The sequence below is a fragment of the Hylobates moloch genome, unplaced genomic scaffold (genome assembly GCF_009828535.3).
Source record: "Hylobates moloch isolate HMO894 unplaced genomic scaffold, HMol_V3 SCAFFOLD_13, whole genome shotgun sequence".
In the NCBI taxonomy this organism is placed as follows: domain Eukaryota; kingdom Metazoa; phylum Chordata; class Mammalia; order Primates; family Hylobatidae; genus Hylobates; species Hylobates moloch.
The window spans coordinates 92,066,733-92,138,821 of record NW_026652288.1 but is presented as its reverse complement, the minus strand read 5'-3'; positions in this window follow the sequence as shown (position 1 = coordinate 92,138,821).

Genomic DNA, 72,089 nt, shown 5'->3' with positions numbered 1-72,089 from the left:
ACTCTGCTCACTATCAGCAGGATTTAGAAAAAAGGCTAAATGCTGACTTCAAAACTTTCTGCACTTGCTACCTTTTAACGATAATGTGAATTTTCTAGCTTGGGGAAGCACAGCTATCCATGGCACCCTCCCCACCGGCTGTTTCCACATCCTTTGTACTTCTCCTCTCTGAGGTGTAAGGCATCCGCATAGATTTTGCTGGACAAATACAGTCGTTCAGATGCCTCCTAACACGTAGCTCACCTCGACTTTGCCATTGCTTTACTTAGCTATGCTTGGCCAATAGGTTAATGCATTGCACTAAATGACACCTTGGAGTTTTGATAGTCACAGAAGAGAGAAGCCAGTTCTGTATCTAGTTCAAACCTTGGGCACATGATGAAATAGAAATGTGGGTAGTATTTCAGGCTGAGAGTTCGGCTACAAAGAAGTTTGTTTCCCAAAAGATTCTCAATGTTTTCTAGTCCTTGGTGGAACTTAGAAATCTGCCTTTTAAAATTAAAACGTTGTTAGCTGGGTGTGGTGGCTCATGCCTGTAATCCCAGCACTTTGGGAGGCAGAGGCAGGGAGATCACGAGGTCAGGAGTTTGAGACCAGCCTGGCCAACATGGTGAAACCCTGTCTCTACTAAAAAATACAAAAATTAGCCGGGCATTGTGGCGGATGCTGTAATCCCAGCTACTCAGGAAGCTGAGGCTGGAGAATTGCTTGAACCTGGGAGGCGGAAGTTGCAGTGAGCTGAGATGGCGCCACTGCACTCCAGTCTGGGTGACACGGCAAGACTCTGTCTCGGAAAAAAAAAAAAAATTTAACATTGTCATTCTCTATTTGTAGAGGAAGACTATTAAAGGGATACTGTAGGTCAATGTGAGGAGAGGGGAGGCGTTTTAAGACTGGGTAAAGAAAAGCTCCGTGGTTCCCCTAGTTAGTAGTCTTTCCAAATACACGTGTGCAGCTGGGGTGCACACTAGTGGAACTAAAGACTGTATTAAATTCTACTACAACCAAGTTCTGGATCTCTTTCCTTGGCCCATTAGAACATTAGCAGGCTCATATAACATGCACACAACATATTGAGCAGGGGTCTCTCAGTTACTAATATTAATGGGAAGAAATAGAGCCTTCATGAATGAAATCTGTAAGTAATCCTCAAGGCTCACCAATGCTTTTTGATTTAATCTTCTTCCCTAGCAACATTGTTAGGCGCTGGACATAAAGTTGAAGGTATGCTCAGAAGAAGAGAATCTTAACCTTTGAAGAGAGCGTGAACATATTTATGTATTCTCAGCACACAATGACCCAGTAGGAACTCTGAAATAGAATTTCAAAGTTTTATTTCTGTAAAGAAAGTAATTTTGGGGTCAAAATTGTAGGCAGGCTATTCTCTTATAGGCTTTAAATACGGAAACCAGTTAGGGTAGAAATCTGTGATTATCTTGTATATAGGGGGACTTTGTTCTGACTAAAACAATAACGATAATTAATAAATGAGACTCTCATAAACTGAAGCCCCACAATGTGCCTGGCACTGTGCTACATGCTGTATGTTTGCCATGGTGGTCTCTTCCTTCCCAACTCTAATTGCAGGCTTTCTTTCCCTTCTTGGGCTCATTACAGAACTTCAGGTTAAGGCAACTGGCTAACCGTCCTTTCTTCCTGAGCACTACCTGGCACCTGGATGTTTGCCAGTAGGCTTGCCCACCTGTTCTGCTCTCTTAACATCCTGCCAATCTCCTGGTTTCTCTTGGCCAGGGCTTAGACATTCTAATTCCTTTGTGTAATCTCCTCTCTCATTTCTCCTGTTGCCACTTCCCCTGAATTTTGGCAATCAGATTAGCTATTGCTGGCCCTCCCACCCCCAATCCGTACCACTAACATAGGCTCAAACATAGCCCAATTCCAAAGCTGATGTCCACAAGGCAGGATGTATGTAAGCAGTCCTCCCTAAATTGCACATGCATAATTTTACTAAAGTTCTGCTGTCACAACTAAACTACTGGACATCATGTTACAATTCCTGGGTTTCCATTTTCACTAACTCTGCTTGGCTGCCAAAGAGACTCACGGACTGCTTCTCTCAGAGCAAGCCTGGGCTCCATGTATCTGTCACCTCAATCCCAGACTCCCTTCAGCTCTCTTCAGGACACAGGGTTACAATTCTGTTCAGATGGCCCTTCTGGATTCCTGATTGGCTGCCATTGCTATCGTCCCTTCTTAGCTTCCTTGACACCAAAATTACTGCATTTTCTTCCTATCTGACTAGCTATTTCTTCCCATTCTCTAAAGGTTGGGGAGACCATGAACTAGTCTTACGCCAGTCTCATTATTATTAGTATTTTTAAAATTTTCTTCCTTTCTCCATCTAGGAGTTCTCATTTGGCCCTAGGGTTTAAAATCCCATCTGTACATGCCGGGCGCAGTGGCTCACGCCTGTAATCCCAGCACATTGGGAGGTCAAGGCAGGCGGATCACCTGAGGTCAGGAGTTCGAGACCAGCCTGACCAATATGGTCAAACCCTGTCTCTACTAAAAATACAAAAATTAGCTGGGCGTAGTGGTGGGCGCCTGTAATCACAGCTACTTAGGAGGCTGAGGCAGGAGAATCCCTTGAACCCAGGAGGCAGAGGTTGTAGTGAGTGGAGATCGTGCCACTGCACTCCAGCCTGGGAGACAGAGTGAGACACTGTCTCAAAAAAAAAAAAAAATCCCATTTGTACACACTGATGTCTCTCCATGTAGTATCTCTAATCTAAACCTTTCTCCTGGGCTTCAGACACATATAGCCAAATTCATAATCAATATGTTAGGGTAGAATGGCCATCTTAAAAAGAACTTAAGCTTAAGAGCTTAGCTTAAAAAGAACTTAGACTTTATTTCCTGAAAACTGTTTTGCTCTTTTCTCTCCTTTCTTAGTTAATAGCTGCATCTAGCTGCTAAGGTTAAAAACCTAGCAATTATTTTTGATTATTCTCTTTTCCTTACCCTCATATCCAATCCATCTGTGAGTCCTGGTGGTTCTCTACCCAAAATGTATTTCCAGGGTGTTACCTTTTGTTTAGTTCCAAGCCACTCTTGTCTCTCCACTGGACTATGGTAATAGCCTCCTAACTAATTTTTCCTGATTCTGCTCTTGCTCCCTCAGTCTGTTCTCCACAGAGCAGGCAGGGTGCTCTTTTAAAAGCAAAACTCAATCAGGATCATATCATTTCCTGTTTTAACCCCCATGGCTTTCCACTGCACCTAGAATAACATCTGAACACCTTCATCTGACCCACAGGCCCCACCTAATCCAATTCCTTCTCACTTTCTGGTATCATTTCATGCTTTTTTTTCTTCTCCTCCCTGAAATGGTCGGGTTCCTCCTACAGCAAAGCCCTTGCATTCGTTGCTTCCTTCTTCCAGAATGCTCTTCCGCATATGATCCCATGGTGCCTCTGCCTTGTAGTTAAGGCTGTAACTCAAACATCGCCTTTTCAGAAAGGCCTTTCCTGAACCTTATCTAAAGTCACTCTCATTCAAATTATCCTGTATTATTTCCTCTCTAGTATGAATCACTGTTGACTTTCTAAAAAATTGTTTTGGATTGTTTATACCTTTATTATCTGTCTTTCTCTGTAAGAAAGTAAGCTTCATGTGGGCACAGCCTTTGTTTTGTTCACAGCTGTATCTCTTGTGCTTGGAACAATGACTGGCATGTAAGAGACACTCAATAAATATTTGAATAAATAAATTCCAGAATCTTTGTCTAGTTGGGGAAAGGTCCCAGTATGCACCTATTAACACTCATTTCTCTGCCTGTGTCTTCAATATAATTAGGAACTCTGCCCTTACCTCTCGCCTGACTTCTAGCTAGTCATCTACAATTACCTTTGGAGCTGCTTTTCTGAGGCCCATTTCACTTTGCCTTGTCTTGCTCTGTGTGGCTAAGAGAACTATGGTGTTTCACCTCTGAGTTTACAAAGCTGAATTACAACAGCTTTGCCCTCCGGTTTGTCATTGTGAGAGGTGACAGCATGCTGGCAGTCCTCACAGCCCTCGCTCGCTCTAGGCACCTCCTCTGCCTGGGCTCCCACTTTGGTGTCACTTGAGGAGCCCTTCAGCCCACCGCTGCACTGTGGGAGCCCCTTTCCGGGCTGGCCGAGGCAGGAGCCGGCTCCCTTGGCTTGCGGGGAGGTGTGGAGGCGCCAGCGGGAACCGGGGCTGCGCACGGCGCTTGCGGGCCAGCTGGAGTTCCGGGTGGGCGTGGGCTTGGCAGGTCCGGCACTCGTAGCAGCCGGCCGGCCCTGCCGGCCCTGGGCAATGAGGGGCTTGGCACCCGGGCCAGCGGCTGCAGAGGGTGTACTGGGTCCCCCAGCAGTGCCGGCCCACCGGCGCTGCACTCAATTTCTCACCGGGCCTTGGCTGCCTGCCCACGGGGCAGGGCTCGGGACCTGCAGCCTGCCATGCCTGAGCCTCTCACCCACTACATGGGCTCCTGTGCGGCCCTAGCCTCCCCGACGAGCGCCACCCCCTGCTCCATGGCGTCCAGTCCCATCGACCACCCAGGGGGTGAAGAGTGCAAGCGCACGGCGCGGGACTGGCAGGCAGCTCTACCTGCAGCCCCGGTGCGGGATCCACTGGGTGAAGCCAGCTGGGCTCCTGAGTCTGGTGGAGATGTGGAGAACCTTTATGTCTAGCTCAGGGATTGTAAATACACCAATGGGCACTCTGTATCTAGCTCAAGGTTTGCAAACACACCAATCAGCATCCTGTGTCTAGCTCAGGGTTTGTGAGTGCACCAATCCACACTGTATCTAGCTGCTCTGGTGGGGCCTTGGAGAACCTTTATGTCTAGCTCAGGGATTGTAAATACACCAATCAGCACCCTGTGTCTAGCTGGAGGTTTGTGGATGCACCAATCGACACTCTGTGTCTGGCTGCTCTGGTGGGGCCTTGGAGAACCTTTGTGTCCATACTCTGTATCTAACTGATCTGATGGGGACTAGAGGACTTTTATGTCTAGCTCAGGGATGGTAAACGCACCAATCAGCGCCCTGTCAAAACAGACCACTCGGCTCTACCAATCAGCAGGACGTGGGTGGGGCCAGATAAGAGAATAAAAGCAGGCTGCCCGAGCCAGCAGTGGCAACCAGCTCGGGTTCCCTTCCACAGTGTGGAAGCTTTGTTCTTTTGCTGTTTGCAATAAATCTTGCTACTGCTCACTCTTTGGGTCCATGCTGCTTTTATGAGCTGTAACACCGCGAAAGTCTGCAGCTTCACTCCTGAGCCAGCGAGACCAGGAACCCACCAGAAGGAAGAAACTCCGAACACATCCGAACATCAGAAGGAACGAACAACTCCAGACGCGCCACCTTAAGAGCTGTAACAGTCACCGCGAGGGTCCGTGGCTTCATTCTTGAAGTCAGTGAGACCAAGAACCCACCAATTCCGGAAACAATTGGAATCTTTTGGCTTTCATCTGTGCTCCAAGCCCTAGGCTGTGGCATCTGTTTCGATCATTGCTTCTCACATCTGTCTTGAATTTGGTTTGTCTCTCTCTCTCTTTGGTGCTGGCCTCCTATCAGGTCTTACAAGATTCTCTAGGGCTGTTTACCACATTTTGGAGAAACAGGGCATCAAGAAAAAGCAGTGTGAAGCTAAACTCCAATAGAGGCTAAGGAAGACAGGTTCACTTTAATCTCAAGTGCAATTCCACTGCAGTTAGGATCGTGGATATTTCACCACCACCTCTCCAAGAAATTAGTGAATCAGGAAGTGTGCTGTTTTCTCTTGACCCTTCCTGAGGAAGAGCAATCATATAATTAAATATATTAAGGCTCATCAAACTGCAAAATCTGGTGATGCAAATGAAGAAAAGCAAAATTTACACAGTTGTCAGTTTAAGACATAGCACAGGAGAACCAATATGCAAAAAGAAATGTGATATAAGTCTCAGAATTTAAAAGGAAAATTCTACTCTTATGTTCTGGTTATTGTTTGGCTTTTTGATAGTAGGTATGAATACATGACTGTAAATAATTTGCATATATCTGTACTCCAATGACAGGTTTATAGATGATGTATGCAATGTGTAGGTGATATTTATATTTTGCTTTAATGAAAAGTTATAAAATGGGTGATATTTATTCAAGATGCTGAAATAATTTCTTTGGGTTTATTTGAATGATTAGGCCAGGAGCACATTCATATATATATGAAAAAAGTGCTAGTTGTGCAGGCTTTCAGTCTGTCAAGCAAATATACATGCACATGTTTCTTTTTTGAAAAGCATATCATTCTGTGTCCAATAATTCAGAATGAGCTCTTCCAAGTAACTTACATCTGTCAGATAAATAAAATTTGATCCTACACACACACCCACACACACACACAAACACACACACACACATCTCACCTATTAAAATCCAACTTGGGGACAAAACTAATTTAGTTATGCAATGCCTATAAAAATAACATAGGTGTTTATATAGTGAGGTAATTATTCATAATTTATTTATTCTGTTATTGATAGACATTTAAGAGTGATCTATTATATGACTATAGACAAGGTTTATATTTGTACCCAGGTGGAAATATTCCTATAAGATTCAATTCTGAAAGTGGAATTGCTGTTTTAAAGGGATCGTGTATTTTAATTGACAGATTTTGTGAGATTTAACGTTCCATAAATACAACATGAGAATCTTCATACCCTTATATTCTCCACTGCCAGACTCTTAGGTTTTGATCATTTGATGAATGAATACAATTTCCTGTAGTTTTATTTTTTGTTTTGTAATTTTACTGAAGTATAATTGACATACAATAAAGTTGACTTGTAATTTAATGTGTGTGTGTGTTTGTGTGTGGGTGTGAGAGAGAGAGAGAAACATTACCACAACCAAGTTAATAAACATTACTATTACCTCTAAAGGTTTCCTTGTGCCTTTTGTAATTCTTCCTTATTTCCTCCCTCCCCTCCCCACACTGTCCCCAGGTAACCAATGATCTCCTTTCTGTACTAGTCTATTTTCAAGCCTTTCTTTAAATGGAATGAAACCTTACGTTTTCTTGAGTCTGCTTCTTCCCTTCAGCATATTATTTTGAGATTCGTCCATATTATGTGTGTGAATAGTTTATACCTTTTTATTGAGGAGTAGTATCCCGTTGTATGGATATACCACAATTTACTTTCCACTCACCTATTCATGTACATCTGGGTTGTTTTCAAATTTCTTTGCTATTAGAATTGTGTGTATGTATACTTTAATTTCTCTTGGGTACCTAGGAGTGGAAGGGCTGGGTTGTATGGCAGGCTTATGTTGAACTTTTAAAGAAACTGTCAGATTGTTTTCAAAGTGATGGTAACATTTTACATTCCCACAGTGGGAGTTCCGGTTGATCCACATCCTCTCCAACACTCAGTCAATCTTTCAAATTTTAGCTATTCTATTAATAGATGTGTAGTGGTATGTCATTGTCATTTTAATTTGTATTTCTCCAAAGACTAATTATATTGCACATCTTTTCAGGTGCTTATTTTTCATTCAATATATCTTCTTTGGTGATGTATCTGAATCTTTTCCCAGTTGCTTTATTCAACTGTATGTCTTATTATGGAGTTGTAACAATTCTTTATATATTCTAGATACAAGTCTTCTGTTGGATCTAGGTTTTGCATGTATTTTCTTCCACTTTGTGACTTGTCTTCTTTTTTTTTGTAATGGTGTCTTTCAAAGAGCAACTATTTTTAACTTTAATCAAGTTTATTTTATTATTTTCTTTCATAGTTTGTGCTTTTGTGTTGTATTTAAGAAATTATTGCCAACTTCAAGCTCACTTTCTGGCTTTGGAGGTAGACAATGAGGTCTGCAATCCAAGGAATCAGAAGCCTCTGGAGCTAGAAAAGATGTACTTCTTATACTTACAGAAAGGAAAACAGCCTTGGCAACACCTTCATTTTACCCCAAGTGAGAACTGTGTCAGACTTCTAACATACAGAACTTTAAGATAATACATTTGTGTTGTTATAAGCCACAAAGTTTGTGGTAATTTGTTACAGCAACAGTAGAACTGTTTCTAATTTTGGTTTCTGATTTTCTCTTCTAGTATATAAAAATAAAATTGATTTTTGTATAGTGACCATGTCTCTTTCAACCGTGCTAAACTTGTTAGTTCTAATAGCTTTTTTGTAGACTTCTTTCTAATATGGAAGATTTTATTTCATTTTCTTGACTTACTGTATTGTCTAGAATATCTAGTATAATATTGACTAGAAGTAGTAAGAGTGAGCATCCTTATTGCTTTCTTGATTTTGGGGGGAAAGCATTCAGCCTCTCACCATTAAATGTTAGCTATAGATTTTTCATAGATGCCCTTTTGAGAGTTTGAGAAATTCTGTCCTATTTTTAGTTTTCTGAGAAATTTTAATTACTAATAGACGTTGAATTTTGACAAATTCTTTTTTTTTGCATTTGTTGAGATTATTATATGGTCTTTTAAAAAAGTTTGTTAATATGATAAATTACTTTGATTGACTTTGGATGGTATATCAACTTTGTATTCCTGGAATAAGCCCACTCCACTTGGCCGTGATGTGGTATCTCTTCTGTTTATATTGAGTGCAATTGTAAAATTTTGTAAAGGATGATTGCATTTATATCAGTGAGGGATAGTGATCTATCATTTTCTTGTTTTGCAATGTCTTTATTAGGTATTGATAACATGGCAATGCTCGCCTCATAGAATAAATTGGAAAACGTTACCTCCTCTTTAATTTTCCAAAAGAGTACTTAAATGATCAGTGGAGTTCACCAGTGGAGCCTTCTATGCCTGGAGTTTTCTTAGTGAGAAGGTTTTAAACTATCCACTTAACTTCTTTAATAGATATAGGCCTGTTAAGGCTATCTGTTTCTTCTTGAGTGAGCTTTAGAAGTCTACACCTTTCAATGCATTTGCCTATGTTATGTAAGTGGTTAAATTTGTCGACATAATTTTTTAAATAACATTCCTGTTCTGTTCTTTTATAATCTAAACTATCTGTAATTATGTCACTTCTCAAATTCTTGCTATTGGTAATTTGTGTCTTCTTTTTGTTTCCTGATCAGCCTAGCTAGAGTGTTGTTAATTTCATTCATCTTTAAGAATAACCAGGTTTTTATTTTATTGATTGCTTTCTATTGTTTTTCTGTTTACGATTAATTTGTTTCTGTTTTTTTCTTTATTATTTATTTTTCTCTGCCAAGTTTGGGTTTAACTTGCCTTTCTTTTTTGCCCATTGTAACATGGGAGCTGAACTCCTTGAGATTTTTCTTCTTTCTAATATAAATGCTTAGTATTATACATTTTTCTCTAAGTTCTGCTTTAGCAGCATACCACAAATTTTGATATGGCATGTTTTTGTTTTCATTCAGTTGAAATTACATTCTGATTTCCCTTTTGATTTTTTTCCTGATATATGAATTATTTAGAAGTATATTATATAGTTTCCAAATATTTGAGGATTTTTCAGTTGTCTTTATGTTGTTGATTTCTAATTTAATTCTGTTTTAGACAGGGAACATATTTTGTATGATTTGAGTCTTTTAAAATGTATTGAGTCTTGCTTTGTTGCACTGAATATGGCATATTTTGGTAAATGTTCTTTATGCCTTTGAAAAAATATATATTCTGGTTTCATTGGTTGGAGTCTTCTACAAATGTTAATTAAGTCAAATTGATTGATAATGTTGCTCAAGTCTTGTATGTCCTTAAAGATTTTCCATTACTTCTTTTATCAGTTCTGAAAACAAAGTTGTTAAAACTTAAATTTTATATTGTGGATTTATTTGTTTAACATTTTAAATAAAATATTTATTTAAATAATTAAATTATTTATAAAGCATTTATTTATTTTTAATTCCATCAGTTTTACTTCATATATTTTGAAGCTCTATTAGGTGCACAAACACTTAGGATTATTATGTCCTTTTAGTGTAATGACCTTCTTAGATTAATGTAGGGACTCCAGATTTCTTTCAGTTAGTGTTAGCCTGGTATATCATTTTACTTTAATCTACTTGTATCTGTCTATTCAAAGCAAGTTTACTGCAGACAATATATAGTTGGATTTTACTTTTTTAATGCAATCTGATGATGAGAATAGGAACTGCTTTTAGCCCGGTGTAAGTTCTTGGGCTTATACCTTTTAATCGTTACAGGTAATTATTTTCCTGGCCTCAGTTTCCTCACAAGCAGGTGCTGGCCAGCACTTAGCTAAAAGACTCAAAGAGGACCCTCAAAAGATCTCTAGAGTTCTCTTTCTGTTCAGCTTTCTCCTCTGTACTTCACCTTGATCTCCCAGACTGTCAACTCCATTTCCTCATTGTCTTCTATTCAGAAAGATTTCCGGGCAACATTTGAATTCTCCCTGCACTTTGACCTGGAATATTCCTCCAGACAGTAAGCTGGAATGATTGTTGGAATTACCTTATTTCCCCTCTTTCTTGTGCCACCTGATTCTGATGTCTGAAAGCTGTCATTTTACATGCATATATTTCGTCTAGTTTTTAAAGTTGTTTTGGGCAGAGGCTAACTCTGGTCCCTGTTACTCCATCTTTGTTAGAGGTAGAAGTTGCAAGGGTTATGATTTTAATTTTAATTAAATTTAAATAATTTAAATTTAATTTTCCTTATTTATAGTAATGTCAGGTATTTTTTGAGATTTATATATTTAGTTTTTAAAATGTGAATTATTTTTTCATATTTTTCCGTGTTTTTGGATTTTATTCATATATTTATTTTAATGATACATAAAAGATGTACATATTTTGGGGGTACATGTAATATTTTAATATACTCATATAATGTGTAAGATCAAATCAAGGTAATCGGGATATTCATTATCTTAAATATTTAATTTTTCTTTGTGATAGAAACATTTAAATTACTATCTTCTAGCTCTTTTGAAATGTACAATAGATTATTACAAACTATAATCACCCTACTGATCTATCTAATACTAGGTCTTATTTCTTCTATCTAACTGTATATTTGCACCCATTAATTAACCCCTCTTTATCCCCCCTCCCCTCTACCCTTCCTGGCCTCTGGTAACTACCAATCTACTTTCTATCTTTATGAGATCCACCTTTTTTAGCTTCCACATATGGGTAAGAACATGTGATGTTTGCATTTCTGTGGTTGGCTTATTTCACTTAATATAATGACCTCCAATTCTATTCATGTTGCTGCAGAAGACACAATTTCATTATTTTAGTGGCTTTTTATACACATACAATGATATCCCATTGTGTGTGTGTATATGTGTGTATACTATATATATAAATGTTATATATATATACTATATATAACATGTTTATATATATTTTATTTATATATGTGTGTATACTCTCTCTCTAGATATGTGTATATATATATATAAAATTTTCTTTATCCATTCATCCATTGGTGGACACCTAGGTTGCTTCTACCTGTTTTTATTTATATATTTTTATATTAATTTGTAGGATTTAAACATATTATGATATAAAATCTTAGTCTATTTTATATGATACAATTTTTTATCAATCTATTATTTGTTTATAGTGATGTAGGTGTATATGTACTTTAAGTTCTGATAGAGCTGATATGCTCTGAAAGAGCTCCAAGAGTATTAAAAAAGATGTAGTATAATCTATTTTGGTAGAGAACCATTTATGCATAATATGTATGTAAAGCATGTAAGTATACTTCAGTGTGTAAGTACACTGAACAGAATGTAAGCTCCTTGAGGCCAAGGGCATTCTTTTGTTCACTGGTTCATTGTTGTATCTCAGTGCCTATAGCACATAGTAGGAACCAATGTAACATGTTGAATGAACAAATGAATAAATGAATAATCTATCATATTACTACATTTATATAAAATAACTATATAGGAACAAGTTATATAGAGTAGGTTGCATGTATAGTTATGCATATTTATCTATTTAAATGCATAGAACAATGTTTGGGAGAATATATACTAAATTGTTATTGGTAGTTACCTCTGGGAATAGGATTGACTGCAGGGGAAGTGAAAGTAGACACTCACTATTATTCTCTATATTTCTGAGATTATATGTGTACATCTTCATGAATTAATTTTATAAATAAAAGTATGTATCAGTAAAGAAAATAATTATTGTCTCAAGTCTGATGACAAGTCTTTAAGATTTGAAGATTCTGTGTTCTACATCATCAAGCACACTGTTTGCCCAGGAGATTTTAATGGGACACATAAATCAGTATTTAAAACTGAAGACTGGGCAATTCTTATCAATAAGTGCAAATCAGACCTGGAATGTGACAGAAATAAAATACAAAGTCATGATGATTTAGTACCTAGTATTCTTTCCAACATCAGGATTTGGCCAAGATCCAGGAGGTAGTGTCATACCTGGTGTCATAGTGGGTACATCAGTGGGTTCTGAGTATCATATGAGGAGATACTAGAAGCCATTTTATAAGGAAACCAATAATCTGATATCCAGAGATGAAAGTGAGTCAACAACTATAGTAGACAAAGATGCAGTCCTACTGACGGACTGAGCTATGAGTCATGAGACAGCTTGGATGGTTTTTGCTCGCTGGATTTTATGGTTGCTTAGCATATATTGCTAAGCATATATGGTTGCTTAGCATATATTGCTTAGCATATATGGTGGCTTACCACATTACATGTGGTAATTCTCATATTTGGGGTCTTTGTAAACGTTCCAGGTGACTCCAGTTGGACAAACCCATTTTTTTGATCAGCTTCATAATCAATATTGATTGTTGGAGATGATGTTATGTTAGAATTCTGATTCATTCAACAGAGTTTATGAAATGCTTACAGCACACAGGACTCTGGAACAGGCTCTGCCAGGGGACAGAGACAAAGTAGGCATGGGCCCTCTTCTCTAACAGCAAGATCTTGAGGGTGAATCAAAACACGAACATTACATTGCCATGAAAGGATTAAAGTGATGGAGATACAAGGTTATAAAGTTGTGAAGTATCGGTGGGAAAGAAAAAGAAGGAATGAATCTAAGAGGAATTGGAGGGAGACTGGAAAGAACGGGGCTATAGATAGGATGTAGAGGCTGTAAGAAAACTGCCAAGGCTTCGTTGATTCACTGAACATCACAGGTGACTCTTGAAGGAGTCACTTTATCAGGCCTTGCTTAATTTCCAGGATTTCCTAGACTACAGAGGGCAAGCACAATTATTTATTAAAGGGTGGTTGTAGACTTTATGGGCAGTCGAGGGAGCCATTTAAGGCTCTGACCTGGTCAGGACAACTGTTTTACTTACCCATCTCACTCACCAGCCTGGGAAGTCCTTCTGGGAAAGTACTATTAGTTATAGCTATATTCCTTGTGTCTTACACAGTGCCTGGTATACAGCAGACATTAAATTATTTCTTGGGCTGAACATAAAAGCAGTAATTCGGCTGGGCACAACTACTCAGGAGGTTGAGGTGGGAGGATTGCTTGAACCCATGGGTAGAGGCTGAAATGGGTTACGATCACACCACTGCACTTCAGCCTGGGCAACAGAGCAAGTTACTGTCACAGACACACACACAAAATGAAGCAGTAATTGGTCACTCAAACCTTTCTGATCTGTTTAGGAGGACATTGTTCCCACAACGTGTGATATTCATTTTACAGAAGGCGACACATAAATTTGGCCCCAACACTGGAGTTACATAGAGCCACTGTGTCTGTTAGTTTTTGCAAGCAGACTGCTCTTGGTCAACCAGTAAAGAGGCCTTTCAACGTCAGAATTTATCTTAATTTTCTAGGAGTATAGACATGATTATGATAAGGTGCCTCCTCTCCAGGAACTTAAGAGTCCAGTTAGAATTCATCAGATGCACTGGGTGGATGCAAAAGGAAATTACAACTCAAAAATGTGTGCTGTAGCTTACTTAGACATGGGATAATTCAAATAAAGGATGAATTGAAGATGAATCTGAGAGAGAACTTTTAATTTAGTCATGTAACAGACAGAGTAGTTGGTAGGAATGATTGTAAAATCACTGAATTTTATTTTTCTATGCAGATGATATTATCAAATGCTTGTCACGACTAGGCTATTGCAGTGAATTTTTTTAAAAGAAGAAAAATAAAAAGATTTTGATCTAATGTCATCTTTATTTCAGAAAAAAAGATAAGAACACTAATTGTTAAGACTGACAAAGAATTAATTTCTAGTTGCATTGAGAGGAAAAAAATGAACAGACTAACAAAATTATAACCTTAACATGATTGAACTCATTACTCTTGAAATGTGGTGCAGATACTTTGTGTTGGGTTTTTAGTTTGTTTATAGAACTGGAAATGACTTTAGCATGTTAATATTTTATCAAATTAAAATTAATACCATTATGTTTTAAGAATCAAAAATGTAAATGTGATGTAAGTGCCTTTATATATGTTAGAGCACACACTTTATTTTTATAAAAATAATACATACTTTTCAACATTTTAAGCAGTATGAAAAGTACAGAGAAAAAATTACTTAGAAATAATGTAGTATAAGATTTGCTGAACATTACTACAGTCAAACCTATATGCACATATAGAGATTGACAGATGCATTGATAGGCAGAGCAATAGATAGATGCATATACATATACAGAAATAGTTTCATAAGAATAGAATCACAGTCTACCAGCTAGTAAAAATACATTTAATTTTATCCTAATTTACTAGAATTTGAAATGCAGGATTTTTGAGTTTTTGATGTTTTTCTCCTGAAGACATACTACTTCCTTAAAGATCCAAAGCTTAAAGAAAGATTTTAAAAACCATTAAGATATCAGCAATATTACTTTTTGAAATGGAAATATTTCAATTTTTGACAGTACTGACTGACTTCCTCCTATGAAAGGTAAAGCTTTTAATATTTTTACCCTACTTTCTACCTCTCTCTCCTTCACCTGTATATTTTGTTCTGATTTTATTAAATTTTAATATAATTTTAATTTTTCTCCAATGTTGTAAGAATAATGAAAGGCACTTCTATATATGCTTTACCCCAAATTATCAATTTTTAATATTTTGCCCCATTTTTATTATTCTCTCTATATATTTTACATAAATGTATATAATTTTTCTCTGAAGCATACTTGATACATAGTCATTTATTTCCAAAGAACAAGGACATTATCTTAAATAATCACAGGGCAATTTTCAAAAGCAGGACATTTAACATTGTTACCACACTGTTTTCGGGTCTGCAGTTTATATTCAAATTTTGTCATTTGTCATAATGTACTGTTTATCAACCTGTTTTTTCCTCATATAGAATCCAATCTAGCACTATGCATTGCTTAGTTATCCTGTCTTTTTAGTCTCCTTTAAACCAAAGCAATTCTTCCACCTTTCAGTTTTCTTGATCTTGACATTTTTGAGGAGTACAGGGCAGTTATTTTGTAGAATGTCTCTCAGTTTGGATTTGTCTAATCTTTCCTCATTATTAGATTCAGGTTATGTATTTTTGGCAAGAATACCATGAGCCAATGTGTCTTTCTTAGGGCATCAGATTAGCAGTCATAAGATGTCCGTTTGTCTTAGCACTGGTAATGCTAATTTTGGTTACATAATTAAGATGGTGTTCACTAAATTTCTCTTCTGTAAAAGTAACATTTCCCTCTTTCTAATTATTACGTATATTGAGCAGAAATATTCTGAGATTATTTTATATTCTATGACTCACCAAAATTTTGCCCTTTAGTTTTAGCATCCCTTGATCATCATTTGATGACTGAGGAATGAAGAAAAAGCTGCAAAGTTGAAGGGAAAAAATATCAATGACCAAAAATATTATATCCATCCATGTTACCATTCAAATAGAAAGTTTGCAGCCCATATATATTTAAACATGAAACAACTCAGGAGATAAAATACTCATAATATAGTGTGAAACCTAAATGAAGAAATCATCATTAAATAAAATATGGTAAAAGGAACGATGGTGATATTTTAATTTATTTAAATACATAACAAAGACTATTCTTTTGGGGAACTTTGGATGCAGAAATAAGTGAAAATATTATAATATAACTGACATTGTGAAAATTAACATTTAGTTTCTGTTTTCAGTAATAGCAGAATATCTCGAATCTGACTAACCCTTCCACAGATAAAATTAAAAAATATAGGCAAAAGTTATTTTAATGAGTTTAATATATTGAAGAGGTAGGAAAAACTAGAGAGGAGTTGATCTTTGATAAAAGGAAAATTTTCTGGGCAACATTTACATTTATATATATCTTATCGCTTATTATCACCATCTGTTCTACACAGGACATCACAACTATTTCTAAGTAAGAAGCCACCGTCTTCCTGGCTCAAGAGTCAGGTAACGGAGTTTGAAGTTACCAAAGCAGCTAAAAAGTGAAGAAGGGAGTGAAGGGAAATCCAAGAAATTGGATCACAGAGAAATGCCCCATAAACTGAATCTGAAGATCAAAAGGGCACATCACATACCAGAGAGAAAACTGACACAAAATCATCTATACAAAGATATATCATGATTAAGTTATTGAACTTTATGGCATCTAGGCAGAAAAATTAAGTCACCTATCATTCCTATCATCATTTCTCTCTATTATGTAATGTCATAATCTGCACATAAACTCCACCGAAATCTTTAAGTGACCCTGGACCACACATAAAGCAGGGAAACTCCAAGGACAAATTAATAGTAATAGTAATATAGTTTGAATGTTTTTCCCCTTCAAATCTCACGGAGATATCATCCCTAATGTTGGAGGTGGGGCCTATTGGGAGGTGTTTGTGTTTGGGTCACGGGGGTAGATCTCTCAGGAATTGCTTGGTGCTGTCCTCAGAGTAATGAATGGGTTCTCACTCTATCAGTTACTGTGAGATCTGATTGTTAAAAAGAGCCTGGCACCTTCTCCCTTCTCTCTTGCGCCTTCTCTCACCATGCAACATGCCTATTCCACCTTCACCTTTTGCCGTGAGTAAAAGCTGCCTGAGGCCTCACAAGAAGCTGAGCAGATGCTGGTCCCATGCTTGTACAGCGTGCAGAACCTCTTTTCTTTGTAAATTATACAGTCTCTGGTATTTATTGATAGCAATGCAAAACAAAATAACGCAAATAAGATATCAAGAAAAGTGCCAAATATTTGTTCATGTTAATGCATGCAAAATTTTACTTAAACCATAATTCTCGCCGTAAGAAAAGCAGTGAAGACACAGTTCTTTCCACTACTGTAAACATTGTAACTACAATGCAAAATCTTAAATGACTACACACCACCATATACCTGGCATCTTGAAGTGTGTGTTTAAGTGGTCAAATTTTTTCTCTCATAAAATTAAATAATTGTCGCTGAGAACAAGGCATGTTTTCACAGATTTTCTTTTAAAATTTCTATTTTTAATTGACAAGTGATATGTATATGGGGTGCAATGTGATGTTTTGATACAAGTATACAGCATAAAATAATTAAGCTAACATATTCATCACTTCACATACTTTTTTTTGTGGTGTGAATCCTTAAAATTTATTCTCTTAGCAATTTTGAAATATGCATTACATTATTTTTAACTATAGTCACCGTGCTGTGTAATAGATCTCAAAAACTTATTCCTCCTCTCTAACTGAAACTTTGTACCCTTTGACCAACATCTCCCCATTCCTCTCCCGCTGGATTCTACTCTCTACTTCTGTGAGTTACTTTTTTAGATTCCATCTGTAAGTGAGATTTGATCCTGGCTTATTACACTTAGCGTAATGGCCTGCAGTTTCATCCATGTTGTTGTAAGTGACAGAATTTCTTTCTTTTTTTTAAGGCTGAATAGTATTCTGTTGTGTACACATACCACATTTCCTTTATACATCCATCCATTGATAGACCTTTAGGTTGATTTCATATCTTGGCTAATAATGCTGCAATCTACATGGGAGTGGAGATATCCCTTTGAGATAATGATTTCATTTTCCTTGGATACGTACCCAGTAGTGAAATTGCTGGATCATATGGTAATTCTACTTTAATTTTTTTTGAAAAACTTCCATACTGTTTTTCATAATGGCTGTCTTAATTTACATCCCCATGAACAGTGTATAGGAGCTCCTTTTCCCCCACATCCTCATCAACACTTATTATCTTCCATCTTTTTGATGACACATTGTAACATGTATGAGGTGATATCTCATTATGATTTTAATTTGCATTTTCCTTAATATTTAGTGACGTGAGCATTCTTTCATATACTTGGTCATTTGTATGTCTTTTAAGAAATGTCTATTCAGGCCTTTTGACCATTTTTTCATTGGATTGTTTCTTCCTATTGAGTTGTTTGAGTTCCTTGGATATTTTTGATATTAACCTCTTATCAGATGTACAGTTTGCAAGTATTTTCTCCCAGTCTGTAGGTTGTCTCTTCACTCTGTTGTTTCCTTTGTTGTTCAGAAGCTTTTTAGTTTGATGCAATTCCATTTATCTAGGTTTGCTTTTGTTGCCTGTGCTTTTGAGATCATGTCAAAAAATTATTGTCCAGACCAATGCTGTGAAAATTTCCCACTATATTTTCTTCTAGTAGTTTTGCAATTTCAGTTCTTACATTTAAGTCTTTCATCCATTTTGACTTAAGTTTTGTATGATATGAGATAAAGGTTCAATTTTATTCTTCTACATGTGGATATCCAGTTTTCCCAGCACCACTTTTGGAAATACTGTCTTTTTCTCCATTGCGTGTTCTTGGCATTGTTAACAAAAATCAATTGACTACAAATGTGTGGGTTTACTCTGAGCTCTCTATTCTATTCCTTTGGTTGATGTGTTTTAATAGATTTTCTTGATGTTGTTTTAGATGAATGAAGCTTCTGGTGATCAGAGGCCATGTTGCATTCTTTCAGAGTGCTAATGTGGTGTGGTGTGGTCCTTGGCTTTAGAGTAAAATCACCCAAAGAACAAACCAATCAACAGTCAGAGAAACATCATTCAGAATTGTGTTAGCTCTTTGAGGTGAACCTGACTGCTCATACGTATGTATGTTTTGTTCATCTTGCCTAGAAATATAGGTTCAGAAAAGTTACATGGCTATCAATGGCCTACTATTAGTAGGAGCATTTCTTGTAAATTGGCTCTTAATTGCTCTGGAGAGGTGAAATGAAATATGCAGACTATTTTCTATCAAAGTTAAAATCCATTAATAGGAACAAAGAAGCTACCATATGGTGATGGAAAGCATTTTTTTATCCTCCTAGTTAATTTAATTAATTTTCAAAGTGACAAAAATTTGCATTCTCTGGTGGTGAGCCCAGAGGCTGAATGGGCACACCTTTAAAATCCATGTAAATAAATAAACTGTAGCCAGTAGCAGTCCACTAATCTCCAACAGTTAACTATAATTCAGAATATCCTGAAATAAAATTCACTTTTGTATTCTATGTCACAAAACTATTCACCAAGTAAATGAAGATTAGCTGTTTAAAACAATCAAAGAAAGAATATCCTTTAAGATAATTTAGAAATATTTAGTTATTGCAGACAATAAAGATATTAATAAAGTCACAGTCATCATTTTTGGATTCACTTATTAATGGAATTTTTTATGTAAAGAATAAATTGCAGTCTCTGTACTTGAGGCTCTTACAATATAGAAAGAATATCCGACTAAGCTCTCATATGAAGTGTGGATAAAATGTTATGAGAGTTTAGAAGAGATCAATATTAGGTTTTCTGAAGACCAGTTAGTTCTAATAATGAAAACTAACATTTATAGGGTGCCTAGTGTTTTAGTCCATTTTCATGCTGCTGATAAAGATATACCCAAGACTGGGCAATTTATGAATAAAAGTGGTTTAATGGACTCACAGTTCCACATGTCTGGGGAGGCCTCACGATCATGGTGGAAGGTGAAAGGCACATCTCACATGGCAGCAGACAGGAGACGAGAATAAGAGCCAAGTGAAAGGGATTTCCCCTAGAAAACCATCAGATCTCATAAGACTTATTCACTACTGAGAGAACTGTATGGGAGAAACTGCCCTCATGATTCAATTTTCTCCCACCGGGTCCCTCCCACAACATGAGGGAATTGTGGAAACTACAATTCAAGATGAGATTCGGGTGGGGACACAGCCAAACTATATCACCCAGTAAGTGACTACTCTTGGAAAGCCCGGATCTGGAAGGTTTACCACCAAACCTGATAGGAATCTTCCCTGCCTCTGGATAGAGAGGTTGTTCAACAATGCAGCCTGGCATGAAGATTTAAGTCTCAGTTAATGAAATAAACAATTCTGACTATGTAGTGAAAATATTTATTCAGAAAAATAGGAAGGTCTCTGCCTTCCTGTTTTTGAAGTATGATGAAAAGGGGAAGAGAAGCTCATACTATACAAACTCTGCTTCTCTGATACATATTCTTGAAGTGCCAGTGTAGATACATACTTTTCTTAGAAATGGCTGGGAATAAACTAACAAATGCAGGAATGATATTGGTAAGAGACTCTTGAAACTTCAGGTATGTGAAATTTGTAAGGGAGCATCTTAGTGGCAACAAATAAGTACTAGTTTTCTATTTGGGGCTACCTATTCCAGGGCACTGAGAAAAACCGCACGAGCTTAGTTCTTAGGGAACTGTGGAGAATGGAAAAAGCATTAGAAGAGGGACATATGGGCCGGGTGCGGTGGCTCACGCTTGTAATCCCAGCACTTTGGGAGGCCGAGGCGGGCAGATCACGAGGTCAGGAGATCGAGACCACGGTGAAACCCCGTCTCTACTAAAAATACAAAAAATTAGCCAGGCGTGGTGGCGGGCGCCTGTAGTCCCAGCTACTCGGAGAGGCTGAGGCAGGAGAATGGCGTGAACCTGGGAGGCGGAGCTTGCAGTGAGCCGAGATTGCGCCACTGCACTCCAGCCTGGGCGACAGAGCGAGACTCTGTCTAAAAAAAAAAAAAAGAAGAGGGACATATGACTTAGTGACAGGCTAGTAATCCAGACTAGTATGATTTGTGGATATATAGAAAAGAAAGCAGTGGGTTCACTAAGTCATGCCAAATAAATTAAATTTTCTTTCTTTTTAAAAATTTCAAAATTAGTACCCAATAAATAAATTAATACCACATACTTGTGGGGTAGCAATGTGATATGTATAATGTAATTAATCTGATAATGGTAATTAACATATCCATCATCTCAAACATTTATCATTTCTTTGTGTTGGGAACATTTAATATCCTTCTTCTAGCTATTTGAAATTATATAATATACTATTGTTAGCTATAAGTCATCCTATGGTGCTATAGAACAATAGGATTTATTCCTCTCATCTAGCTGTAACTTTGTAGCCTTTAACAAATGTCTCCCTATCCACCCTTCCCCCATCCTTTCCAGTCTCTAATATTATCTGTTCTACTTTTTCCCTCTATGATACCAACTTTTTCTTTTAGCTTCCACATAAAAGTGAGAACATGTGGTGTTTTAACTTTCAGGAGCATGCTGTTTAATTTTAATGTATTTGTATAGTTTCAAATGTTCCTATTGTTATTGATTTTTGATTTTATTCCATTGTGGCCAGATAAGATAGTATGATTTCAATTTAAAAAATTTTTGAAACTTGTTTTGTGTCCTAACATATGGTCAATTCTGGAGAATGTTCTATGTGCTGATGAAAACAATGTGCCTTCTGCTATTGTTGGGTGAAATGTTCTGTAAATGTCTGCTAGGCCCTTTTGGTCTATGGTGTCACTGAAATCTGATGTTTCTTTTTTGATTTTCTGTGTAGATGATCTGTCTAATGCTCAGAATGGAGTGTTGAAGTCATTAACTGTTATTGTATTGGAGTCTATCTCTCTTTCAATATAACAATATTTGCTTTTATATCTGGGTGCTCTGGTTTTGGGTGCATATATACCTACAATTGTTATAGTCTCTTGTTAAATTGGTCTCTTTATTATTGTGTAATGTCCTTCCTGGTCTCTTTTTGACTTAGTCTGTTTTTTTTTCCTGATATTAGTTACTCCTGCTCGCTTTTGGTTTCCATTTGCATGGAATATTTTTTTGCATTCCCCTGCTTTCAGCCTATGTGTGTCATTACAGTTGAGGTGAGTTTCTTGTAGGCAGCATATAGTTGAGTCTTGGTTTTTATAAAGTCCATTTAGACAGTTGATATCTTTTAAATGGGGAATTTAATCAGTCTACATTCAAGGTTATTATTGATAAGTGAAAACTTACTCCTGTCATTTTATTTATTGTTTTCTGATTGTTTTATACATCCTTTCTTCCTTACTTTCTTTCTTATTGTTTATTTTTGTGGTTGGGTGGTTTTCTGTATCAATAAGACTTGATTCTTTTTTCTTTCTCCTTTGTGTATTAGTTCTGCTGGTGAGTTTTATAGTTTCACATGCTTTCATAATGGTGGTAGTTGTCTTTTCACTTCCAGATATAAGATTCCCTTGAGCATTTCTTGTAAGGCTGGTCTAGTGGAGATTAATTTCCTGTTTTTGCTTGTCTGTGAAAGATTTTATTTCTCCTTCATTTCTGAAAGGCGTATTTGCTGGGTATAGCATTTTGGTTGAGAGTGTTTGTCTTTCAGTATTTTGAACATATATGTCATTCCATTCTCTCCTAGTCTGTAAGGTTTCTGCTGAGAAATTCAGTGTTAATGTAATGGGGGTTCCTGTATATATGATTTAATGCTTCTCTTTTGCTGCTTTTAGAATTCTTTCTTTGTCTTTGACTTTTGAAAATTTGACTATAATGTGCCTTGGGGAGGATCTGTGTGGGTTGAATGGATTTGGGATTCTTTGAGCTTCCTGAATCTGAATGTCCATCTCTCTCCCATGACTTGGGAAGTTTTCAGCTACCATTTCATTGCATATGTTTTCTACACCATTTCCATTTTCTTTTCCTTCTGGGATGCCCAAATGTGAATATTTGTTCACTTAACCATGTCCCATAAATCCTGTAGGCTTTCTTCATTCTTCATGCTTTTTCTCTTTGTCTGCCTGTGTTATTTCTAATAACCTGTCTTTATGTTTCAAAAATTCTTTCTTCTGCTTGATCTATTCTTGAAACTGTCAATTGTATTTTTTATTTCATTCATTGAGTTCTTCAGCTATAGATTTTCCGTTTGGTTCTTTTTAGTGATATCTATCTTTTTGTTGAATGTATTCCTTCAAATCATGCATGAATTGTTTTCCTGATTTCATTAAATTTTCTATCTGTGTTCTCTCGTATCTCATTGAATTTCCTTAAGATTATTATTTTGAATTCTTTTTGTGGCAGTTTGTATATTTCCTTATGATTAGGGTCTGTTGCCAAAAACTGACATGTTCCTTTGGAAGTGTCATGTTTCCTTGCTTTTTCATGTTAGATGTGTCCCTATGATGATTTCTATGCATCTGGTGAAAGAGCTGCTTCTTTCAATATTATGGAGTAGGTTTCATCAGGAAAGACTCATTTATGTAAACGGGTCTTAAAGTGTCACTTCATTGGGGTGTATTGGCTTTGGTTCTATGTGGATGCAGTAGTATCTTCTCCATGTAATTTCTTTAGCTGTAATCCACACTAGTGATGTTTGTGAGTGTCTCAGTGGCCTAGGCTGAGAGACTTTGTGGCAGAGGTGGTGTGGCTTTGCTAGGGGTGGACTTGCCAGCCTATTTCTCAGGTCAGGGGTGCCTGTGTTCATATAGTGGGTCAACCAACTTGGGGCTGGGGTTGGAGCTACAGGGAAGTTACTCTGATTGGGAGTGTATGCATGTAGTTATCTGGCTGGCCTGTGGGCATGCCTTCCAGGGATGGCCCACGTGGCTGCTTCTCAGACCTGAGATGTGGGCACCACGTTGCGTGGCTGACCTGGGAACCTGCCTGCCGGGAGTAGCCTGCAGAAATGTTTCTCAGGCCCAGGATGTGGATACACAGTTGCTTGACCAGCCTGGGGGTGTGTCTGCCAGGGGTTGCCCTCAGAGCTGTTTCTCAGGCCCTGATTGCAGGTATAGAGTCATTGGTCATGACAGATGCTTGTTGGCAGGGGGTGGGGGCCCTGCAGGGTTATTAACCAAGCCCTGGGTATGAATATATAGCTGCTGTGCTGGCCTGGAGAGTGTCAGCTGCTTGGAGGCTTGAGGGGCTTTCCTGCTCAGGAGAAGGTGTACAACAGTTTGGCCAGCTCAAGGGTGGGTTTGCCTTTGGTGGTACTGCCAGACTATTTCTCCAGCAGGAAGTGTGGATGGCAAGGTTTTGTTCCCTGCTGTGCAGGACCGGGCCCAGCTTCTGCACTGCTGGGGTTGTGGTGTTCAGCCCCCAGTTTGGGCTTGGTAGAAAGAAGATGGAGGCCTGATGCTGGAGAGGTGCAGTGGCTACTAGACCCCAGAGCATGGCACACCCCAGAGGTGGCTCTGGTCTCAAAATGGTGCTATGCTGCAGCAGCTTGGCCCACAGGGCCTGGGTGGGAGAGGGATAGTGCACAACCTTGTGCTTCTAATCTGGGGCAATGCAGCTGCATAAATTCCTAGCAGCTCTACTAGCTGGGTTCAGGGCTTGCGGGGACTGTGGGATTCTCCTACAGTAAGGAGGGTAGGCATTTGTGGTGGTGGGGCGGGGGGCAGGTGGGATTCTTCTGCTTACATTTTCTTGTTTGATGAAAGGAAATGTTGACTCCAGGAAAATCTGATCCAGGCAGGGAAGATGGCGCTGCAGAGGCCAAGTACCTTCATGCTGCACTCTGGCTTCCAATCACCACACCTGTGTCTTTACTCCTCCACTGCACTCCGGTGCTATCCCTTCAATACTCCAGTCAAATCTTAGCTGATTATTTGTTGCCTTGGTCCTCTTTTGTGGGGGAGGATGAGTGCCAGGGACCCCTAGTTAGGAACCTGTTGACCTCGTCCATCAAATTTTATTTTTTCAACCGGGATATTTGATAGTTCTGGAGACTGCACTAAACATAGTGTATACTTACTTCAAGATTGCATTTGGCTGTTTCTCTTGAACTTTTAAAAAATAAAATGGAGAAAGGCAAATAGGACGATAGCACCAAGTTATGTATTCATAACCAGTCAAGGAACTAATTGAATGTCAAAGCATGCTAATTAATGGATAGTTGATAACTCTGATATACAATTCTAGGGTCCTACCACACAGATTGTGTCCTTGTCCTGGTCAAAAACCAACAAAAGTTTATTTAGTGCACACTGTGTGTCAGGCACTGCACTGAGTGTTAGGATAACACTGGCTTATACATGTCAGGTACTGTACTAAACATTTTATAATCTTATTTAATTAGGCAATAACCTTATCACAATTATCATCTCCATTTTATATATGAGGAAAAGGGAGTCAGAGAACTTAATTAGCTTGGCCAAGTTTGGTCACACAGCTAGTAAATGGCAGTGCCCAGATACAAACTTTGGTTTTTAACTCCTCTTCACTGCCTAGGTTTTTCATTAATGATTAGAACAAGAAAACGCATCAGTAGGCATATGAAATGAATGTGGAAGAGCTACTGATGTGGGAACGTGCTTAACGACAGAATTAGTATCCCAAAGAATTTTAATGGGCTGGAGCAAATTTAATCAGAGAACATTTAACAGGGGATGCATGTGAAATCCTGAGCTTGGTTCCAAATATCCAGCTGCACAGGGCAATGTGGCTTAGCAGCTGCATAAGCTCAATGTGATTCAATAATGTGACATAGCTGCCCTAAAAGTGAATGAAAACGGATGCCATATTTGTACAAATCTAGTATTGCAAACAAGGGGATAGATTATTCTGTTTTATTCTGGTCAGGCCACATGTGGAATTTGTGAGGAGTTCTGGGCAGCACACCTTTGTGGGGACATAGACAGACTTAACCAGACTCATGAAAGGACTCAGTACCACTTTCTTTCATTTTTTTCGACATGTATTTTTTTTTGAGGGCTTATGTGCCAGTGTGTGTTAGGCACCGAGGAAATGGCAGTTTACGAAACAGTGTCTTTGTTATTTACATTATTCTCCCTGGAGAGGCAAAAAAATAAACATGTGAACAAATAAATACTATGTCAGTGATGACGGGTGATGGAGAATTAAGCAGTGTAAAGGGGTAGAGAATGAGTCAGGAGCTATTGCAGATAAGTTGGTCAGGAAAGCCATTTCTGAAGAGTTGCTATGTGATCAGAAACCTTCAATAGCTAAGGGAGGGCATCATAAATAAAAGATAAATTGAAGAAGAAAATTTTATGCAGAGGAAAAAGCAAGTACAAAACCCTGAGGCGGGAGTTTGCTTCATATGTTCTAGAGGGTACCCAAGGAAGCCATTGTGATATGTTAGTAGACAGTGATGCAGGAGGAAAAGTAAATAAAGCATTTCAAGAAGTACAGAATGACCAACGTGAATAAGATGACAACAGAGAACTGGTCATTGGATATGGCAATGTGGAACTCTTTGGTGACCTGTAGTTCCTCAGAATTAATCAAAAGAAATATAGTCTTGGGAAGAAAAGCCTTAGAGTGTTGTTTCTCAAGGTGTTATTGTGGACCACCTGAAGAACTCCTACAATCAAACCTCTAGGTTATGGGGCCCGGGAATCTGCATTTTTAGCAGTATGTGTTTCTTATTCACTGTTAAGTTTGAAAACTACTAATTTAGGGATGGCTAGCTGACCTGAAGTATTTACAAAGTTGTTTTACATCTCCACTAAGGGCCTGATGAATAGAAGCTAAAAGTAGACAAATTCATTTTACTTTAGGAGAATGAACAACACTTCAATGCTGAACATTTGAAAGTAGAATGAGTTGTATCTTACAGAAAAGAATTCGCTTCCATTGAAACAGAGACTGGATAATCATGTTCTAGGGGGTTGTTTGGAGGGAATTTTACTGTCATATGGCATGGCAAGAGTGTTGCAGTAAGTAACCTTCTAACCCCCTGGTTCTGTTTTTCTGAAATGCAAACGGCAAACTCTCACCACTGCTCTAAGTAGCATGAGGAACAGGAGCTCAAACTAACCTTTCCTGTGTCTGATTTGTCTTTTAAAATGTTGAAAAAAGGCATTTCTATTTTGCCGAGTCTCAGGGTTGGTTAGCGTTGTCAAGTGACCGTGAAATGACATTTGTGAATTGAAGGACATGTAGATAATTAAAATTTTACTGAATAATGGCAAAAGAAAAGAAATCTTAGTAATTAAGAGAAAGTGTTATATCAATGTTAGCATGTTTCTGTTACAACATATCGGGAATATCCTGAAAGTCAATTCCCTCGCTGTTATTGGATATTATTATTATTATTATTATTAAATGAGGGCAAAAGCACAAAGTCAGAACAGATATCTTGGATCTGTTAGCAAATGAGATGTTCCAAATTTTGCGTCACAGAATTAGCATGGTGGGTTCTTTCTGCTGGCCCTTAACATTTCCTGCATGTAACAGAGGCTGGGCTGTGGACCTCCTCATTTGTTGAAGCATATGCAGTATTGTTGGACTCACCACACAGCTGTGGGGGGAAAACGTTGCTCACCCTAAGGTTATAACCCCCCTTCTCTAAATTACTGTTTACTGATGTGGGAGAAAAGGACTCCTGGCATAGCTCAATAATTACTCTTGGCACAGCTCAATAATTAATGAAGTGTTAAAAAGACTCTGCTAAAGTTTGTGCATCTGCTATGGAGGGTGCGAAAGTACAAGGAACTCGCCTTAGCAGCCAAGTCAAAAACACACATGGCCTTCCCTGTCCTCCCAGAGGAGAACCCAGTGGGGAGTGAGAAAGAGTGAATGAGTTAGTGCAGGAGAGAAAGGGAACTCTTACTACCAAGCTGTTTCCAAGTTTCTAAGAATAGAGAAGCCCAAGGTGGCAGAGTTGTAATTTCTCAGTTTTTTTTTTCCTTTTTGTGATTTATAGGTAGATCCTTTAATTTGTGGAAAGAAATTTGTATGCAGAAACAACTGCTTTTCTCTTTCTATTGGTTATAATACAGTCCTTCTTAAATCAGCAGTTTAAAATAATTTGATGATGATAATGCAAGGACAAATAATTACTGCCACTAGTGTGGTATTTATCTCCTGAAATTTTATGGAGGTTGCAGGCTGGCATCTCGCCTAGTGAATAAGATATCAAGAGTGCTTTTTTAGCTGCAAAATTCACAAAGGAAGGAATAAATATTATGTTTTCTCTCAAAGGATCGAGTTTGGAAAAAGACCAAGGATTAACTCTTTGTGCCACAGTCTGATTTCACAGTGCGTCACCTCTCGCACTTGTCCTCATCAATCATTGACATAGGACCAGGCCTCAGACAGGCCTCCAGGCTTTCCCAGGAATCCCTGCTGCTTGGCTGGAAAGTCGCATCCAGGCCAAGGGTTTCTGAAACACAGCTCAGGTACAAGCTGACTCTAGCTTCAGGCCAATTTCTTAAGCAGAGGGTCTTTGCTAATGTGTAGAATAGAAAATAATGTTGGGAGAATGTCTGTTGTGTTCACCCGCTTGCTTTGCTATTCCCTCCCCCATCCCATTATTTAAGGTCTAGTTCAGAGTAAAAGGAAGGAAGACATTTGACAAGTTCCGTGTTATTAACTCTACTCTGGTTTGGTTGGCGATAAATTGAATATTGTTTTGTTTTTTTTTTCCCTCCAGTGTTGTATATATAACATTTCCTGATGGTCACAATTTCTCTACGTGACAGCTAAGGGGGAGTATAGGGCAAGGAGTAAACCTTGAGGAATTAAGGTGCAGGCTGCCCTATTTTTTTCCATCTCTTTAATATGAAACTGGTTACAGGCACATTTTTTTAAACCTCTCAGCAGGAATTGCAAAGTTTTCCCAGTCATCACCTAGCAACAAAACCCAGCAAAACATTCGCAAAGCAGTTTTTGCAATGCAGCCATCACTGACTGGCAGAACTGACTTGTGGAAGGCTGAATTTGCTATGGAGGGGAATTGAATGCTTTCTTCTTTATTCAAGTAGAATGCTGAGATGTGCAGTCTGGATCCTGCTTGAACCAAATTAATGTACATTAAAGAATAAACCATAATGCCCATTGTAAATTGGAGGTCGAAAGGATTCAACAGAATGTGATGATGGGCCAGTTCTCATTGAAACTATTCAAATTGAACTTTTAAAGTAGTTGTCTTAAATAAAGCAATCTAAGATTGATATAACTATCCCTTTATTTTTCCACATTAGTTAAAATATTCTCAACCTTTAGGTAGTATAAGAAACTTTAAGTCTATTGGATAATAAGTTCAGAATTCAACTGAAGATTATACTTAGCCTCTTCCCTGAAAATAATATTGATAAAAATCTCCCTTCAGAGAGTAAATCTGCTTTGTCTGGCTTTGACTTCTACTCAGAGTTAGCAGCCAGGCATAATAGCTATTATCATTAAGAAAATATGCTACTCTGGAGCTTGGAGTTGTAATATCCACCTCCAGGTCCTTGCTATGGTCTTTTTCCTTAGAAGTATAAGAATCTTACAACAAGATCCTTTTGCTTTGTCATGTACTTTAGAACAAAAAGACCAGATCTAAAAACATCTTACAAGATTTTAATTTTCTTGTTTCTGAAGTAAATAGCCATGTGTGAACACAAATATGTCAAATCAATAATCTAGCCACCAGGATCTTGATTTTTAGTACTTAAAGTCTACCAAGTTCACATCTCTGCATTAATAACAGAGGAGATCCTTTAGCTCGGTACGTCATGAAGACAGCAAAACAATTTGTTGAAGGTGACTGACTCCTCACTCTTCAATTAACAACCCTGTAAAGTTTACTCCACATATGTACTATTTAGGTGCATGAGGATGTAGAGTGTGTTCTTAGATCGGGCTTCGACTCTTGCTTACCAAGGAACTAGTGAGACTTGCTAACTTGTGGTGGGGAAAATTGTTGTGATACAGTTTAAATTATGTTTCCTGCGTCCATAGCCTTGTTGTTGTCCGGGATGCCAGCTTTTTCTTCATATGCCATATTTCTAATGATGAAATTGCTCTGAACATTTGCCCATGTCTTGCCCAAAATGTAGCTTTTAAGTACGGAGTCCTTTTCAGTTGATTTGTGTAGAAGCCTTTGCTTCTTCCCATTATGTATGTGAGATGTTGACTGCGGCTTTATTTGTTAATGAGAGTGACTGTGGGATTCTTTCTTCCATTTCTCTTCAGTCTGAACTCTCTTTGACAACATTTTCTCTGACATGATCAGCATCTTCTGCAGCTGTGGGAGCAATGTTCAAAATCTGCTGCTCAAAGTGTGGGCTGCAGACCAGCAGCATTGACATCACCTGGGTGCTTGTTAGAAATACAGACTCAGGCTGCACCGAAGAACTACTGAATTAGAATCTTTATTTTAATGAGTTACTCAGATGATTCATATGCACAGTGAAGTTTGAGAAGCATTGTAAATCTTTTCGGTTTACTGATTTGCTTCCTGTTGGGAGTGCTAGCTGAAAATGAATCTTCTTACCGACATTTTCTCTAAAACACCATTTAACACTCCCCACTCTCAATGGTACTGAGGTGAACTTAGAGGCTGAGCCATAGAAGTGAAATAAAAGAGACTTGAGCAAAGAGGTAGAGACTGCCCAAGCACTAACTGGTGTTTGCAGAGAGGACGACCCAGTAGTTCCAGAGGATCCAGTAGGTGATCAGGTGACTTTCTCATGCTGTGCATCTTGTTGGCACCCATCTTAGGGAAAATTCTGCGTTTTGTCTTATAGTTTTTTAAAAATATATATATATATGGCAGGACAGCTTTTTTGTTAGATAATAAACTTACTGAAGTGGGTAAAGTACTCATATTTATCCTCTTCAACTGACTAGCCCAGGACTTTTTATCATAACCAAAGCTCAATAAGTGATTGTTGAATTGAATTGGTAACCGTTGCCTGTAGATGCGGTACGTTTAAAAGGGTCACAACATTGCTTTTTCTAGGGAAAATAAAGTGCTCAATAATTATATAACACAAATCACAGAGAGGAAAGTGCCTTGGTGACTCTAGGGATTTGGGTTACATCACAAAACATACAGTCTGATCAAAATTAATCCTGCCTTGAGGGAAGTTGCCAAATAGAAAAGGTCTTCAAGGCAATAACAAAAGATATCATAATTTGAGGGCATCCTTTTGATTTTGGGCATCCAAGGGTTACATGTCTACCCAAAATTATCACAACGAAGAAGAAAACCTTAAAAGTGAAGGAAATATTATTTTCATGGTTTTCTTTTCATGACTGTTAACTTTGCATTAAGGTGTAAGAAAAACCAGAGTTGCAACCTGGAGCATGAGGTGAAAGAGTTTGCTACACATGAAGAAGTTGACATTTGGGAAATAATTTTATTTGTGCTGGACATTGAAAAATGTATTGCTCTTTTTTGCATATGAGTTACCAAAAATATTTAGACTGTTCGGTTGAATTGTTGATTGTAGAAAGTATCTAAAATCGAATCCAATTCAGATTTTGTAATTCCTGGTTTACCAATGAATTCCACTAATCTTAGTGCTGACATTTTGGGAGTATGAGATAGCCTATTTATATGAAATTTTACAAAGTTTGTGAAGGGTCATATGACTAAGGTCTCAGTCATACCACCTTCACATCCAGGTATATGTGGTATGCTGGCAATTTGAATTCGTGGAACAAAAAATGGAAATGAAAATTCTGTCATGTGCAATCTTAGAAACCCAAAGTGGGGAAAGGAAGCAGCATAAATAGGCAATTTGGTTTTACCTCAGGGTAAAACATTAAGGCAAGATGACATTTAAAAGTTTATACAAATTACTGCATACATCATCCTAAAGAAAGAAAAAAGAGAGTCAGATAGGAATTTTCATCCTTGTTTAATTGAGGTACACATTTCTTTTAAGGGAAGCATTGTAGTTACAAAAAAGTATAGTTAATTAAGAGTAAGAGCTGCACTAGTTTCAGCAGCACAAAATTTCATTTATGGCCAAAGGCAAATTTGTCATTTAATTAGTAATTCTGACACAGGTAAAGGAGAAGACAGCTGCTTTTCCGGGGTTTTTATGCCTCACTGGTCCCCGGTAACCAGATGGTATTGTTGTTGCTGATGGATGAACTGAAGAAGTGGGAGGGTATCCACCCCCACCCTTACTCCTTGAAACTCCAAACTTAGATTAAAAATCTCATAAGGAGAAAGCTTTCTCCTGTGTTTATCCAGGCCAGGTGGGGATGGGGAGCAGTTTTGGACCTGAACGAGTATCTTTGCCTTCTACTCTGCTCACAAACTTTTCTGAGGAGACACTAAAGTTGGTCTGTAAATGAGTAGTTGCACGTATTTACCACCTTTTGTTTAGAAAACTCCAAGTTACAGAATTGTTCCACAATGTTGCACATTTTTAAAACTAAAAGAAATCCCACTTCTAGAATTTTAGGGTTTTATACTTGCTTTTTCATCTATTATTTTAATAAACACAATAGCTTTCTAAAGTAAGGTAGAGCTAGAATTATTATTTCTGTCAGATTAAGAAATGAGGATCAAAAAGGTGAGTTTAGTTTATCAAAGTCTGCAAACCTAATTATAAATGTAGCACCAAACCTAGTCTTTAAATTCCCATAGTTAGTGCTCTCTTTAACTAATGCAAACATAAATGGTCAACAAATAGATAAAATAATTATCAATATCACTAGCAATCAGAGGTATACAAATTAAAATACCAAGATTTTCTTTGTCAATTTGATAAAAATTAAGACAATTTAATCGTTGGAAAATATGTATAGAAATACCCTATTGGTGTTTGTGTAAATAGATGCAGTTAAATTTTTTTCACACTCTTAAACATTGTAATTCCACTTCTAATAATTTATCCTACAGAAGAATTCACATTTATACATAAAGATCTATGTACAATGATGTTCATTGTTTATAGTAATGAAAAACTGGAAACAATCATAAAGCCCATTCATTTGGGAATCATTAAATGAATATGGTTTGTATACATTATGAAATACAGTAAAATTCTTTTAGAAAGAATAAGACAGATAGACATGTACCGACACAAAAAATTTCCCAGACATATTAAGAAGTAAATAAAGCAAATTGCACAGCAATGCATATGGTTTCATTTATTTTTTTTAAAAAGATTAATGTGTATATACACATGTATAAAATACATATGCACAGAAAAAAAGCTTTGTGAAAGCACAGACTCAATGAAAATAGTGGTTACCTATGGTGAAAAGAGTGGTATTGTGGGATGAGCAGATAAACAGGAAATTTTACATTTTACATATTTCTATATTATTTGACTCTTACAGTAATTTATTTCTGCATTATTACAAAATTTAAAATGCTTGAACAGAAAAGTTTCCCAGGGCGGCTTTCATTTCTTGCATCCTAGCTAGCTTCCTCTCCCAGCACTGTCTGATTACTAGAGCCATCCCTGTGTCTCAGCTGGAGCTCAGCAAGATGTCTCCATCTCAGCATCTTCATATAGCGGACATTCTTGACATTCACATGTTGAGCTCATCTAGATTTTCTATTGTTGCACTATGATAGCTCTTCTTCAATCCAGATATATAATACCATGCTGATTTTTTTCTTACCTTTGCCAGTTTAGTGTTTTCAAAATACTTTTGGAAGCAAAAATTATGTTTGGAAGCCCAATGCGTGAGAAAGTAGGGCTCCTTTGGTTGAAGTTGAGGATGAGTAGGGACTTCCTCTTAACTTCATCACCCCTTCCTGCTGAACTCCAAAAAATTGCTGCCGAAAAACTCCTAGGCCTCCGTAGAGCAGTTTGAAAATCATTAATACTTTGTCATTTTATAAAGAAACAGGATTTCAGCAAAGCTAAGTGATTCAGCCAAGATTACACAAATATTAATTGCAGAGCCAGCCTTTGAAATCCAGGTAGTCTGAGCCTTATTTTATCAGTCTTCCCCAAATTGTGGTTCATCTTTTACACTAATCCAATTAGCTTTGGCTTTCAGACTTTTTCAAAAACAGAGAGCAAATAGCATCTCTACAAATGTTTCATTATTCTTTTTGCTTATTACCAATATCATATTTCATCTTTGCTTTTCCTCTGATCATTTTCTTCTTATTCTGATCTTATATGGACAACTCTTTGCAGAGATGTTGAAATATGAATATGATAAAAGTTTCTCATAGTGTTAAACAAGTGATGGTCGGAAGATTTTAAGGAGTTACTGTTAGTTATGTGCTGGCGAGCCATGCTAGTCACAGTGGAGACATTGCTTGAGATTTGTTCATTATTAGCAGGTTTAACTCACATACATACAAACACACACACACCACCCTGCCAGTATTAGTGACTCTGTTTCCATTAGGACTTACTCATTCAGACCAAAGAAATCTTATGTTCTTATGTTCTAGTTTTCGTAACTTTTTTTTTTTTTTTGAGACGGAGTCTCACACTGTTGCCCGGGCTGGAGGGCAGTGATGTGATTACTGCAAGCTCCGCCTCCCGGGTTCACACCATTCTCCTGCCTCAGCCTCCCAAGTAGCTGGGACCACAGGTGCTTGCCACCATGCCGGGCTAATTTTTTTTTTGTATTTTTAGTAGAGGTGGGGTTTCACCGTGTTAGCCAGGATGGTCTTGATCTCCTGACCTCGTGATCCGCCTGCCTCGGCCTCCCAAAGTGCTGGGATTACAGGTGTGAGCCATGGCGCCTGGCCAACTTTTTATCTTTTATAAATGTTAGATTTTTTTTTCTGTACACTTTTCAAACACTTAGTATGATAAACTTTTAAATTGTTTTATCCCAAAGGTCTCCACTGGGTAAAGACTAAAAGCAAAGTTTGGTTTCCTTATACTATTTTACTTTGGGAGATAAAGTGGGAAAAGTTATTACCATTGTAACTTGTGTCATTTTGTAATATTTTGGTGGTGCTCATGCCGTTCCACATCAAGCCACAATGATGTAGTGTTAAATACTGAGAGCTGAGGTATAGAAAACCTGTCAGTCAGCAGTCCTCCTCACTACCCTAGCGTTGGTGAGCAGGACAAATAAGCCTCTAACTAGATTAACCTATTAGGCCATTTTCATTCAGGGTTACTAATTTTCACCCACATTGGAACAATGGGTGATTCACAGGTTTATAGTAATGCCTCTAACTTATTTTCTAGTTGATAAGCAAATTATTTAGTATAGCAAATCATCCCTAAACATTGTAAAAGTCAAATTTGTTACCAATCAGAATAATGAAAATTCCAAGAGCAGGATTGTTCTGTATCAAGTGAAATAAAAACATAGTCATTGACTTCATTACATAGTCATTGTCTAATCTATAATTGAGTAACTGGTACTGGACTCACCTTCTTCTATAAAACAGGAAACTGAACAAAATATATGAAATAATTGTTCTCAGATATTAGACACTAGGGCAACATGGGTCTATAATCTCTGAGAGGAGGAAACAAATGACATTTGCTTGATGACTGCATTGGATTTCTTAAATTTTGCAGCACAGAAATGGGAAACTCAGGAGGAGGAGCAGAGCCATCTCACTGATTTGAAGACAGAAATCAAAGTTTCAGGGGTTTGAAGCAGTGGAATTTCCAGAGGAGAGTATTAGAGAGATAAGAGCTGTGCAGAGAAAGAGCTCCAGAGAGCTGTACGTGGGTTCCTTTGAGTCTGGCTGAATAAACTGCATACTCACAGAAGGAGAATCCATCAGGATGGACAAAGAAAAATTACTAGGGAAAGAACAACTACAAGGGAGACCAACCAGGGGCTAGGAAACATTTAAGTGGAAACAGAGCAAAGAGATTTCTTTGCACACCCAGTTTATTAATAATGACTTCAAGAAGGTAACTCCTTAGTTCTAGGGCTCAAATAGCTCTATAACAAAAGTTACTCTAGATCCATCCTAGAAAAGCCTAAATGTAATCCTTAAAAGGATCAGGCTTATCTGCAAGTGGCTTAACTGCCTGACAAAACAAAATTCAACACTCTTTAAAGGAAGAAAACAGCATCCAGACACCGAACAAAATCCAGACACTTGAGATGACAAAGAAAAAGTTTGTGTAGTCATTTAAAATTACTGTACAGGTAAGGAGACATCAGGAAGAATAGCTAATGGACACTGGGCTTAATACCTGGGTGATGAGATGATCTGTGCAGCAAACCACCATGGCACACGTTTACCTGTGTAGCAAACCTGCACATCCTGCACATGTACCCATGAACTTAAAATAAAAGTTGAAGGGAAAAAAAAAGAAAAAATTACTACACAGGCAAAGAAACAGGAGATGTGATCCATAACTAGGAAAAAAAAAAAAATCAGATAATAGAAATAGACCCAGAAGTGAAAGAGGTGATGAAATTAGCAGACAAAGGTATCAAAAATGCTATTATAAGTATGCACAAAGATTTAAATCAAAATATGAAAATATAAAAATAATGAAAAGTGAAATGGAATGTTGTTTGGGCTGAATTGTGTCCCTTGAGTATTTGTATGCTGAAGTCCTAACCTCCTGTACCTCAGGATGTAACTGTATTTGGAGACAGAGTCTTTAAAGAGGTAGTTAAGGTTAAATGAGGCATTTGGGGTGGGCTCCTCATAAGAAGAGGTGATTAGAACCCAGGTACATAGAATGAAGACCGTCTGAAGACACAGGGAGAAGGCGGCCATCTACAAGCCAAGGAGAGGGGCCTCAGAAGAAATCAACCATGCTGATGTCTTGATCTTGAACTTGTAGCCTCCAGAAGTGTGAGGAAATAAATTTCTATTGTTTAGCCACCCAGTCTGCGGTATTTGTTATGGCAGCCCTACCAAATTAATATAAAAGTATTTTTGAAAAGTTAAATCAACTCATGGGTTAAAAAATACGAAATTTGAAATGAAAAATTTACTGGATGAGCCTAACAGCTTATTAGACACTGTGGAAGAAATATCAGTGAACTTGAAGTGTGGGGCAGTAGCAGCTCTCCAGATTGAGGCACAGAGAGGAAAATGGCTGGCAAACAAAGGTGTAGAACTTCAATGACCTATGGGAAAATATCAAGCCACTTAACCCATGTGGACAGAAAAAAGTATGGAGAAAAGATGCAGAAAATATTTGAAGAAAACTTGTCAAAAACTTACAAATTTAAAACTATAAATCTATATTTGAAAGAGATCCATACATTCCAAGCATGATAAACACAAATGAAATCACACACAGAGACAACACAATAAAATTTCCAGAAACCAATGATAAAGAGAAAAATCTGGAAAGAAGCCAGAGAAAATATGCTCATTATATACAGGAGGACGAAGATAAGAATGACAAATGTCTTCTCATTAGAAATAATGCAAGCAAAAAGAAAAGGAAAACATGTTTACAATGTATAAAAAAGATAAAGATCAACTGTATTAGTTAGCTTAGGCTTCCATAACAAAATACCATAGATAGGCCGGGCGCGGTGGCTCACGCCTGTAATCCCAGCACTTTGGGAGGCTGAGGAGGGCGGATCACGAGGTCAGGAGATCGAGACCAACCAGGCTAACATGGTGAAAACCCGTCTCTTCTAAAAGTCCAAAAATTAGCTGGGCACGGTGGCAGGCCCCTGTAGTCCCAGCTACTCGGGAGGCTGAGGCAGGAGAATGGTGTGAACCCAGGAGGCAGAGCTTGCAGCGGGCCGAGATAGCGCCACTGTACTCCAGCCTGGGTGAAAGAGCGAGACTCTGTCTCAAAAAAAAAAAAAAATACCATAGATTGGGCGGTTTAAATAACAGAGATTCATGTTGTCATAGTTCTGGAGGCTAGAAGTCTCCAATCAAGGTGCCAGCTGCTTAGATTTTTGGTGAGGTCTTTATCCTTGGCTTGTAGATGGCTGCCTTCTAATAAGGTCCTCACATGACCTTTCCTCAGTGCATATGCATGGTGGGAGAGAGAGAGGCAGAGAGAGAGAGAGAGAGAATGAGGTAGAGTGAGAGAAAATGAGAGAGACAGAGAAAGAGAGAGCAAGAGCGAGAGAGAGAGAATGAGGTAGAGAGAGTGAGAGAAAATGAGAGAGACAGACAGAGAGAGGAAAAGAGACAGAGAATACTCTGGTGTCTCTTTTTATTAGGGCACTAATCCTATCAGAACAGGGCCCCACCCTATGATCTCATTTAATCCTGATTACTTCCCTAAAGGACACATCTCCCAGTGTAGCCACACTGGGGGTTAGTGCTTCAAAACAGGTAATTTGTGTGTGGAGGGGAGTGGGGAGAAGGAAGGGTGCTGACATAAACATTCAATCCATAACATCGACCTAGAATTCTATATAAAGCAAAGCTATCTTTTAAAAAGGAGGTAAAATAAAGACATATTTCAAAAATCAAAGGTGAGAGTATTGATACCAGCATTACCAAATATTACATGAGCATTGTGAAAATATTAAAGGAAAAATTTTAATGAAAATATCTTTTATATTACCCACATACTTTCTATTCCTGGTAGAAAATTTCATTCTACCAGTAAAGAATTTTTATTTTCTGTTCTAAAATTTCTGTTCTGCCAGGAATAGAAAATATGTGGGTAATATGAAAGACATTTTCATCTTTAAAATCTCTTTAAAAGATAAGGTAATGTCTAAAGCAAAAATAATAGCAATATATTAAGGAGATTGATTATAACATATGTGGAAGTGTATGACAACACCACAAAATAAGACAAGGCAGTGGTAAGTGGAAGATTACTGTTGTAATGATCTTATATTATATATGAAATGGTATAATATACTTGCATGCAGACTGTGAAAAGTTAAACATGCATATTTTGACTTTTTTCAAAAGAGAAAACGTTAAGAATTAAAACCATTACAGCTAATAAGCCAATAGAGGGACAAAATGAAATCACAAAGACCCTAATTAATCCTCCAGAAATCATAACAGCACAAAATAATAACAAAGACAAATGGGACCAAAGCAAAACAAATAGCAATACAGCAGACTTAGGACCAGGCATATCAATAAGTGGACTACACACTTTGATTAAAAGAATAAATAGGGAGATTTCATAATGATTAAAGGGTCAATTCATCAAGAAGACATAAAAAGCTTAAATATGTATACGCTTAATGACAGATCTTTAAAATATCTGATAAAAGAACTCTTGGAAGTAAAGGGAGAAAGAGACAATTCCAAAGTTATTGTCGAACATTTTAGACTCTCTCTCAGTAATTGCCAGCACAGATAAAAATCAGAAATCATATATATGACTTGAACAATACTACTAGTCAACTACTTTGCATTTTAAGAATATTTTACCAAGTAATAGCAGAATATACATTATTTTCAAGTTCGTATGAAACATTAACCAAACTAGGTCATATTCTGGGCCAAAAAACAAATTTTAAAGGGTTGAAATAATGTAAAATATGTTATCTGCTCATAGCAGAATTAAAATAAAAGTGAATAACAAAAACATATCTGGGAGGTCATGAAATATTTAGAACTTAAACAACACATTTTCCCACAACTCCTGGGTCAAAAAAGTCACAAAAGAAATGATATTATACAACATTTCAAAATCGGTAGGGTATAGGTAAAGCAGTGTTTTGAGAGAAATTTATATCAGTGAATACTTACAATAGAAAAATGGAAGCTATAGAAGCTTCTAAGCTTTTGCTCTAACAGCTAGAGAAAGAAGAGCAAATCAAACTAGAAATAAAGACCTTAGCGTGTGGAAAAAGAAAGCAATAAAGAAAGTTAAATCTCAAAATGCTACAGATACGTGGTAAAAAAAAGAAAAAGGTAGTAAAACCAGTGGAACAGATAACAAACGATAGAGAAAATCAATGAAACCAAATGCTGGTACTTTGAAAACATTTTAAAAAATGTATAAACTCTAACTGCAAAGTTCAAGATTAAAAGAGAGAAGACACATGTTACCAGTTATCAAAAATGAAAGTGGAGACACACTATAGATACTGTAGACATTAAAATTATAATAAGAAATCAGAATGTCAATAAATTCAACAACTTCTATGTAATAAACAATTTCCTTGAAAGACACAGCTTACCAAAATGGACAGAAGAAGAATTAGAAAATACCAGAAGCCCTATTAAAGGATTTGCATTCATGATTTAAATTTTTTTCACATCCAAAAACCAGTAGACCTAGGTTCTTTCAAGTGACAAATTTCCTCTATTTAAGAAAGAAATGGTATTACTTTAAACAAACTTTCAAAATATAAAGAGAAGACTTCTCAACATTTTTTTCATGGCAACATTAATCTGATGCTAAAATTAGACAAAGACATTATAAGAAAAGAAAATTTTAGTCAATATTTTTCATTTATGTTGCAACATAGGTGAAACAATTTTTTAAATATAATAATGTAGCTAACATTGAATTGCAACATATAAAATTGACAATATATCATAACTAACAGGGATTTATTTGAGGATTGCAAATTTAACTGAACATGCAAAAATAACCAATATAATTCATCATATTAACAGAATAAAATAGAAAATTTATATAATTATTTGAATACATATTTATAAAAAGCATTTGACAAAATGTAACATTCACTCAGGCTAAAATCTCTTAGCAAACTAAGATAAAAAGGTGCTTTCTCAATTTGATAAAGAGCATCTACTAAAAACCTAGAGCTAACATCATAGTTCATGGTGGAAGAATGAATACTTTCCTCATGAGATTAAGAACAAGACAAAGACATTTGCTTTCCTACTACTGAAGGTTCTAGTCAGTGTGACAGGCAAGAAAAAAAGATAACAAGCATATATTTTTGAAATAAAGATGTAAAACTCAATTCAAGAATGGCATGATCAAGTATGCAAAAATTCTAAAAAATCCACAAAAAACTGCTAGAACCAATAAATAGTTTTAGCAAAGTCATGGATTAAAATTTAATATAAAAATATTAGCAACCAAACCATTAAAGATAGAAACTATAAAAACTATATTGTTTATAATAGATAAAAAACATGAAATTCTTAGGGATATCTTTAAAAAATGTATATACTGAAAACAATAAAGCATTGCTGAAGGAAATTAAAGAAGATCTAAATAAATAAAGAGATATACTATGTTCATGAATCAGGTGATTCAATTTTGTTAAAATGTCAGTTCTCTCACATTGATGTACAGATTCAACAAAAAAATCCTCCAAACTCAGCAACTTAAAAATTGACAAACCGAGTCTAAAACGTACATGAATGTAGACATGCAGATATATTTATATTACCTTGTTTTAAGACTTACTATAAAGTTAAAATAACCAAGAGAGTATAGTATTAGCACAAAAACAACATGCAGATCAACTGAACAGAAAAAAGACCCTAGAAATAGATATATACATATAAAGTCAGTAGATTTTTGACAGAAATGGTGAGATAATTCCATGGGGAAAGAAGACTTTTCAACAGACTATGCTGGAACAACTGGCTATTCTGTTGGAGAAAATAAATCTTGACTTTTATTTCACATTGTATATAAAAATTAACTCAAATGAATCACAGACCTAATATAAAACCTAAAACTAAAAAACACCTAGAATAAAACATAGACAAAAATCTTCATGATATTGAGATAGGCACAGATTTCTTATGCAGGACATAAAAAAACATTAATCATAAAAGAAAAAAATTGATTCAAATAAAAGTCTTCAACAAAATGAAAGTCTTCTGGTTTTAAGTCACCACTAAGAAGAGTCAAGCTACAAACTAGGAGGACATATTTATAAAACTTACATTAAAAAAGGCTCATAACCAGAGTATAAATAAATAAAAATAAAAAAACAATCTTATAACTCAATAATAAAAAGACAAATAAATCAATATAAAATAGGCAAAAGATTTGAAAAGACACTTGTCAACAAAGATATGTGAATGACCAGTGAAAGGTATCTAACATAATTAGTCATTAGAAAAATGCAAATTTACACCACAATGAATATACACACCTACTAGAAAGACTAAAATTTAAAAGCTGGCCAGGTGTGGTAGCTCACGTCTGTAGTTCCACCAGTTTGGGAGGCTGAGGCAGTCAGATGGCTTAAGCTCAGGAGTTTGAGACCAGTCTAGTCAACATGGCAAAACCCCATGTCTAAAAAAAAAAAATTAAAAAGCTAACAATACTTAACATTGGACCATACTTAACAATGGGATAAAACAACTCTAGTTGCTGGTGAGTAATTTGTCCAATAAAATGTACAGAGAGACAAGGAAATAAAAAAAGAAAGAAAGGAAAGAAGAAAGAGGAGGGATCTAGGGAGGGAGGAAAGAAAGAAATAAAAAAGGGTCATGGAGGGGAGATGAAAAAACTTCAATACATGCACAGTAGAAATCCCAGAAGAAGAGAATGGTAAACAGAAGAGCAAACAGAAGAGCAGTATTTGAAGAGTAAACACATGCAATTTTTCCCACGTTGAATAGGGATATGGGTCATTAGATTAAAACTTCCCTCTGAATATAAATAAATATAATTAATGTAATCTACACCTGGACAAATCATAGTAAAACTTTAGACTAACAAAGATTAAAGAGAAATATCTTTAAAACAATAAAATAATATATTCAGAATGATGAAAGGAAATACAAATTATAATTTTATTTTCAATTAAACACAATTCAGGAATGAGAGAAAAATTAAAACATTTTCAGACATAGTCCAAGAGAACTTACTACCCATGCATCCTTACTAAAAAATCTGGTAAAATGTTTACTTCCATAAAAAGAAAAGTGAATTCAGAGAGAAAGCTTGAGATACAAGGGAGAAGAATAAACATAGACACTGATTGAAATACATTTGGAAATTTAATAGCTTATAGCAAGTAAAAAATGAAACGAAACAAAGCAAAAACAACTCGAATATGTAAAACTAAAACACTAGAGAATAAAAAGTCAACAGGAGAGTGGTGTTTTATAATTAGCACACTATATAACTCAGTGTTTGGGAAAAGTGAAAATCATGTTTAATATATTTAGTAATTGTTATAAAATTTTATATTTAAATGTGGAAGTAAAAAATTAAGAGTAAGCACTAAATCAGTAAAAACTTAATGTTTAGCTTTAAAATTAGCAGCAGAAAATAATGCATCACTTTACCAGAAAGTAGGAATGGAGAAAAAAATGGAAGCGAAAGAAAAGAATAGTAAATAGAAAACAAAAAATGAAATGGTAGAAATAAAGCCGAATACATCAGTAATCATAGTATATGTTAATGGATTAAATATTAGGAGATAGGGAATATTAAAGTAGATTTAAATATATACATCTACATGTTCCTTAAGGGATACAATTAAAACAAAGTCTCACAAACCTGTTAAAAGTTAAACAACAGGCTGGGCCCAGTAGCTCACGCCTGTAATCCCAGCACTTTGGGAGGCTGAGGTGGGAGGATCGTTTGAGCCCAGGAGCTCAAGACCAGCCTGGGCAACATAGTAAGACCCTGTAACTACAAAAAAATACAAAAAATTACCGGGTTTGGTGATGTATGCCTGTAGTTCCAGTACTCAGGAGGCTGAAGGGAGAGAATTGCTTGAGCCTGGGAGGTTGAGGATGCAGTGAGCCATGATCATGCCATTGCACTCTAACAGGGTAAGACTTTGTATATATAAAAAAAAAGTCCAGATTTTAATTGAAAATCATTTGTTATAACAACAAACTGGGGAGAACTCAAATTGAATGAAAAATAACAATGAACAGATGCCAATACTGAGATGACAAAGATGTTAGAATGATCCGAAAATAAATTTAAAGCAGCCATGAAAAATATCCTTCACTGAGCAACTACAAAGACACTTGAAGCAAATGAAAATATAGAAAGCCTCAGAAAAGAAATAATTTCAGCAAAGACATAGAAGAATAAAGAGCCTAGGGGGTTTACTGCACTCCAGCCTGGGTGACAGAGTGAAACGCTGTCCAAAAAAAAAAAAAAAAAAGAGTTAAAATGCCATACAAAAAAACAACCAAAAGAAAGCTAGTGTAGTGACGTGAATATCAAAAGAAAAATAATTTAAGACAAAGGCATTCATTGAAATAAGGATATCTAGAAATCCCCATCATCTCAGCAAAAAAGCTCCTTAAGCTCATAAGCAACTTCAGCAAAGTCTCAGCATACAAAATCAATGTGCAAAAATCACAAGCATTTCTATACACCAACAAAAGGCAAGCAGAGCCAAATCATGAATGAACCCCCATTCACAATTGCTACAAAGAGAATAAAATACCTACGAATACAGCTAACAAGAGAAGCGAAGGACCTCTTCAAAGAGAGCTACAAACCACTGCTCAAGGAAATTAGAGAGGACACAAACAAATGGAAAAACATTCCATGCTCATGGATAGAAAGAATCAATAGCATGAAAATGGCCATACTGTTCAAAGTAATTTATAGATTCAATGCTATTCCCATTAAACTACCATTGACATCTTCACAAAATTAGAAAAAAACTACTTTAAAATTCATACAGAACCAAAAAAGAGCCTGTATAGCCAAGACAATCCTAAGCAAAAAGAACAAAGCTGGAGGCATCACGCTACCTGACTTCAAACTATACCACAAGGCTACAGTAATCAAAACAGCACGGTACTGGTACAAAAACAGGCACATAGACCAATGGAATAGAATAGAGATCTCAGAATTAAGACCACACATCTACAACCATCTGATCTTTGACAAACCTGACAAAAACAAGCAATAGGGAAAGGATTCCCTATTTAATAAACTGTGTTGAGAAAACTGGCTAGCCACAAGCAGAAAATTGAAACGGAATCCCTTCCTTATACCTTATACAAAAATTAACTCAAGATGGATTAAAGACTTAAATGTGAAACCCATAATTATAAAAACTCTAGAAGAAAATCTAGGAAATACCATTCAGGACATAGGCATGGGCAAAGATTACATGATGAAATCACCAAAAGCAATTGCAACAAAAGCAAAAATTGACAAATGGGATCTAATTAACCTAAAGAGCTTCTGCACAGCAAAAGAAACTATCATCAGAGTGAACAGACAAACTAGAGAACGGGAGAAAATTTTTGCAATCTATGCATTTGACAAAGGTCTAATATCCAGAATCTACAAGGAACTTAAACAAATTTACAAGAAAGAAACAACCCCATTAAAAAGTGGGCAAAGGACATGAATAGATTTCTCAAAAGAAGACATTTGTGTGGCCAACAAACATGCTCAACATCACTGATTATTAGAAAATGCAAATCAAAACCACAATGAGATACCACCTCACACCAATCATAATAAAAAGTTAAGAAACAACAGATGCTGGCGAGGCTGTGGAGAAACAGGAACCCTTTTACACTGTTGGTGGGAATGTAAATTAGTTCAACCATTGTGGAAGATGGTGTGGCATTCCTCAAACACCTAGAACCAGAAATATCATTTGCCCCAGCAATCCCATTACTGGGTATATACCCAAAGGAATATAAAACATTCTATTTTAAAGATGCATGCATGCCTATGTTCATTGCAGCACTATTCACAATAGCAAAGACATGGAATCAACCCAAATGCCCACCAATGATAGACTGAATAAAGAAAATATGGTACATATACACCATGGAATACTATGCAGCCATAAAAAGGAATGAGATCATGTCATTTACAGGGACATGGATGGAGCCGGAAGCCATTATCCTCAGCAAACTAACACAGGAACAGAAAACCAAACATAGCATGCTCTTTCTCATAAGTGGAAACTAAATAATGAGAGCATATGGAGACAGTGAGGGGAACGTCACACACTAGGGCCTGTCAGGGGGTTTGGGGGAGGGAGAGCATAATGATAAAGAGCTAATGCATGCAGGGCTTAATACCTAGGTGATGGGTTGATAGATGCAGCAAACCACCATGGCACAGGTTTACCTGTGTAACAAAGCTGCACATCTTGCACATGTATCCCGGAACTTAAAATAAAATGAAATTAATTTTTAAAAAAAGATATAAGGAGGGGCATTGCAAACAATAAATGGAACAATCTAGGAAGAGAAATATTTTAGCCACGAACTTGTATGTACTAAATTAACAAAGGAATTTCATTTACAGTGAGGTTTATCATATCCTTGTCAAAAACTGATGAATCAAGTGGGCCAAAAAGTGTTTCCAAACAATAAAATTAGCACTTTATCTAATATATAGAAATAGGCTTCTGCACCTCAGAAAGAAATTATTTTCCAAGCACTCTCTATATGAGATCTATGTTTTCTACTTTTATTGTATCCTATGTAACCTACTAGATGGCAAATTTTATATGTTTTAAAAGTACGTACTTTAAAAATAGACTGATCTAGAAAAATGAATCAAGAAAATGAAAAGATAAAGGTACAAAGTAAAACAATACTGAGGACAAAAATGGAGATATTAATTATAGAGATTTAAAAACATGACTAATATGAACTTTAAATCAATAACTTTGAAATCTTAAAGTGAACAGTTGTTCTGGAAAATTTAAATTATCAGACTTGACTGAAGAATAAATGGAAAATTAAATAACTCTTGATAATAAATAATCTTCAATCCTTAATTTTCTCACATGGTGAATTTGCTTAATCTCAAATTCACCAGGACTTGATAATTTTCCTAAATGTAAACGTTATGAAACATTCAAATAGAATATTGGATTAGTTATTCATTATGTTATAGAGAATCCTGTGTCATGATTGGTAGATGTCACACACACACACACACACACGCACGCACACACACATCATCCATTGGTGAAAAAGGAGCTCCTACACAAGCAACACCAATTTCCCAGATCTCCTGGATTTCTTAGTGCATTCATGTTTTATTTCCCATTTCTTTGCCAAAATATTCTCTAAAATCCTCTAAAACACGCTCAGTCTTAAATGACTATTAGTAGTATAAACTGTTACCACTGAGCAGCTAGGAAAATGATCTTTTACCAAATAAATGTTAAAGCTCAATTTAGAGGGGAATATTTTTGACTAGGACCTCCCAGGGATCCCAGTAGTCAGTGTCATTTTCTTCAATGTGGGAATAAGCTGGCTAACCAAAAATAAATAAAACGAAATAAAATAAATCAGAGATAAAAAACGAACCATGCATTCATTTATTATGTATTTTTTCTAATTATTAATAAAAAAAGATTTGCTGGCTAATTTCCAGAACTAAGTCTTAGATTTTGAAGAACTTGGAAATATGCAGTAAAATGCATTTTAGAATCAACATGCCATCTTTACTTTCCCTGGTTCCAACTATCTTTTGGATAGTAAAAGTTACTCTGGTAACACAGAAGAAGTACGTGTCTCCTAGTTGCTTCACCTAATACTGTGGGTACTCTATTACAATGAAGTAGGATCATGGTGGTGTGGAATTCTAGTAAAATGCCATAAAGAAAGATCACCATGAATACAGTAGAGTTCTTAGATGTTATTTAAAAGAAATGATATCTCCTCCTTCCCACATTTTCCTTGGTGTAATATCGATAACCTCCTGATTTCTAGTTCAACATAAATGGGAAAAGTGGAGTTGGAAAGCATAAAATCTACAATTTCTGAAGGTACACTTTTGATTGTGTTTAGTCTGAATAAAAAGCAAAGGGTGTATATTGAACCATTCAAAGGGAACTGGAAATTGCATACTTCAAGCACACCTTTGAAAGGTCTACTTCTGTCATTACTGTATTAACAAAAGGCTGTAGGGATGCCGGCAGTCGTATCTACCTACTTTCTGGGGAAGAAAATCTAAAATGAAAAGACCCGACAAAAGACAAGAAGATGGAAAGAGATTGTTGTGAAGGAAATGTCCTGGATTTCTTTTTTTTTTATCTGTTACCCAGGAGCCCAGAACCTATTTTACACAGAATGTTTCTTGGGTGTAGTGCTGCTAATAACCCTAACTGCAAGTCAGGTAAGACATGCAAATATTAATACATCTTTTTTTTATATCACGTACAATCAGGCAATTGAAAATAAAATGCTGTGACTTGATAAAACAAATAAAGCATATACTTTCGGTGATGGATATGCATGATGAAGGTAGAAATAAAATGAACAGGTCACCTAAAGTAGAATAGATGAAAGAATACTTTAGAGTTCATAAGAAGTTTTCCTTGCAAAAAGATCAAAGAATAGTTGAAAGTATATTTAAAAGCTGCATTGTGGTAGTGCTTCTATTCTAAAATTCTTTAGCTATTCCATTTGAAAACACACACTAGCTGTTAGGTTAGCACCAAATATGGAAATGTCAAAATGACCATGGTCTCAGTAGGGTTAAAAGAAAAAATAAGAATTTGTTGTAAAAACACATCATTAACTATATTTGCGCCTCTGGTTCATTGGCCTTGTTAATATAGGTTGTTTTTCTTTATCATCACGGTCAGTTCCACCCTCTGGAACAATGAACCCCTAAGCTTTGGCTAGGTGTGCCTGACAGTTTTCTCTGAAGATATTATGTTGCGTTGCAACGAGGTCTTAACTGGATTGATCTAAGTCACTCTCAGATCATCCTGGACGTCTTTTAAAAAAAATAGATTTCCCTTTTTAACAACAGGAGCATAAAACAACCATCACCACAACAAACATATTAAGTAGGTCTCATTTTGAAGATTTTAGTGGCTACTTTAATTTTTCCAAAATCGTCTACTTATCTTTTTACTTCAAAGCAACAAGGTAGGACAATCAACCAACTTAGACTTATTTGAATTAAACCAAGAGCTTGTTTCTCTCAGCAGCTTAGTATAGATTTAAAATGACGTGAAGTGAACATACATGTTGGAGAAATTACATTGGAGTATATGATATGTTCAAGAGACTTCTAGGTTTATGACTGACAGTATAGCCAGGCTTGAAATATTCTCTGTGTTCCACTCTCCACACTCTGATCATGTGGGCGGCATCTGGGGTGAGAAATTAACCTAGGCTTCTCCACTGAACACATCTTCATATTTGCATTAATCAAAAATATTAATTCATTCCTCATAAGCTCCTTGATAATAAGGATTAGATTTATCTTCTAATGATGTGTATTTTTAGTGAATTTTGAAAAAATAAGCTAGATAATGATATCCTGATATGCTACACTGTCCAATGCACCTCTTGCTCTTTTCCTTCTTGTACTTCCTTACCTGTTCTCTGTTGAATTTGCTCTTCAGCAACAGATGAAACAGTGCCATAACCTAAGGCCATTAATTCAGTTTCTTCCCAGTCACTTCGCCACTTGTATAGCATTTTTATTTGTGGGAAATGATAAGAAACCCGAGACTTCAAAAAAGATTTAAGTAGCAGTAATGTATTCATAATTTAGATTCTGGGTTCTTTTAAGATGTAAAAACTCACCTGAAACACACACTTTGCGATAGACATGTCACCTTGCTAAGTTGTATTCTAAGAAAGCCTACACCTGTTTTAATCGGCGCTCCCTTCTCCCTTCTCCGACTGATTCAAGGGTTGCTACACTATCAAAGGTGAAGTGACATGACAAGAGCTTTCCAGGAATGCTGTCACTGCAGGTGTGTGTAACAAACTATTCTAGGGCAATTTTAAAGGAATCGAGGGAAAATAAGGACAGGAAATAAAATAACTTAAAAATGAGAACAACCATTTATTGAGTACATGCTCTGTGTTGGACACTTCATAATACATTTTTTTTCATTTAACCCTAACAATAACCTTATCAAGTATGTATGACTACCTTATTTCATACCTTTGAGAACCAGAGTTGCAGAGAGGTTGAGTAACATACTAAACAGAAGAGCTGGGATTCAAACCGGGTATACTTGACTCTAGAGCCCATGCTTGTTCTGTGCCCACAGCCCTTATTACCAGGAAAGCAGTGACACATTTTATTTTTACTGGTGGGAGTCACTCAAGCCAGCCCATTCTCTGCCATTGAATCCTGCTTTTGCCAAACAAGTCAGTGAAGGTAAGAATGATACTTTGGGTGAGTCAGTAGAATTATGGAAAAGTGATCACTGTATCAGCATCCCCCAAATAATCACATTATCTCTAGAACATAAATATACAATGTTTACTGTTTATAGACTTTTATATAATTTAACTTATACTTGTAAGAAAAGAGCACCTATCATCTTAGGAACTTTCCTGTCATGCGGTGATTATCTGCCTATAATGAATAAAAACATTTCTATTACATCTTTTTGTTTGGTAGGAAGAATAGGATCTGTGGACTCACCTATTCACGTTTTGGAGATATTTTTCAAGAAAGAAATTGGTGGAAAGCAAGGGAAGAAGAGAGAAACCTCACAGAAATATTCTTGAGTGCTCACACATTTTTCCTAATATTCAGATGGCAGATGTTCAGCAGGAATTAGTGCATCAAAGATTTAGGTTTAGAAAAAAGTAGAGAAAGGATTAAAGGAAGTCGATGGGAGAGGCAAGGATGTGTGGTGAGATAATGATGAGGAATTTGTTGTTGCTCTGTAATTATCTTCTAGATTTGTTTCTCTGCCACTACTGTGATGTACGAGAATACACCATAAGATCTGATGTGATGCAGGGGAGGTTTAGAAAGTAACTCTTAATATATTGCATTTTATTTTTTTCATTAAACCTTAATCATCTACAATGTGTGAGACATTGTGCTAGGCACTTAAAATAAAGCATCCTTCACTTATTGGATGTGAGTTAAAGGAGGGTACATATTCTCGTCCCATTTGTCAGAAACAGCTCCATGGCAGGGGTGGGGGCAGTCAGGGGGTGTATAAAACCAACTAGATAGTTACCATTTATATTATTGGTGGTCCTCAGGGCATAAATATTACATAATAGGATGTAAATATAGTTTATTTTAAAATGTAGGAAACAAACTATCCTTTTTTTTTTTTTTTCCTTTCGTAGACTTAAAACAGTTAAAAAACTGTTGAGAATATTAACAGGACCTGTAACTCAAGCACTACTTTTAATAGATACGTAAGTTAGCTCTTCACATGCAAGTCAGATGAAAAAGTTTATAGAAAGCGGGCAATAAACTTAATAAGGTGTTTTATAATATGCAGAATAAATATTAGTACAGTACATGAACCTCAATGACAGCAACAAATTATAAAGCTTAGCATGCAATTAAAATCACTAATGGAACACTGTACAGCGAGAATGTGTTCATTCTTAGATCAGTCAAAGAGGAGCTATTTGGTGTCAGAGCCACCACTTGAACTTAATGACACCCTCTTATTTTTAAACACTCTGTCTGTCATGCAATAGCTATACTTTATGGGTGTCTTCAGTTCTGTTTTAACATATGTCATACCTGCTAACAAAATATATCCTCAAGACAGAATGGCCCTTGTGGCTAAAAGACAATCTTCTACGCTCAAGTGAATTTTTCTGATGTCAAACTTATGAACAGATAACAATAATGACGTATCATTCAGTGATTGGCATGCCTACAGTGTCTTAAGATTTAAAATTTAGGAACCAGAGAGCAGCCTGAAATTTATTAGGTCGTCAATCCTGCTGCCATGAAAACGATTTTGTCCTGATTTTAAAAATAAAATTGTGCTTTTTTGGCTCCATGCTTTTTTGTCTGTGATTCTATCTGTCAATATCATTTACCTCATCTCCATGTGTACAAATCTTACTCATCTCTCAAGACCCAGATTAAATGCCATGCTCTCCATGAAACTCTCCCCCAGTTTTCACAGTTGGAAATAATCTTGTTTTTTTGCACATACATAGCACTTATTTGCATTTCATTAGTGCTTTTTACTATCTAACTGATAGTAGTATATGATTGTTATACATTTTGCATAACTTTATAACTATATTTCTATACAATATATTTACTTTTCTGTGTACATTGTCACTTTATTTGGACTAATAGAGGGAAGAAGTGTGTCAGAATTAGGTATGGAAGCAAAGGGTTGGTTTACAAGCTAGATGTGGATATTTACTGGAAACTTAGCACTTAAGTGGGGGATATCTGTCAGATGAGGGAATGGCTTTGTAGTCTTTGATGGCACTGGCACATAGAGATGCCCTTTCTATGTGTAAATTTAAAAGTCGGTATCTGTCAACTTTCTTGATGAAAGAAACATTTCCATAAGTGAAAGGTTTCAAATCCATGCCCACATTTGAATGAGAAGAAAGAAAGAAATGTGTTAGACATGTCATCTCCCTAAGTTGTGTTCTAAGAAAACCTCCACCTGTTTTAATTGGCTCTCCCTTCTCCAACTGATTTGAGGGTTGCTACACTACCGATGGTGAAGCGATGTAAGAAATGCCCTCATTCAAGAAGAAAAAGCTCACAGAGTTCATGGTAAAAAATGGGAGAGAAAATTGAATATTGGAATTGGATCTGATCTGCTCACCCTTAGAAACCGGGAGCCTTTTTGTTTCTGTGGTCATGGAGGTGGGCCACTCAGACCTTCCCTCAAGACAGAGCGTGCTCAAGAGTGCAGTCAGCAGACAGCTTCCAGGTGCTGCACCTTTAGAATCCACCACAGCCTTCAACTTCAAGTCTGTGCTCTTTTAGAACTGCTCCCAGCGAGTAACTGGGTATAGGAGGTGTTCTGTGAGCCAGGCCACTTCTGTCCAGTGAGACTCCTCTAAAAAACAGTTTGTTCTGTGGCTTTCCTTGTCGTGGCTAGGACTTTCTCAAGCTACACTGCTGTTTGAAGCACTTCCTTCTCAAACCTCCTTCCTTCCTGCTCTGTTTTCATAGGTGTTAGATTGGCATTGTGATATAAAGTTTTTCCTTTGCTACAATTGCTTTATTTATCCTCCACAGAGAAGTACACATGTTTGCACTTCTAATTCCATCTTTGTGTCTGCCTCCAGGAGTGCTGGCACTGATGGAGCTGCAGACTAGCTATTATATGGACCAACCATTATGGCAAATTTGGACCCAAGTCCCCACACCCATGAATTCATTCATTTATTTGACTTATTTTAAAGTATTTTTGAGCTCTTCCTATGTTCAAAGCACTTCTGTTCTAGATATTAGTGATATGGGAATAAACAAAGCAGATAAGATTGATATTTTGAATAGAACTTACATTATAACTGCACTAAGTTACTATTCTTTTACATTTATCCAGTATTCCATAAGGTTGTGTAGCTTATGACCATTTTCCAATTCTTAGCAAATTAGTGTCTGAAAAAGTCTCTTCATGTTCTTGTCCTTGTCTTTCCATCCATCTTTCATCTGTCAGAATAATTTATTATATGTGTGTATAATGAAAGAAAACAGAAGCAGATTTTGAGACTGTGACTTATGAAGTAGCATATCTCAGGCAAAGTATATTTCATAACTTGGGCAGAACTAGGGAATGCTAATACGTTATCAACATAGGATAGTGGAAAAGAAGGGGGAGTTGGGCCTCTAAAAATCCATGGTTGGCTGTGGATTGGACTTGGGTTTAGACGGATTGATTTCTTTCAAATCTCAGGGAATTTTGTATGTGGAAAAAATACTCGGTACCATTTGTATCTTGTTTAACGCCTATTTTTTGAATGTATTTTAAAAGTCTTTAAAATATAAAATCATTACTATTCCTCCAAATTAGAAGTTGAAAAAAATATAGCCCAAGGACCAAATCTAGCCTACTGCCCATTTTTGTAAATAAAGTTTTATCAGAACACACCATGCCTATTCATTTAGGTATTATCTATGGTTTCCTTCATGCTACAACAATAGAGTTGAGTAATTGTGACAGAGACAGTCTGGCCTGCAAGTCTAAAATATTTACTATTTGGCCCTTTTTAGACTAAGTTTGCTGACTTCTGGTTTAAATATTTTCACACTGCTGACCCAGCTACTATGAAAATACTTACAGCTTTGTCAAAATAAGTATCCCAACCCATAAAAATTAATTACACATTTAATCCCTTTCTTTGATTTTAATTAAGTCTGTAAAACTTAATATATCTTACTCTCTTAAATATTTTAAACATGTCTCCAAACAAACCAAACACGAAAAATATCACAATGACTACAAAACATCAATGATTACAAAACATGTAAAAACTTACACTAAAAGTGTTTATGAAAGTTCTAATACCATGGAATGGATTTGCACTTGTTTCTTCATTATCTCTCTCTCTTTATTCATTTTTAAAATTTTAATTTTATACCTTTCTCAATGCTGCCTTCCTGGTTGCTATAACTAAGAAGATACTATTTCTAGGGTTGTAGTAATCATCCTAGTTGTACTAATATTATCAGGCATAAAGGAAAAAAATGGAGACCAGTTTAGGCTGCAGGATTGGAATTGATTCTTGCAGAGACAATAATTGTATGACCCAATTTAAATGAAACTCAAGTCTGTGATCATTAGGATGAAACCTTTTTTTAATGGTTAAGTTTCATACTTGGTGGTTAATAATGGGAATTCTAAAATCTTTTACTTTTTACTTTTTTTGGAATTTGGAGCCTTCCCTGCCTATAATTGGGTATTGTGCTGCCATTGTGATATGTTTATCTGGTTTTAGCACTACTGGAATCAAATTATATATCACGTAAGTATTTGATTTTAATAAGTAGTCACCCAGAGGTTTTCTCCACAGACAACGAGGGATCAAATTTGCTCAGTTAATTCTCTTCTTTGGGATTTTGTTTTAATTATTCATTGTGTAACACACTGTGAGCTCCTCTTTTTAATTTCTGTTGTGTATGATCTCTGGGACTGACCAACTGACAGTTTTTTTTCCCACTTGATTATTATCTGTGACTACTGGTGATAAGCAGTCTTGTCCTGTTGTTGGTACTGTGAGCTTTTCTGGATCTATTTGACTTATTCATGGCTTCCTGCGTTCACTCTTTCCTGTACATACAGATAAAAACAAGTATATCACTATGATTTAAAAATGCACATATATGTATGGAAATAATTAAAAGCTCGCTTACATCAACATTTCACTATTTTTCAAAATAAATAAAATGCTATCTATGTATTACAATTACTTTTATACACTTTTGAAATGAACTTTTCTCTTTTCAGTGCCATAATGAATTCTACCTTTCACAGATTCAACTATTCTAACTAGCCATGATCATTATCATATTTTTGTTTGCTTTGAATGTTTGAATTATCACACCTTGTGAGTAGTAGCTCTTCAGCTGGATTTGTTGTCTTTCTGGCACATCCCCTGGCATCCTAGAAAAAATGCTGATCTATAACTACAAGACATACCCTTGCCATCCTAATTTTTCCTACCCTAAAACATGAAGTCAGGTGCTTTTGACCACGTCCTGGTTCCTATGAGTGTAATTTGAAAACATAATCCGTGCTTTATGAGTGCTCCTGATGGCACATTGTGCATGCAAGTGCTGCTGTTGCTGCAGGTGGAATGATTTTAGTGGCAGTGCTGGGAAAAACTTTAAGAGTCTGAGCTTATATCACATTTTTTCTCAATTAAAAAATTTTAATTATATGTTTTCATGCTGCATTCACATTAAAAATAAAACTGCACAAATAGGTTTTGTAAGCCATGGATGATTTCTGTCCAGTACCAATATTTTCTGAGATTAGCTATGATTGAATCTGTAGTACTGGTCTCCCCAGCAGCCCTTTCTCCTTTCTTTGTTAATAGTACTTCAATTTTTCATTCTGGGACTTCTATTCCCTCCTCCCTTGCTTTTCTGATGAGGTGGTCATGTGTGCTATCCTCAGCCTCCTCAGACACATGTCTGGGGTGAGAGTATCCCATCTTCTCAGAATTTCAAATATTCACTGATTGGACATTGACACAAAGCACTGATGAGTCTTTCCAATGGCTGTCCCCTAAAAACTAAAAGAGATAGTCTTTTAATACCTATTTCCTAATTTCCTGGAGCATCTCTGATCCTATTCTTCCCGAAGCCTGAATGTTCACTTTTTCTTTAGATTTCCTAATTTATTTTTTATTGTTAATGATTATTATGATGATTATTACTTTGCTTAAGTTAACTGAGGTCCATTTCTGTCACCTCCCACCAAAGAATCCTAACTGAGACGCTCATTTTAGTGGATGGGTATGTGGGTGTCCGTAGCTTATACTGTAACCATGGCAAGTGATTTTGAAAATCATTTGCATGATGCCATCATCAGTTCATTGAAAGAAGATTTCAGTCAGTGACGAGGTGTGTGGGAAAAATGTGGGTTATTTTTATTCACAAAACATGTTGTCTTTTTGTTTTTTTTTTTTGAAGCTCACTTTGCTTTTCTATGTGTTTTATGTACTTTTCTATGTGTTTTCTTGGAATTATTTATTTTTATATGAAAATGATAGACTGCTCATATTTTGTCATTTTCACAAAGAGAAAGCATAAGGCCATCTTTGAGGGAAAGGCCTGCGTAACTTCACCACCGTGGCCCTAAGGTTATCTGAGGTTGTGTGTCCTGTATATATAACATAATTACTCAGCCTCTGTCTTCATGGGAGGGAAAAGGCCAGAGGTACTTTTGGGTTGTTTTCTTTGATGTCTTGGGATGGTTATTGACAATGGCTTTAGGCCATCAAGTGTTTGAACTTGTTTGAGTTGAACTATATGACTCCTACCAGCAAGGGTGCTGTGTTTTTCCGATTTGTGAAGTGCTATTTTTATTTCCTGTGTTCTGTAGACAATAATAACTGACCTTGAATTTTGCTGGGCTAAAGTGCTAGGTAAACAATAAATAATCGTAGTGACTCCATGAGATCACTGTCTGGGTTGGGTACCTTTTGCATTCTTCAACACTCCATTGTTGGTTCAGGTTTTCTTTGTTTTTTTTTTTTTTTGACAGAGTCTTGCTATGTTGCCCAGACTGGACTACAGTGGTGTCATCTGGGCTCACTGCAACCTCCACCTCCCCAGTTCAAGCTATTCTTGTGCCTCAGTTTCTTGAGTAGCTGGGATTACAGGTGTGTGCCACCCTGTCCTGCTAATTTTTGTAGTTTTAGTAGAGATGGGGTTTTACCTTGTTGGCCAGGCTGGTCTCAAACTCCTGACCTCAAGGATCTGCCTGCCCCGGCCACCCAAAGAGCCAAGATTACAGGCAAGAACCACGGCACTTGGCTAGTTTTTGGTTTTTAAATTGCCTGACTTAATCTTCAGATTATAGTAAATGATTCCAAAGCATAGCTACAATAGTAGCTACTATTTATTGAGTATAGTGCCAGACACTGTAGTAGATGCTTTGTAAAAAGTGTGTTTTATGTTAACCAAAATCTTGGGTGGATATTGATGTGGTAACACTTATAGACAAGGGAACTGGGATTTGAAGTTCTGTGATTTGTTAAAAGTTTTATCAAAAATTCCTATGCCCTGCATTTTGATATTTATTCAAATGAAGTATGCCCTGGTCCTGCATATTGGTACAGAGATATTACAGTATGTCTATGCTTCTCTAGTGGGTGCGTACTTGCTGAAAGCCAATACTGTAAGTGAATCCAATTTTTATAGGAACTCAGTTTTTAAAGGGTTTCTGTTGCCTGCAACTTTTTAGGAGTGCACTGGTGCGATCACGGCTCACTGCAGACTTGACCTTCCAGGCACAAGTGATCCTTCCACCTCAGTCTCCCTAGTAGCTGGGACCACAGGTGCGTGCCACCACACCTGGGTAATTTTTGCATTTTTTTGTAGAGAATCTCACCATGTTGCCAAGGCTTGTCTTGAACTCCTGGGCTCAAGCGATCCTCCCTCTGTGGCTCCCCAAAGTACTAGGATTACAGGTGTGGACTACTGCGCCCAACTGGCCTGCAATTTCTGATCCACTACTGTCTCCTAAATATTTTCCTTTTCATTATGTATGAGTTAGGTAGGAGAGAGAAGACAAAATAAACAAAGGCTGAGAATTATAGTCCTAAGAACTAGATGCACACTAAAAAACTCCACTTAGTCTTGTCTAAGTGGAGTCATAAAATATGCATTATAGTCATAAAATATTGGAATTGGAAAGTATCATTTTCTTGAACCCTCTATTTACTTAATGCCTTTAATCTCACAGCTTGTAAGTAGTGGTTCAAATTCTAAGCCATGAGTTTTCTTACTTGATCTAGAAATCTTTCCACTACTTGACCATGGCTGTCCTTCTTAAGGGCCTGGAGAAGATTCACTCAAACACATGTCATATTGAACATGATTTAAAAAAGCACTTTGTTATTTCTGTAGGTGAGTGACCATAACCTCTTCTCAACAGAGAAGCCTACTTGGCAAAACCAATAAAAGCCTTGACAAATAATGGGATAAAAACAACATATATGCCTATTTAACCCTTGTTTCAATCATTTTCAAATCCCAAACTTTTTACCCGCTTATTCTTTTTTCCACATCCAGCATCCAATACCTTCTCCAAGCCAGAAATCTGAATGTCACCCTTGATTTCTCCCTCTTTTTTATTTCCTTTAGTCAATCAGCCAGCTGGTTTTGTCACCATATAATTTGAATATGACAATTTTTATTTCTTCCTACTGCTACCACCACAGTTCAGTGCACCATCATCTCCTCACCTCAGTGATGGGATTGCTGCAACAATATTCTAGCTGTACCTAAAAAGAAATACCTCATGTTGTCTATGCATAACCACACCTCTTGGAGCCATGGGCTTTTGGGGATGACTTGGGTCCTCGAGGGCATAGAGCAGAGTGAAATTGGCTGATAATGGGTTGCTGCAGAACTGGTGAAGAGTACAGATTGGCACAGTTTGTTTCAGTGCTGGGCTAAAGTTGTCACTGGAACTCTTTGAACAAAGGATGAGAGATTAAATTATTAAACAGGAAATGCAGCTGGCTTTGGACTCTAGGCATAACAGAATAGTGCTTCATGCTTTAGAGGCTGGGTGAAGGTATTAAGAGATCAATGGGAGGTCAGCAATAGACGAGAAAAAAACAAAATAAAATTGGAGAAGTAAGATGGTTACTTTCCTAACACCAAGTTCTAAGTAGGACATATTTGTTGAATTGTATATAGACTGTAATCTTGTTTATGTGGTATCAAGGTCTTCCCACGTTGAGAGTTGACTCAAAGTGGCTAGGCCAGTATAGACATTTAGGTGCCAAGGGCTCGAAGCCCGAGTATCGGTTCTATGAGTTTAGTAAGTTCTTTGATTATACCTTTTCCTTAGCTAGAGATTGAAAAGTGGCCTTGTTATGCCCAAACAGGTAGGGTCATGCTTAATTTGGACTGTCCAAAGCAGAATAAAAAATTAGTAACAAAGGTACAGATAGCCAGATTAGGTGAGATTTTTAAAAAGATAAAATGGAAGATGGCAGCTTTATATGAAAAAGACTTTGTTAGCAAAGAGATCAGCCACTACAAGTGAAACTGAATGTTAGATGGAATCCACAAGGCTAAGGCTGAGGCTGCTGGGTTTTGCTAAATCACTATGGGATTATATTTACCAAAAGTACCAATTCATCGTGTAGTAAAGAGGGTCTTGCTGGACAAGCATAAACAGTGGATTCCCTATCAAATAGCACACTTAGCCTGGGAGAGAAACGGTATGAGTCTTTCATAGCCAAGATGAAACAGTGTTTCACTGAAAACGTTCTCACTCTAAACTCACAGGGATCCTGATTTCTAAATTGGTTTCAATTAAATATATATTTTTTCCTTCTAAAAAAACAACATACACCTTTAATCTCTTCTAACTACTGGCAGATCTGTGATGCTGTAGCACTCCACACCTTCCCAGTGGCTGCAATTACACACATCAAGTTTCAGAATGAACGACAAGGTAAGATTCTGGAGGTAAAAGGCTACCACTTATGGTCCCCATTTTGCTCTCATGTGTCACAGCCTTTTATTGTCGGGAGTTATTTAGAGAAACAGTCACCGGCTAACAAAACCATCTGTTAGTTAACAACAGCAAAATATGAGGCTATTTCAAAATGGCGTGGGGCATTTCAAGTTAAGGGAGAGGGGTGCCAACTATTTTTTCCCTTTAGTCTTTCCTTGTTAAAGAAGAATGCATTTGTTATCAAAGCCAGTTTGGCTAATGTGCTTTCACCTCATACGTATCTAGAAATCAAAGCTGCCTAGAGAGTTATTTGAGGGTATGTTCTCCCTTTGGAGCCCATCTTGCTCCAGCCATGCTAATAAGAATTTCATGTGTGCGTCAAGAAAACAATATAGCCTTTATGCCATTCAACCAACACGTCCTACTCAGAACATGGTAGATGTTGGGAAAGCAGAAACGGTCTCTCTGGACAGATTTGGTAAAATTCTTCACCTTTGTACTACTCCATTACTTCTCCCAGCCAGGGGAGGAGGGGTGGTAGATGAAGAATCTCTGTACTGCTTTTCCCTCAGCCAGATAGTTTCCCAAATCAGCTAAATATAACTCCATTTATTGTCATGCTAAAACGTTCTATTTAGCTGTGTTTAACTGGATATCATGGTTCCATGGGCTGACCTTTCGCTCCTGGGAAGTCGTTTTAAATTCAATCCCCAGCAAAGGAAAATCCTTCCAATTCGTTGGCTGTGAAAGGTCACAAGTGAGATGTGTTTTGATGGTATCTGCCTATGGCTTAATTCTCAGTAAACCTGAGCACTAACTGGGCCTCAATTGTCCTTTGTCTTGGGAATCTGAGTTCTAAGAAGCCTGGGAGAGCTGAGTGGGAGACATGGGCTGAGTAGCTGGCATCAGGAAAGGGTACACAAAGGTACCAGCTGAAAGGTGAGGTTTATGGTGCTAAGTTAGGTCAACTCTGCCTTCTTTCTGAGCTGATCGGGGATTCAGACAAAATATATAGTTTCTCTTCTTGTTTCATTTGATCTCTTTAAGGGGACATTTCCCACTTTCTGGGAGGCAAAGAGGGCTTAGGTGAGGTAGGGAAGGAACTAGAAGTGTGTGAACCAGTCAAGAGGAAATTGGAGTATCTGAACATTTAGCCATTTCAGGGTCCAGAGTTTCAAGTTTGAATATTTCCCTTTCAGGACCTCTTTCTCTTCACAGTCCAGTAGCACTTCAATCTATTCTGGGCTTTCCTCGCCAACATCATGATGCTAATTTTTTACTGAATTAAAATACCTTCAAAAATCTTATCAAAGAACCTCCCACTTAAAAAAAAAAAAAAAAACTCATGTTTTACCAGGCAAAGGTAGGAGTTTTGTCAGACATAGGAATGAGCACAGATTATATGACAAAGACACCAAAAGCAGTCGCAACAAAAGCAAAAATTGACAAGTGGGATCTAATTAGACTTAAGAGCTTCTGCACAGCAAAAGAAACTATCAACAGAGTAAACTGACAACCTACAGAATGGGAGAAAATATTTGCAAACTATGTATCTGACAAAGGTCTAATATCCAGCATCTACAAGGAACTTAAACAGATTTATAAAAGAAAAGCAAACAACCCCATTAAAAAGTGGGCAAAGGACGTGAACAGACATCTCTCAAAAGAAGACATACATGCGGCCAACAAGCATATGAAAAAAAGCTTCAATATCACTGATCATTAGAGAAATGCCGATCAAAACCACAATGAGATACCATCTCACACCAGTTAGAATGGCTATTATTAAACAGTCAAAAAATATGGATGCTGGTGAGGTTGCAGAGAAAAGGGAACACTTACACACTGTTGGTGGGAGTGTAAATTAGTTCAACCATTGTAGAAAGCAGTATGATGATTCCTCAGAGAACTAAAAACAGAACTACCATTTGACCCAGCAATCCCGTTACTGGGTATATACCCAGAGGAATATAAATCATTCGATCATGAAGAAACATGCACATGAATGTTCACTGCAGCACTACTCACAAAGTCATGGAATCAACCTAAATGCCCATCAGTGACAGATTGGATAAAGAAAATGTGGTACATATACACCATGGCATATTATGCAGCCATAAAAAAGAATGAGTTCATGTCTTCTGCAGAAACATGGATGGAGCTGGAGGCTATTATCCTTAGCAAACTAATGCAGGAGCAGAAAACCAAATACCGCATGTCCTCACTTGTAAGTGGGAGCTAAATGATAAAAACTTATGAACACTAAGAAGGAAACAACAGACATCGGGGTCTACTTGAGGGTGGAGGGTGCGAGGAGGGAGAGGAGGAGAAAAGATAACTATTGGGTACTGAGATTAATACCCGAGTGGTGAAATAATCTGTACAACAAACCCCCATGACATGTGTTTACCTCTGCAAAAAACCTTCATATGTACCCCTAAACTTAAAAGAAAAGTTTAAAAAAATACATGCAATAAAAGGGAGTTTTGTCAGAGATTTTTGAAGAGTTCAGTATATGAGGTATTGGGTTGAAGGTTCCGTATTTTTTTTTTTGCTTTTATTCTATTTCAAAGTTTTAGTGACTCTATGCCATAATCTTTCAATCAACAAGGGTAATATCTGGCTTTTTCCTACTTAGAAAGAAGCTGAGAGAGCAGTCTGTCCTTCCCATCACTCCATTCCTTTATTACAAACACAAACTATGCTTGAATCCAGAAAGTATTCAATGATTCTTGAAAATTACTTGAAAGTTTGTACTTCCATGTCTATGTTTATGTTGATTCCTCTTCCTGGGACATCTTCATTTTCTCATCAAAATTCTATTCATGCATAAAGGCCAAAATGTCACTTCTTTCTGTAAAGCCTTCAAAAGCTTTCACTTCCCTTACATTGTCTCTTCTCTCAAATTCATTCTCCCATATATTGAGGGGACCTTAATGCATGGAATGTGTATTCTAATGGTGACTTCCAATTGGGACCCCACATCCCTAGTGGCTACAGCCCATCCTCTAGATGGAACTGTCACTGGCTAATAACTTCTGAGCCATGCCTCAGTTTGTGACTCCCTTCAAATACCATGTCCTTGATTCTCTGTCTGTTCTTTAAGATCAACTGCTTCAACCAGATGAAGTCTCTCTGGTACTGGGCTCAAATTATTTTGAGAGGGTCTCTGCTCTGACATAGCTTGTTTTTTCTCCATGCTAATTCTGTCTTGATAAGAGTCAATGTATCTTGTTTATGAGAGATAGGCATAAAAGTAGAAACCTGTCAATGTAGATTTTTCAAATTAAAATAAATTCATGCTATCTAGTTCTTAGATATGCTATGAACTCCTCAGAGGCTGGAATCATGTCTTAATCATTAATCATCTCTGTATTCCCAATATTCAGTATAGTATCTGACAGCAGGCATGCAATTTATTTTTTGTTGAATGAATGAATGAGGCAATGCAGTTTGTTTTGAAAGCCATCAGTATATCTCAGCATTGCAGATCCATCATTCATTTAGCAAGCATTTTTTGAGAAGTTGCTTTTATGTGCAAGCACTATATTAGATGCCATGGAAATCTGAAATAGCCTTAATGCTACTAATAATCAAAACTACCACTAATAATTGCAACCACACAACAATAACCAACATATGTTACATACTTATTAGATTACAAGAACTGTGCTAATTGCTTCATAAGCATTCTTTTAACTCTCACAACAACTCTGAGTCAAGCATATTATTATTATTCCCATTTACAGAGAGAGAACTGATTTTCAGAAAGGCTAAGTAAATGAAAACAAGTTGGGAATATAATGTTTACCCAACAGAGTTAGGGAGATACAAGAGTCATCTGGAATGTCTTAAGTGTCACAAGAAAATACATTTGCAGTTCTCAAATGTCATTTAAAGAGCCCTTGAATGCTAAATTGATACAACTGGGGAATTAGAATTTACTGGGTCACCTTTATTTAACCTGCATATTATCACTAAAGAACTCTGCTTTCTTCATTCATCCATCCATTCACCAAACATGAATGGCATGTGGGCAGTGTGCCAGGAACTGTACTAAGCATTGGGGGCAGGGTGTAGGGAACTGGGAGAGGTGAGACAAACATGTAAAGAGGTCATTGTAATTCTTAAATAAATGCTATGATAGTGATGGGAACATATTTCCAAGGAATATTTCCAACATTTCACCATTAAGTATGACATTTGTAGTAGGTGTTTGTGGTTATCTGCTATTAGGTTAAGAAAGGTCCTTTTATTTCTAGTTTGCTAAGAGTTGTTTTTTTTTTTTTTTCCTAAATCATAAATAACTGTTGCATTTATTTCCTGTAATTTTTTTCTACATCTCTTCAAATGATGTTTTTCACTTATGGAGATTATTTGTCCTCTTTTATTTATTGTGATACTTGCATTGTCTGAAATATAATATTTCTTAACATTAAACCAACCTTGCATTTTTGGGATGAACCGTAATGTTATAGACCTATTCAGGTTTTATACCTTTTATTTCTTTATTTAAAAAAATTTTTCATTCACTTTTGTTATATATTTGTAGGAATATATCTATTTTACCTAAGTTTTTGAATGTATTGGCATGGTTATCACACTATTAATTTATCATTTTAACTTATATAACATCAGTAGTTATGGCCTCACCATTTTTAGTTTTGTTTATTTATTTGTTCTCTCTTTTTTCTCTTCATTAATATTATTAAAAAACTTCTCAATTTTATTAGTCTTTTCAATGACTACATTCTGGCTTTGTTTAAACCTAATTATTTTCTAATTTCATAATATACATGTTTAACTTATTTAATTTTGAGCCTTTCTTTTTTTTTCTGTAGGCATGCAAAACATACATTTTCTTCCAAGAAATACCTTAGCTGCATCCCTCAAGTTTTGATGTTTATTTTTCATATATAATTTATTTAAAAATTATATAATAATATCATTTAAATTATGATTTCTTATTTTGCCATGAGTTATTTAAAATGTACTTTAAAATTTCCAATGAAATAGATTGTTATTACGTTCTTTTTGAAAAGTTATCTTTATTACATTGTGGGCTGAGGATGTGGTGTATAGAGTCTTTGAAATGTATTAGACTTGCTTTATAGCCTAATGCATGGTTAATTTTGGTAAATAGCCCTTGTGTGTTTGACAAGTAGTTTGATTCAGTGTTCTAAAAATACGTCCTTTGGATCAGGCTTGTTATTTTGTGTTGTTCAAATCTATACCCTTGCTGTTTTTGGATCGTTTGATCCATCAATTACTGAGAGAAGTGTGTTAAAGTGTATGAACATATAACCTTCCCTTAACTGATATCTCAATTTTGTATTTATACATCTTGAAGCCATAACACATACCTAAGAGTTTAAAATTGTTATATGTTCCTTGTGAATTGAAGCTTTTATTACTATGTAGTGACCATTCTTATTACCAATAGTGCTTTTTAGCACTATTAGACCTTAAAGTCTATTTTACATGATATTAATGTAGGTTCATCAGCTTCTTTTGGTTCATATTTGCTCAGAAGGAAATATTTCCAAAAGGTTAACAGTCATTAATGCTGGGTGATGCGATAAAAAGTAGTTGTTATTTTCTTTCTGCTTTTCAGTATTTTCAAAAATTTCTTTAATAAGTGCATACTATTTTCATAATAAGAAAACCTACATTTTAAAAATTTGATTTAAAAAATGATTAAGAGTCCAGAGAGATCCTCCTTTTTGATCAAGCTTAGTATGTGGGGTCTAGATTCTCATGTAACAGTTTATATGTCATACAAGTAGCTCTTACCACTGAAACTTTAAAAATTAATTTCTATTTTTATTTCAATAGTTTTTGGGGGTACAGGTAGTTTTTGGTTACATGGATAAGTTCTTTAGTGGTGATTTCTGAGATTTTGGTGCACCTGAGCAGTGTTCACTGAGCCCAATGTGTAGTCTTTTATCCTTCAACCCCTCCCACCCTTACTCCTGAGTCCCCAAAGTCCATTGTATCATTCTTATGCCTTTGTGCCCTCATAGCTTAGCTCCCGTGTATAAACCAGAACATATGCTATTTGGTTTTCCATTCCTGAGTTACTGCACTTAGGATAATGGCCTCCAGTTCCATCCGAGCTGCTGCAAAAGACATTATTTCATTCCTTTTTATGGCTGGGTAGTATTCTGTGGTTTATATATACCAGATTTTCTTTATCCACTTGTTGGTTGATAGGCACTTAGGTTGGTTCCATATCTTTGATATTGTGAGCTGGGCTGCTATAAACATGCGTGTGCATGTGTCTCTTTTGTGTAATGACTTATTTTCCTCTGGATAGATACTCAGTAGTGGGATTGCTGGATAGAATGGTAGTTCTACTTTTAGTTCTTTAAGGAATTTTCATACTGACTTCCATGGGGGTTGTACTAGTTTACATGCCCCTCTGCAGTGTAAAAGTGTTCCCTTTTCACCACATCTGTGCCAGCATCCATTGTTTTTGACTTTTTAATTATGGCCCATTCTTGCAGGAGTAAGATGGTATCTCCTTGTGGTTTTGATTTGCATTTCCCTGATAATTAGTGATTTTGAGCATTTTTTCATATGTTGGCTGTTTGTATATCTTCTTTTAAGAATTGTCTATTCATGTCCTTTGCCCACTTTTTGATGAGATCATGTTTTTTTTTTCTTGCTGATTTGTTTGAATTCCTTGTAGATTCTGCATAGAAGTCCTTTGGTGGATGCATAGCTTGTGAGTATTTTCTCCTGTTCTGTGGGTTGTCTGTTTGCTGATTATTTCTTTTGCTGAAGCACTGAAACTTTTTGAGGTCTGTCTTGATAAGTAATATTCTATTCTACCGACTGCATTATGTATTATCAAGGATGATGAAATGTGATGTCTTACCTAACACTTGCTGGCAGAATTAGTGACCCCCCTTCTACGTTTTCACTCCTTTTCTGGGTTTCTGGTTTTTTTTTTGAGACGGAGTCTCCTCTGTCGCCCAGGCTGGAGTGCAGTGGCGCAATCTCGGCTCACTGCAAGCTCCGCTTCCCGGGTTCACGGGGTTTCTGGTTTTTGAGTACACATCACTCTACCTCGTGGACATAAAGTTGCTTGGGGGCAGGAATCTCTGGCTTTCTGGGTGGGGTCCAGGTTGTAAGCCAGCAAGGTCCATCAGACAGGAAGCAAGGTCCAGCCTCAGGGCATTGGCAAATGTGTGGGGTTTCAGAGCCAGGCTCCCAGGCTGGACTCAGTACCGTTGGCACCTGGTGTCAGGGGACAAGGAGTGCTAGCCGATGTCATCAGGTCAAGTCAGTGTTTACTAAATGGAAACATATTCATTCATAAATACCAATTCTTTAATAACTCCGTAATGGATACATTGTTGTCCCTTATGACAAATTGTATGGATAGGCTTGCTCTGCTTTTTCCCACCCCTTCTGGTGTGCCTTCTTCATCTGCAGAGGCTGTAGAAGTAGCAATGATATTTTCTACATGCCCTTGCAGCTATGAGGTTGGATGCAATTCCAATTTTACCATTTGTACTCTCACAAGACTTGGGTTAGTAATAAAGTTGAATATAAGGAGAGAGATTCAGCATGAGGCATCTATCTTGCTAGTAAGGAAGATGCCAGAGATAAGTGGTTGTCTCAGAAAACAGCAGAGGCCTATTTACCCAACCCTTCTAATGCTTTAGAAAGTGACTCAGTAATAAATTTCTTCTTATTTTAATTAGTTAGCAAGGATTTTGTTTTCTGTAGTTCTGATCTGACAAATAGATCCATTGCACACAAGAGAAAACAGACTTGGAGATGGGAAGTGACTTGTGCAAGATCTCACTGCTAATGAGTGTCAGAGCTGGACTGTGAGCCTAGGCCCTCCAATGCCAAAATAGCGCTCCTTCGGCAGCAGGACAAGTGACAGTCTCAGAGATCAGGCTATAGACACTCCCAGGGTCACTGAGATGCTATTAAGAAATCACACATCAGCTTGGTGCGGTGGCTCATGCTCATAATCCCAGCACTTTGGGAAGTTGAGGTGGGCAGATCACTTGAGGCCAGGAGTTCGAACCCAGCCTGGCCAACATAGCAAAACCCCATCTCTACTAAAAACACAAAAAATTAACTGAGGGTGGTGGTGTGCACCTGTAATCCCAACTACTCTGGGTGCTGAGACATGAGAATCACTTGAACCAGGGAGGCAGAGGTTGCAGTGACCTGAGATTGTGCCACTATACTTCAGCCTGGGTGACAAGAGCAAGACTGTCTAAAAAAAAAGAAAGAAATCACACATGCAGATCCAAGCTCTTGGTGCCACAGTGACGCTTTTGATGGCAATATCTAATAAGGGCTGCTGCCACTTGGCACAGGCCTGGGCTAGAAGATGGCTCCCCACCAATCCCACCCCTATTACTGTCCCTTTTTTTGTGGTCCCTTTGGCCTTTATTCTAAATGTATTACTTGCTCTCTTGTATTTCTGGGTTAGTATTGAGACCCCACACAGATCTGTTTGCTCATTCAGTCATATTCTGTTTGCTTCTTTACTGAGCTTGGAATATTTTATTGCTTCTGCAAAACTTTTTGAGGGTGAAGGAGGGAATGATGAACCAGTAGATTCAGGCAGAGAAGCAAATATTGAATTATAATGATCAGATTATTCATCCCGTCTCGTACTAAGCTATCTATAGCAGATGTCCTGTCCATCTTAGTCCATTGTTGCCTCATTTATGGCTCTCCTCATAATTTGTAATTCTTTTATTTCTTTTCTTTTGGTTCATTTGTTTTACTTTACTGTTTTCATACTAGGAAATAAAGTTCATGAGATCAGGGTACAAGTCAATCTCGGTCAGAGCTGTTGTATCTGCAGCCCCTAGTTCAATTCTAGCACGAAGTAGGCATTTGAAAACATTTACTGAATGAATGAATGAATGAATAGCAGAGACCATGTTTATCTTTTCATCTTTGTATTGTGGCATCCAGTTCAGAGCCCAACATGTAGAGGTTACTGATTCATTTTATTGAAAAAGAAGCTGTAATATGTATGACCTACATTCATTCATGAATAAAAATTTCACTTTTTTCTCTTTAGTGTCTTCAAAACTGGAAGCTTTGGGTCACCATTCACTTGCGATTTATTCAGCAACTATCAGTACAGTGAGTTGATTCAAAGGTAAATAAGAAACACACCTTTCACAGCTTTAACTTTAGTACAGAATTCAGCACATCTTATATCTTTAATAGATTTTATAATGGATCAATAAATGAACAAATAAATGCTAAATTTCTGAGGATTGATATCACCCACAGAAAAAAAATCTGCATTGTTGGGCAACAGGATAATTTCAGCTATGCTGCATTGATTGAATATGCTGGACGTTGTCTACATAAGACAATATTTCCTGGATGGCTTTCTCTCTGGTTGTTTCTCCTTTGGCTGGTGTTATAGAATAGATTCCATAACACCTTTCTCTCCGAGCTTTGTTGGTGGGTGAGCAATGCCTATGGACACCACTCACAGAGCTGAGACACTGGCAGGAGAGAGTAGAGAATAGGATAATGAGAAAGCAAGAAGAAGGGAAAAAAGGGAAATGGGAGGGGTCGGGTGATGTGAGCAAGGAAAAGAATGGAGGAAAAGGAAGAAACAAAATCAATAATGTTTATGATGTCTGCCAGTTATTGAATGCCTATCATAGAGGTTCTATGTTGTGTTCAACACATGTGTTATCTCTAATCTTTACAACCCAGCCAGCAAGGTCAGGAACATTTATTGTTTTCATTGTGTAGATGAGCAGATAGGTTCAGTGAGGTTAATAAGTAACTTGACTAGCCACACACTGCTAAGAGGGACAGCCAGGATTTGCTCTCAGGAGTGTCTGGCTCAAATCCATAGTATGATCCCTTGGTGAGGAATGACAGAGATCTTCTAACAGGGCCCTGCAGGCCTCCCATAGGACATTTGGATTATAGATTGTCAAACACCTACTCTAGGTGGACTACCTAGGTCTCAACACTTTAAAGTATATCTGTGTATCTGCTAATTCATACACACACACACACAAACACACACACACACAATCAACCGGAAAAAAGAAATGAAAAATGGATTAATTGGATTAATTACTGTGTACAACTCAACCAAAATCTTCTGGAATAAACGCTTAGCAGAAAAGAGGACTAATAGATGACAAATGGCCAGCATTCTCAAATGCCATAATTCCAGAAGTAAAGTAAAACCCTCTGACTCCACCCTCACCCCCCACATATAGTGAGTAAACAAAGTCACATAGACCAAAAAAGCAACAGGAAAATAACAACAAAAAAAAGTTGAGGGGCCACGGAAATACTGTCTGAATGTCCTTTCCCCAAAGGGTTGAGGTCAGGCATATGGTTCTATTCACCAAGCCCTAAACAAAGGACTTGGGCTATTTTATGCACTGATCATTATTGTTGCTTAAATTAAAGCATGATCAAAAAAGTGTAATGCAATATTAATTTTAGTTACTGTAGCTAATTGAAAACATAGCAAGAGCTGTGACTATAGAAAATGGAGTGAGAACACTCAGATGCACGTCCAAGTCTATCTTACCCCTTTTAAGCTGGGCAATAGCATATTTGCAAAACATGGCCATTATCCCCAGAGTCTATACTTAAGTGCATCAGGAGAAACGCTTGGCCTGGGAAAAAGGAAAAACAGTTAACTCCCAGCTATCAGCAGACTTCGAAACTTCAAATTTAATTTGAAAACTATCAATGGTTAATTTGTTCACATGAAAGACTTACAAATATGTATATATAATTCCTGTCAAGCCAAGGACTGAGCATTTTTTTTTTATCTTGCTGTTCCCAGTATGAAGCTCAGATCCTGGCATCTACATGATGATCATCAATAATTGTTGGGTGAATGAGTGAATAATTGTTGAAGACCTTTGTTTAATAAGAGAGAACCCTCTTTTTCTTAAACAATTGACCCTCTTCCCCAGTGAAGGTGCAGATCAGCAAGATCTGAGGGAGAAGACAGCTCTTCTTTGGCTTGGTACATAAGTCTGAGTGGTGGGGAATGCAAGCAGGAATTTTTGTCTATTTCATTCCAGTGCCTAGAACAGTACCTGGCACATGTTAGTCCTCAGTACACATTTGTTGAATTAATAAATAAATGCTTAGCATGGAGTTGGAAAGAGAGAATGAGTTAAGCAAAGGATGCAAAGTGGAGAACACAAAACTTTACAGTGTCGTTTTATTTCTCTGCTGAGAACTCTGCCGAATTATCAATTCCCAAGCATTCTAGGCATACTCTTATTTGATATAAGTATAAGAATCCCTTCCTCCCTCCTCAAATCAGTATAATCTGCCTTGTGGGGGTTAATCAGGTTTCTGTTTATTAACATGAGGGACTAGGGTGATGCTTTTAAAGGCATCATTTCCAGCAACTTAGTGGAAGATGCTCTGGAACAATTTAGGATGCATGGGGAAGATATTAGGGCAATGTCAGGCATTTTCATATCATAGGAGAACAGTGTGACCTTAAAAAGAGTGCACATTAAGTTTCTGGGCTTTGTAATCTTCAACTTCCACTACCTGTTTACACCCATTGATTTTTCCTAGAAGAGGTTTATTCCACTCATTTTTCTTCAAACAAAAACACTTTACTGATTATCAAAGGCCAGTGACGCAGAGCATGTACATGAGAGGCCATGTTTAAGTAGCACTGAGAGAAATGTTCTTATGAAGGACGTTCCTAGGATGTGGCTTGAGTCTACACTTGACAATTAAATGGAGAGAAACTGACAAAAACAAGCTGGATGCACTTTAGCAGGATTAATTTGTATGGAGTTGAAAAAATGTCATCAACATTCAATAGTTACCCTATATGGCATCTGACTTTTCTTCATAAAGCAACTGTGTGTGGTATTCTGTGTATGTGGGTGGCATTTTTTGGCCTTTTCAGGCAAGTATGTATATGTTGTTTTTTGTCTTCTCCTTTTGTTATACACTTAGCCATCAATTTAAAGGGGTGGGGGGAAAGACTGTTGAAACAAAATTTATTATTTATTGTCATTTAGGCAAGTACCACATTTTCCGAATCCATTTTGAATTCAGTTCAAGTAATGGAAAGTTGGTAAATTTTGTGCAGAACCATAAGTCTGAAAAACTGTCACAGAACTTATTCTTCCTCTATTGTTTCATGATCATACACGGGAGCCACAGTTATATACTTTTGAACACATCTCTTTTGAATAGAATTCCCACAACTGTGGTGCAAAGATACAGACAGCAATTTTCACATAGTAAGAAAGTATTCAGTGGGCCTTTGCATTTTGTTCTATCCCCAAAAACTATTTGAATGTGACTCCTTGACATCACTGGGTGAAGCTCTCAAGTGTTAGTGCATACAATGGGGCTCTCTTTAGTAACCAGGAGGAGGGGAAAAGTCAAGAAGGCAAGCAATAAAGCCAAGAAGGAATATGGTTTATGAATGCAAAACTTACAGTAGAACTTTAGACAGGAAAAAAGTTGACGATGCAAGTTAAAGCTGGCCCCAGGCAGCAATAACTTACTGAAGTGGCATTTATTTGGCTGATAACCCAAGGTCTTGCTGAACTTGCTACTACA